This window comes from Ipomoea nil, unplaced genomic scaffold, assembly GCF_001879475.1.
Source record: "Ipomoea nil cultivar Tokyo-kokei standard unplaced genomic scaffold, Asagao_1.1 scaffold1043, whole genome shotgun sequence".
Taxonomy (NCBI): domain Eukaryota; kingdom Viridiplantae; phylum Streptophyta; class Magnoliopsida; order Solanales; family Convolvulaceae; genus Ipomoea; species Ipomoea nil.
In genome coordinates, this window is record NW_017617471.1 from 8,990,734 (window position 1) to 9,053,762 (window position 63,029).

At 36.4% G+C, this 63,029-nt stretch overlaps 5 protein-coding genes and 1 long non-coding RNA gene across 7 annotated transcripts; 5 read left to right on the plus strand and 1 right to left on the minus strand.

Moving 5' to 3' along the window:
- Positions 1–7,556: 7,556 nt before the first annotated feature.
- LOC109182278 lies at positions 7,557–9,013 on the plus strand. The gene is made up of 3 exons (XR_002054357.1): positions 7,557–7,813; positions 8,413–8,506; positions 8,732–9,013. It is a non-coding gene; the product is annotated as an uncharacterized LOC109182278 (long non-coding RNA).
- A 14,276-nt stretch (positions 9,014–23,289) lies between these two features.
- On the plus strand, positions 23,290–24,501 carry LOC109181229 (uncharacterized mitochondrial protein AtMg00810-like). Its single transcript, XM_019330982.1, has one exon. The coding sequence runs from the start codon at positions 23,290–23,292 to the stop codon at positions 24,499–24,501; it is 1,212 nt and encodes a 403-aa protein (XP_019186527.1).
- A 6,330-nt stretch (positions 24,502–30,831) lies between these two features.
- On the plus strand, positions 30,832–31,572 carry LOC109181230. Its single transcript, XM_019330983.1, has one exon. The coding sequence runs from the start codon at positions 30,832–30,834 to the stop codon at positions 31,570–31,572; it is 741 nt and encodes a 246-aa protein (XP_019186528.1).
- A 5,011-nt stretch (positions 31,573–36,583) lies between these two features.
- On the plus strand, positions 36,584–43,886 carry LOC109182112 (transcriptional elongation regulator MINIYO). 2 transcript variants are annotated; one of them, XM_019332168.1, is made up of 10 exons: positions 36,584–36,932; positions 37,137–38,094; positions 38,496–38,626; positions 38,739–38,923; positions 39,187–39,292; positions 39,407–39,667; positions 40,011–40,199; positions 40,312–42,555; positions 43,032–43,241; positions 43,418–43,886. In XM_019332168.1, exons 1-10 carry the CDS (start codon positions 36,744–36,746, stop codon positions 43,595–43,597), a joined length of 4,653 nt encoding a protein of 1,550 aa, XP_019187713.1. In that variant the 5' UTR covers positions 36,584–36,743; the 3' UTR covers positions 43,598–43,886. The 2 variants fall into 2 exon arrangements, with proteins under 2 accessions (XP_019187713.1, XP_019187715.1); XM_019332170.1 differs by having other exon boundaries at positions 38,499–38,626.
- Positions 43,887–44,753: 867 nt separating this feature from the next.
- Positions 44,754–48,514, plus strand: LOC109181998 (ATP-dependent zinc metalloprotease FTSH, chloroplastic). The gene is made up of 5 exons (XM_019331995.1): positions 44,754–46,257; positions 46,998–47,244; positions 47,336–47,519; positions 47,639–47,810; positions 48,150–48,514. The coding sequence occupies exons 1-5, from the start codon at positions 44,944–44,946 to the stop codon at positions 48,369–48,371; spliced, it is 2,139 nt and encodes a 712-aa protein (XP_019187540.1). The 5' UTR covers positions 44,754–44,943; the 3' UTR covers positions 48,372–48,514.
- An 8,534-nt stretch (positions 48,515–57,048) lies between these two features.
- On the minus strand, positions 57,049–57,963 carry LOC109181231. The gene has a single exon (XM_019330984.1). It carries the CDS (start codon positions 57,961–57,963, stop codon positions 57,049–57,051), a length of 915 nt encoding a protein of 304 aa, XP_019186529.1.
- Between the last annotated feature and the right edge of the window lie 5,066 nt (positions 57,964–63,029).

The following is a 63,029-nucleotide window of genomic DNA, read 5'->3' on the forward strand; positions in this document are numbered from 1 at the left end:
ATTCGAGGAAGAACAAAAAGATCCGTTCCACATATGCAACTTATCTGACACTTAGGAGTCTACACATTCTAAAATGCACAAAAGTAAGGATCTATTTATGAACTTTTTAAGGAAAATCATCCTTGGAAGGAGTTCATTCGATAGTTTTTTGTCAACTGGAGTAGATATAAAAAGTTCTCATTTTCAAAAATCTGTGTTGTAGCTAAACATTCTAAAATGCATAAAAGTATGGATCTTGTTCTCAGTTATTCATATATAGGAAAACTTTGAAGATTGGAGGACGAGACTCCAAATACATTATATATCTTTCGCCCATACACTCCTGGATGTGGGAAGTTATAGAGAATGGCAGGGCCGGATTTTAGGCTATGCAAGCAGCCCAACAGCACAGGGCCCCCAATTTTTAGGGGGCCCAAGCCCTAATATTTAATTTTTACTTAAGAAATAATAATAAAAAAAATCAATTAATACTAACCGGCTAAATATCTAAAACTAACGCATCAGTTCTCTAAACGTCATTAATTAATCATGCAAAACTCTTCTGCTTCCCGAAATCCCCAACGTATCATTCACCACCGTCCACAAATACTGCAGATCATACGAAATAAACAAAAAAAAAAAAGCTTTAGTTTTCCTTGAATTTCTTCGACCTGAGACTTCTGAGAGCAGTAGAAGTGTAGAAGACTTACACTAAAATCTTAAACCTGTAGACATAGCCACATATATAGGATGATAGATTGATATGAATCCGAATGAGTGAATCAAATATTTTGATTTTAGAATTTTAGAAATTAGAATTTAGAGCCTCTAATCTGAAATCTCTAAAGCTTTTTCCCTTTGGAGTTTGGAGCTGATTGCGTTTGGCCCTTTCGGCAGCAGGACGAAGCCGACGGACGGAGTCACGAAGCCACGGTCGCAGTCGCAATTTTGCAGTCTGGGATAATTTTTCGATTTCGTCATTTCAGCAGTATCCTACGACTCACTTTTGCTCAAACAACACAATTCCGTAGCTCTGTACCAGTCTAGCAGGTTGTTCCAAAGATTCAAGGATTCATGGCTTTCCAATCAGGTTGTTTCAATCTTTTTACTTTAAATTTTTAATTTTACAGTGTAATGTGTTTGTTCTGTAGTCTGTACCTGTGACCTGTGTGTTGCACTGCTGTGTATTATTATTTGGTAATTTACTAATTTTAGTTTCAATTACATATTTGCATATTATCATTAATTCATTATTATGGCTCCAGGTATTATATTGAAAAATAATATATAAATAAAAAAAATATATTTTATGGTGATTTTAAAGATTGCACTTAGGGCCTCATTTATTTACAAGAACAGGGCCACCAAAATAAAAAAACCGGCCCTGGAGAATGGGACAATAAAGATCAAGGAAATCATACAATAAGGAAATCAAGTGAAAGCTAAGGCCTACAATAGCTTTGATTGGAAACGAAACTCCTTCGACGTCGAAATCATACTTAGCTTCCAGCTCAAGAAAAGATTAGTTGAAAGAAGAAATGACACTTCTTCTGAAGAATTTCAAGAAGTTCATGAGGCACTACATAGGACATAAGCCTCAAGAAACAAATTAAAGATCAGATCTTCCGATCGAAAGAATAAAAATTCTGAAGAAGATAAAAAGGGTTTGCTACAATTGCAAGAAACCTTGACACTTCAAGCATAATTGTCCTTACCTTGAAGTAGAGGAGCTCCAAGAGATGATCGGAGGAAGCATGACAAACATGATCAGAAGAAATATGAAAAGAAATCCAGAAAGAAGGCTCTCATCTCTGATGATCAATCGGAAGAAAGCAAATCAAGTGGTAGTTCTTCCAAAACTAGTTCTTCTGACTTAGAACAAGAGGCGCTTATATGTTTGATGGCCAACCTAGAGTCGAATGAATCCACCAATTCATCGAAAGAACCAAGTTCTTTTGACGAGTCCGAATGCAACATTAGTATGACTATGGAGATCAATTCGAGATGTCTCATGACCAACGAAAATGATGAAGAAGATGTAACTTCCACGTCCTCTTCTAAATCTTTAAATGACACACCAAAAAATTCACTATGACACGTTTCTCGAAATGTGAGCAAATTTTTTGAAATCCTTATGAAGCACAATTTATTGAAATCTAATAATCAACTAGTAAAGAGTGATAATTCTAAGTTAACTGAGGAGCTAAAACATCTCAATAGTCTCACCTTAGAATTAAACAATCTCAAAGCTATTAAAATTAAAGAAGAGGGCGCAACAAGAAAGACCAAAAAAGATTTGAAAATAATTAATATCTTGAAAATTTTATAATTTAAAAAAAAAAAAAAAAAGCTATCAGCTGGTCACCTTGTTCAACTTGAACAAGGTGACCGTTGCCACATATTTGTGGCCGTTTTACTAGAAAATCTTCATCTCTTTACTAGAAAACCTCCATCTCTATAGCTGTTAGAAAGAAAGATCTAAAAAAATATAATATCTTGACAAAGTTATAATTTTAAAAAAAAAATACATAAACTAAATATGTCATATTATCATAAAAAGAATTCTTTTTTTGAAAACTACTCGTAAAAAGAATTTGATTGTAAAATTTCACTAAGTTGAATCATTTAATTTGAACTTTATAAAATTTGATTGCTTAATTGTTCTTTCAATCATACTTAATGTGTCTATTTACTCATTTCATAATATCAATTAAAAAGAATATCAAACTTAAAAATAATGTTGGTATGCATACAATTCAAAATAATAAATATTTAAAGAAATAAAGTGTGTTTGGTTGGCACATGGGAATCAAAATCGGAAATCAAATACTTGGTGATTGTACCAACATAAAATCTAATCAAATAACAAACGGAAAGAGACAAAAGAGTTAAACATATATAATATGATACATCACTTCAAAAAATAATTCATTTAATATTATTCAGTCGACTATGTTGGTCTTATACAGTTGCCCATGCAGTCACAGATCAGACTACGTACATGTTGTTAAGAATTAAAAAGCTGATTAATTCATTGATTTTCATCAAAAAGAATTTGGAAAATAAGAAAAAAGAATGAAGAAATGAATTAATGAGGCGTTAGTATTATGTGAGATTATTCTTCCGCTAACATTAACTTGCAGCCTTGTGAGACACCTCCGGAAGCCGGTGGCTATGGTGTTTTGAAGAAGGAGATGATGGCCGAAAAGTGGTCATTTTTCCAGCCGCAAAGTTCTGCTCACTCACCGTGCTTGCCCCGTTATGGCCGGGGTTGGTTGAGGGAGAGGTTACCGGCCGCCATTGCAGAGAAGGAAGCAAAAGATGAGTTGATGAGTGTGATAATGTCTCATTGGATGTATGTTTAGTTCTTAATGTCTGTTGGTTAAGGAACAACAATAACAGATAGATCAGAGGTAGATGATATGAATTGAAGTCTGATGAACTAATGAAAGAATTTGATGATGGGAAAGAAAATGCAAAGAGGCATATTTATAAGCTTGAAAGTATATGTTATGTACGTGGAATGAGATGATGACTTTGATGGAAGAGTAGAAAAGGTTGACCGTGAATTGTACTTTGAACTTGAATGGGTCAGGCCGGTTAGCTACTCGTTAAGGAACAAACTCAACTGTAAAAATGAAGTCAATATGTATATTTTCCAACAAAGTTTATTTTTGGAAAAAAGTATTTTTCTTGTTCTATTTGGTTAAAAATAAAAGGTCATCAGGAATTCTTTTCGTTCATTTTCTATCACTTTAATTTTTTTTTTCTTAAAGAAATTGAACGTTTTTGGAAGCGACTAGAGCATCGGTAAGCTTGCTCAAAGGCTAATTTTTGGGTCGATGATAGTTATCTTGAATTGATGCATAAACTAGATGACTAGAAAGAAGCAAATTCGGTAGGAAGTATAAGGAAGAAAGGGCTTCGAAAGGAGGTAACCCGTGTGAGGCAAATTATGCCCGGGAAACGTGTTCACCATTCATGGTGAACACGGGTCCAAACGGCGCCGTTTTTACGTATAAAAAAAAAATCGTTAATGTGGTGTTAACAGCACGCGTTTGGTCAGATTATGAATTTTCTGTTATGAGATTATGAATGTACTGTAAATTCATAATCTCATAACAGAAAATTCATAATCGCATAAAAGAAAAACATTTATTAAATTTTGAATTTTCTGTTATGAGATTATGAATTTACTGTAAATTCATAATCTCATAACAGAAAATTCATAATCTCATAACAGAAAATTCATAATTTATGAATGTTGAAGAAGCTTGCGCTATTGAGGAGCAGCCATGGTTTCGGATGGGAATGTGTAGGCATGGTTCCAAAGTGAATGTGCATGCATGGTTTCGGACGGGAATGTGTAGGCATGGTTCCAAAGTGAATGTACATGCATGGTTTCATAATTTATGAATGTCCGAAATCATTGCTCACCTCAAATTAAAGTGAAACCGCGAAATGTGAAAATGAAGAAAAAAAGTCACGCGATTAATTAAGGAAAAAAAATAACGGTGCACTAACACCGTTGGGACCGTGTTCACCATCCATGGTGAACACGGTTCCAGGGCATAACGATTGCCCGTGTGAGGGAATGAACTGAACATTTATTGATGTAAAACAGCCAGCTATAAATAAAATACAAATGAGAATAAGTAGCCGGGAGTTGTAACAACTATTCTAACACATATTAGGAGCATAATTAAAACAAATACAGAGACAAAACATGTCAGCCACATATATCCTTAACACACCCCCGAAAGATTGAGGATCCATCGGAGACTCCAATCTTCGACCAAAAATGAAGAAATAGGTGACGTCCTTGCGGCTTGGTGAGAAAATTGGCTAGTTGGCAGAGGACGGAATGTGTCAAACAACTAGCGCACCACTAGTAACCAAATCACGAACAAAAAAGTAGTCCATGGCCAAGTGTTTCATATGTGAGTGAAACACCGGATTTTTACAAATGTAGGTGCCGCTGAGGTTATCACAAAGTAGAACCGGAGGTTGTACTAGACTTAACTTGAGCTCTTGTAGCGGATTCTTAATTCAGAAGACCTCTGCTGCTGCATTAGCCAAGGCTCGGTACTCAGCTTCTTTTGATGAGCGAGAAAAAGACTTTTGCCATGAGGATTTCCAAGAAATAAGGTTATCGGATCGCCTAGATACACCAAGTACGTCGTAGTCGAGTGACCAGCAGTGTTGCACCCGCCCCAATCGGATAAAGATATGAGAACATTGCAGTGTTGCAACACCAGATGTAACACCTTACTGGACGAATGGCCAAGACGATAGTTCCACTAAGTCACACGTAACAGTTCTGTGGAATTTATTGTGGGCTAACTCGAGAGGGGTCCGTAGTAGACACCATTAATGGCCGCCCCTCTCTTAACATAATACACAAAAATTTCCTAATTCGGATGTACATAATTGTATAAAAAAAATGTACATAATAAAAATTACACATAATTGTATAAATAAATACACATAATCACGTCAACTCCCTACCGCGCCTCTCAAAATGACATCGTTTTGGGAGGCGCACCGTGGTGCAGGGTATAACGATTGCCTCTTCCTTTGCTCTATAGTAGACGATCCATCTTTATATCTTTATATATATTTATCTTTAATTCTTTATTCTTTATATATATATATATATATATATATATATATATATATATATATATATATATATATATATATATATATAATAAAAAGCAGAATCTAGTCAACAAATTTTCCCTCCAAAGTGTGAATGCATTTTGATAGAAACAAGATTAGCAAGTATGAATACATTAATTATGTGGGTAGATGTATTTATACATATTTTTTTTTAAGTTATTATGTGTATTTATATTTTATAAATTATACTTTATTATTATAGCTCTAACCCTATCTCTATATATATTAAAGCATAATGAAGTATGGAAAAAAGTTTATTGTGTTCAAATTTTTTGGTAACGTTTTATATTTAATATAATTTGTGTATATATTCATTTAAACCTCAATTATAATTAATTTGACTCCACATATATAAAGAGGAGAAATTAGATATAAAATAAATATAGTTCTTACATAAATAATCTTTTTCAAATGAATAAGTTTTTGTTAGAGATTTTCGACAAATATTGCCTGTTATTTTATTTACAAGTTTTATTTAAATATGTGCGTTATATAATTAAAGTAGTTATTTAAAATTCAAATTCAAATAATAATACAAGTAACAATAAACTTTAAAATTAACATAATAATAGCATAATTAAACTTTTAAAAATATTAAATATTACATTGTATAGTAACACTTACATGTTTAATAAAACTAATTCTGAGTTCAAGAACTAAAGTATGTTTTTCTGTTTTCACACACATTACTTTCTTTGCTAATTGGTAAATTTGTTAAAGGGAAAATGACATTTTCCCTCCCTGAGTTATATACTTATAGCACTTTTCCCCCCTGAATTATTTAAGTGGCCTTTTTTCCCTCTGAAATATTAAATGGACATATTTACCCTTAAAATAAATATTTCATTTATTTTTCTTCTCCAACAAATTATGACAACAATTTGGTTCTAACCAAACAGACACTATAACAACCAAACCGAAATATTTTAATGACAATTTATAATTGAAACCCGATATTAAGAGTTTATTAAAATCGCGAATCAGGACGGCCGGTTCATATTCCGAACTGGAAAAAATAAAATTCATTTATTGTTGAATTTAGACTATTTTAAAATAATAAAAATAAAATTTTAAAATAAAGACGGTTCAAAACCGCGAACTGGATCCGGAACCGCAGGTTCACGGTTCAGGATCCAATTTTTTCGATTCATAATTTAAATAACTGAAATCCAAATATTGGGTTCTGGATCTGAATCATAATCGGAAACTTTTAATTTGATTGCTATAGTGTCCGGTTCAATTCGAATCGAATCGTGGTCATCTCTACGTATACGCAATAATTTGTTGGAGAAGGCCCTTAGGGGTTGGGGTTCAGCCTTTTGGAAGAATAATTTGTTGGAGAAGAAAAATAAATAAAATGTTTATTTTAATCGTAGAAATGTCAATTTAATATATCAGAGGGAAAACTGTCACTTTTAAAATAATTGAGTAGAATAATGTGTTTATATTAATAATTCAAAGGAAAAAAATGCTATAAGTATGTAACATAGGGGAAAAAGTGTCATTTTCCCTTTGTTAAATTAATAATAGTTGGAGACAATTAGTAGTAAGAAAAATGGGGGGAATCCGACTCTGACGCAGCATTAATAAGCGAGTTCTATTATATAGATTTCCAAAATTCTACTCCCTCATTTATACTCCCTGAGGTGGCAAAGCAGAATTGGTTATTTTTATCATGTGGATCCACAGAAAAATGTCTATAACAAGAGCATGTGAGAGGGAGTACAAGTTGGAAGTTTAAAATGGGAGTAGACCAAGTATTTTTCTTTGATCCTTTTGCTTTCCATTAAATGTTGGTGCCTCCTGCACGCTACCAGGCTTATTGAAGCCTGCTGGATTAAAGCCCTCCTCGGCTCCTCTGCCGGCTTTCCCGAAACTCCATCCTGTCCCTCATATTGGTTGGTGTGAGGGAAAGGAGTTTCACCAGTTTCCACTTTCTTTCAACACCCATTTTTAATTTGCCCCAGCTGCTTACTACAAAACCACTCCACTCGCTGTGCCCGATTAAACCACAAAGGAAACAGACTTAAATTCCACGTAGAAAGCTTCGCCGCTACTGGGCTTAATCCTCATCTTCCTCTTGAGATGTCAATACGTACTCTTACCCTCATGAAGGTCTTCCAGAGGCCTTGCAAGTTATCCTCGTTCCAGGGTAAGTCTTTACTAAAGCTGAAGATTTCTATATGTATTTAGCTGTGTTGTTGGTATCTCTGGTTGGATTTATGGATGTATATGTGTGGATAGATAGATCTAAATTTGTTATCTGTATCAACTTATTGTAGATCTTGTTTTTATTTAGGCTGTAGATGTATTTAGAGTAAAGTAGTACTAGAGAAATTATTGATTGAAGAATATGCAGTGGTGTTTTTTTTTTTTTTTTTTTTTTTTAATATGCAGTGGTGTTTATCACCCAAACTACCACATTCATGTTTCTTTATAAAACTCAACTTCATTTCCTTCTAACTATCTATCTATCTGTATGAAATCGAGGATATTGATTGGTATTGGTCTTAACATTATATTGTGTTAGAAGAGGAATGGGGATGCCGATAGAGCTCCTCTCCTAGCCTAGAATTTTTCTTTATTTGAATTCTGTGCTAGCATTTCTGTGTCTCTGTGTATACATAGGCAGTAGTTCTTTTGTACAGCAAGTGTGTGAAATATACACTACATTAGTTTTACCTTTCCAAGTGTGTGAAATATACACTTAACATTTTTTTTTTTTTATCTCTAATCTAATATTCTTTCTAGGTGCTCACACTTGAAGATGGTCCTATGCATTGTGTATGGAGAGACACTATGGTTTTTCTGTCAGAATTATAGAAACCTATGTAGATTGGCTAAAGTATGTCTTTAATTTGAGTTTTATTTTTTTTTTCTTTCGGGATTCAGCACCATACCATAATTACCATTGCAGAAATGAAAAACATTCATCATTCTTCTGTGATTTTAATTTTAGACTGACTACTTGAGAAAAAATCTGCGCTAGCTGCTTGATATATATATTACATCTAATTGATTTATATATATGTTTTAATGGTTTACTTGTGTGTTTGCTGTATGTTTGCAGGTACGATGCTGTGTTTCTGAATTCATTTGAAGCTATGGATATACTGAATTGGTAAGTAAGAAACAACTAGAATACTAGCTAGCTATTATCAATTCTTTTAAAAGATAGGATCCATCTTGTTATTGGCTAGGATCCGTCATAGGCTTTGCATCCCTATTTTGTCAACACTCTTTCCCATTTGGTCAATCAGAGGCTTTGGAAGTTTTGTTTTAACATCACTTTGTATAAGTTTTCTCAATCTTTCTTAAAAAAAAGTGTTTTTCCTGTTTTTCTAGGAAAAACCCCTCCCAATTTGGCTTTTCCCCTACAAACATAGGGACATTCTTAGGCTTTGTTGGTCCAGCTGGAGTCTTGATTAGGGGTGTAAACGAATCGAATCGAGTCAAATATCTCACTATTCGATTCGAATTTGACTATATATTCAAATATAATCGTATTCGTATTCGTTTAATATTTGAATCTCAAATTTGATTCGTATTTGATTCGACCAATTTATTCGAATACTATTCGAATCGAATGGACTCTAATTTATATTCGTATTCGAAAAATATTCGAATCGAAAAAAGTATTCGGATTCGTATTCGAAATATTCGAATTTGAATCAACATATTCGAATTCGAATCACGAATGAAATTTTTTTTATTTAATTTGTTTACACCCCTAGTCTTGACTCTTGATAAAGTCTTTCAAAATCAAAGTATAGTCTGCGATACTCATGAAATCATAAGTTTTGAGGTTATATGCATTCCTTGAATTGCAACACATTCAGCTTAGATTGTCAAATATCCATTCAAAACCACCTCATGGACCATTATCTCAGTTAAAACTTTAATGTCCTCTTTTGGAAAAAGGAATCCATTGACTCCATGTTTAACCTGGCTCAAAAATCAAAATCAAAATCATGAACTTTTTTGTTTCTTTTGAATAACAAATTAAATTAAAAAAGACACTTACATATTCCTTGATAATTGAAAGGTCTGGAGCTACTATAGGTTTCTCAAAACGCATTGCTTTTAGTAGAGTGTACGGGAAAGACGGCTCTTCGTGGAATGATGCATATATGACAACATTACTCAATCTCAAAATATTCTCCAACATACAAGTGGAGTGGTGATGCATATCTCGTCATCTCCACTTGAACCAACATGCATCACTACTCCACTTGTATGTTGGAGAATATTTTGAGATTGAGTAATGTTGTCATATATGCATCATTCCACGAAGAGCCGTCTTTCCCGTACACTCTACTAAAAGCAATGCGTTTTGAGAAACCTATAGTAGCTCCAGACCTGTCAATTATTAATGAATATGTAAGTGTCTTTTTTTAATTTAATTTGTGATTCAAAAGAAAGAAAATTTTTTCATGATTTTGATTTTGATTTTTGAGCCAGGTTAAATATGGAGTCAATGGATTCCTTTTTCTAAAGGAGGACATTGGGGTTTTAACTGAGATAATGGTCAATGAGGTGACTTTGAATGGATATTTGACAACTGGAGCTCGATGTGTTGCAATTCAATGAATGCGTATAGTCTCAGACCTTATGATTTCAATGAGAATCGAAGGTTATGCTTTGGTATTGGAAGACCTTATCAAGACTCCATTCGGACCAAAGCCTAGGGATGTCCCAAAGTTTGTAACCCCAAATTGGGAGGGGTTTACATACATCCTAAGAAAAATATTTTTAGAAAGATTGAGAAAGCTTACGATGGACAAAGTGAATATTGTGGTGCACTTTGAACAACCTTGGCAGATCAACTGAATCAATGAAAATGTTGACATTTGTAATGGCAAAAGCCCTTTTTTTTTTTTTTTTTTTTTTTCTTTTTATAAGTTTTTTTGGTTCTCTTTTGTTTGCTTACATGTATGGTTGAAAATCCCAACAAGTTGTTACTAAAGCATAAAGAAACTGGTTGCTGTGAGTTCAAGTGAGTCAGTTATACTTATCCATATATGTATTGCTACTTTACTATTCTCCTATAGATGAAAACATGAGTACACAGGTATCTTTGTTTCCTGACAAAAATGCTCATAAGGTCAAAGCTTATTCCTGAAAGGAGGTACTCTTTCTTCTTTTATAGTTTGGTACTTAAATTTTTTTTACCAATAGTCTGCATTTTGTTTTTCAGGATGTTCGTACTTTGCAGCACTGTTCATGGATATCAATGGGGCCATTATTATTCTTGATGAACCCCGGTATGTATTGTTTTATAGAGGTTTACGTGGTGTTATATTGCATCAAGTTGTTTACGGAGAAAATGCATTGAGTAAATAAATGTATCTGTCCCTGTTGCATTTACAAGATACAAAGTCTTGTGTCTGATCAACACTAACTCACAAATTCTAATGTTTTTTGCAGTGTTTGGTATAATGCTTGGTGGGGTTGATTAGATATGAAACATTTTGTGCCAAACATTATACCTAAAAGGGTGTCTTTGAATGATGCCAAATAGTCCGTCCTATGCAGTTCTAAAGTATTAGCATATAATGATTTATGTAAGTACCTATGGATAGGTTTTTTCCTAGGAATTTACACACTATACTTCATTTTGACGTTTTATTTTCTGGAGTTTATGCTAAGTTAGAGCATTTTTATGCATCATATTTTGCTACTTCATAGTTACTTGTGTGCTCAAAATCTCTGTAAATCTATCTTATAAGGTCATTTGGTTTCACAATTGAGATCTCAGTAAAGGACTTCCATTAACATCATAATAGTATCCCTGTCACAAGTGTAATTCATTCTTGGTTCTGATGTTAATTTAGCTGTTAGAAGAGTTTCAATAAACTCAATTTTTTGACCAATTGAGTTTTTGACATTTATTATAATCACAATTATGGCTGGTCAACATTCGTACAAAAGAACTCGATCTCTGCAATTTCATTTTCACTATTTTTCCACTTTCACGCTTTACTTTCTTTGCTACATTTGTACATGTGTTAAGTTACTATATATTTACATTCAAATTCAATGGAAGCTCAATATTGATAGAAGTGTCAATTTAAACACTGAATTAAGCACTCCAGGTACAAACATATGGCCAATAAGCTTGCATTATGCCTCCACTTTAAGGAATTAACTTGAGGAGAATATAAGTTATAAATTTTGAAGGTTTTATTGGGACTGGGTCAACCATAAATCGGGTATATAGGTACAGAACGGGGTAGGAAAATAGTAGTATTATTGTTCGGGACGTTATGTCCAAAATACAGGGCCAGAATGGCGGTGCAAAGTATGAGCTATAGTTAACTATGCTACCGATAAGAATCAAATTTAGGTGACTGTGTTGAGAGCATAGACTAGAGATCGATCACTAAATCAGAGTGTTTGTCGTGCTCAAATGATCCCTCTTCAAGGAGGGAAGGGTGCCTTATATAGTTATATAATGCTGAGGGCCTTCCGGATTGTTGACAAGTGTACGATATCGGCTAGTCTTCTTTATTCATCCTCCAGGTGTCCATGCATGCCTCATGTCTTCACCTACGTCTCCAACTTCTCACCCACTTTCTTTACTACCCCTTCCTACCTCTTACTACCACCCCCAGCCGGTGAGGGTGTCAAAAGGTGCTTGGTATATACATGCTTCATGTCTTCACCCAGGTCTCCAATTCCCATGTGTTAATGCCGAAAAACACATGCATACATATACATGGCATATATTAAAATTGAGATTAAGATTATCTGTATTTTGCTCTCCTCTCGTTGATCAATTATTCAAAAGAATGAATATAAGGTTAGTTTCATTTTAGCAACACTAAAGTATCATTTTAATTCTACTACAGTTTCATTTGACAACCATTGTTCACGTAGCATTATGGACCATGGTTGATCCACTGTATAACAACCCCAATTCGGCATACTTCTAATACTTCTAGTAGAGAATTAGAGGAATTCTCATATCCAAAAATTGTACACATTCTCGTTTGATACATACTTCATTAATTGTAACCGATACACCTTGAATTTAACATTACTCCCAAAATTAATTTCATTAATATTATTCAGTCCACTATGTTGGTCTTATACAGTTGTCCATGCAGTCACAGACTACGTACTTGTTATTAAGACTTAAGAAGCTGATTAATTATATTAATTGATTTTCAACAAAAAAAAAAAAAAAAAAAAAAAAGGAAAATGAATGAACGAGGCATTAGTATTGGAACGTCAAATGTGAGATTATTCTTCCCCAACATTAACTTGCAGCCTTGTGAGACACCTCTGGAAGCTGGTGGCTATGGTGTTTTGAGGAAGGAGATGATGGTCGAAAAGTGGTCATTTTTCCAGCCGCAAAATTCTGCTCACTCACCGTGCTTGCCCCGTTGTGGCCGGGGTTGGTTGACGGAGAGGTTACCGGCCGCCATTGCAGAGAAGGAAGCAAAAGATGAGTTGATGACTCCTCTCTGGGAGCTGCAAATTTGCTCCGGCAAGAGCCGCGTTGGTGCCGGGGTTGGACTTGGGAGGGCTCACGGGTCTCCACAGAGATGGTAACAAAACATGTTTCTCCATCGCAGTCGCTGCAAAGTTCTTGTCACTCAGATCGGCCGCGTTGGACTTGGGAGGGGTTACCGGTTTCCATTGAAGAGATGGTAGAAAAAGATGATTGTTTGTCACCCACTTTTCTTTTTCATTGTTGTCAGCAGGAACTGATCTGCATGCTTCATAAGGTTTGATGCATAGTAGAATAATAAGTACAGAAACAAAACCTAAAACAAGACTAGGCTGATAATGTCTCATTGGATGTGTGTTTAGTTCTTAATGTCTGTTGGTTAAGGAACAACAATAATAGATAAATCAGAGGTAGGTGATATGAATTGAAGTCTGATCGAACTGATGAAAGAATTTGATGATGGGAAAGAAAATGCAAAGAGGCATATTTATAAGCTTGAAAGTATATGTTATGTACGTGGAATGTTATTTATAAACCCTACGATGGGTGGACGAAGGACGACCACATTCTCGCCAAGTTAGATAATGACGTGAATAATGAGATTATGAAGACACTCGATAAGGTCATCCTTACCTTGAAGAGGAGCTCCAAGAGAGATGATCGGAAGAAGCATGACTAGAAGAAAGATGAAAAGAAATCCAGAAAGAAGGCTCTCATCTATGATATGATGATCAATCGGAAGAAAGCAAATCAAGTGGTAGTTCTTCCCAAACCAGTTCTTCTGACTCAGAACAAGCGCTTATATGTTTGATGGCCAACCTAGAGCCGAATGGATCCACCAGTTCATCGAAAGAACCAAGTTCTGTTGACGAGTCTGAATGCAACCTTAGTAAGACTGGAGAATAATTCGAGATGTCTCATGGCGAACGAAAATGATGAAGAAGATGTAACTTCCACATCCTCTTCTAAATCTTTAAATAACGCACCAAAAAATCACTATGACACATTTCTCGAAATGTCGAACAAATTTTTTGAAATCCTTATGAAGCACAATCTTTTGAAATCTAATAATCAGCTACTAAAGAGTGATAATTCTAGGTTGACTAAGGAGCTAAAATATCTCAATAATCTCACCTTAGAATTAAACCATCTCAAAAACTATTAAAAGAAGAGTGCACACCAAGAAAGACCAAAAAAGATTTGAAAATAATTAATATCTTAGGAAAATTTATAATTAAAAAAAATGTGATCATCTAGTCTCCTTCCTCAACTTGAAGAAGGCGATCGTTGTCACATATTTGCGGTCGCTTTGTTGGTAAATCTTCGTCTCCTTGCTAGAAAACCTCCATCTCTATAGCCGTTAGAAAGGAAGATCTAAAAATAATATCTTGACAAAGTTATAATTTAAGGGAAAAAAAAAAAAACATAAGCCAAATATGTCATATCATCGTGTAAAATAAATAAATAAATAAATAAACTCATAAAAAAAATTGATTGTAAAATTTCACTAAGTTGAAGCATTTAATTTAAACTTTATAAAATTGAGTGCTTAATTGGTGTTTCAACCATACTTAAGAGTGCCTATTTACTCATTTCCTAATAATATCAATTAAAAAGAGCATCAAACTTAAAAATAATGTTGGTATGCATACAAAATAATAACTATTTAAAGAATTAAAGTTTTAATTGTATAAGTTGGAAGTGTGAAACATAAAATCTAATCAAATAACAAACTGAAAGAGTTAAACATATATAATATGATACATCACTTCAAAAAATAATTCCATTAATATTATTCAGTCGACTATGTTAGTTGGTCTTATACAGTTGTCCATGCAGTCACAGACTACGTACATGTTGTTAAGACTTAAAAATCTGATTAATTAATTGAATTTCAACAACAACAAAAAATGGAAAATTAAAAAAAAAAAAAAAATGAACGAAGAAATGAATGAATGAGGCGTTAGTATTGGAACGTCAAATGTGAGATTATTCTTCCGCTAACATTAACTTGCAGCCTTGTGAGACCCCTCCGGAAGCTGGTGGCTATGGTGTTTTGAAGAAGGAGATGATGGGCGAAAAGTCATCATTTTTCCAGCCGCGAAGTTCTGCTCACTCACCGTGCTAGCCCCGTTGTGGCCGGGGTTAGTTGACGGAGAGGTTACCGGCCGCCATTGCAGAGAAGGAAGCAAAAGATGAGTTGATGACTCCTCCCTTGGAGCTGCAAAGTTCTTTGCTCCGACAAGAGCCGCGTTGGTGCCGGGGTTGGACTTGGGAGGGGTTACCGGTTTCCATTGAAGAGATGGTAGAAAAAGATGATTCTTTTCTTCATTTTTGTCAGCGGGAACTGATCTGCATGCTTCATAAGGTTTGATGTATAGTAGAACAATAAGTACTAAAACAAGAATAGGCTGATAATGTCTCATTGGATGTGTGTTTAATTCTTAATTGTCTGTTGGTTAAGGAATAACAATAACAGATAGAGATAGCTAGCAAGGTGATATGATGAATTGAACTCTGAAATGATGAAAGAATTTGATGGGAAAGAAAATGCAAAGAGGCATATTTATAATGAGATGATAACTTTGATATTTTAGCTGGTATAGTTTTTGATGGAAGAATAGAAAGGGTTGACCGTTAATTCTACTTTGACTGCCTGGGCGGGTTTGGAACTTGAATGGGTCAGCTACTCGTTAAGGAAAAAACTCTGATCTACCGTAAATTAAAAAAAAATTAAAAATTAAAAATAAAAATTAATCACTTAGAAGAGGAATTCTACTTTTATTCTTTTCTTTTTATCATTTTAATATATATATATATATATATATATATATATATATATATATATATATATATATATATATATATATATATATTTCAAGAAACTGAACACAACTATTTGTGCACCTATATTTTAACATTTTGACCAGTACAATATTAATTGGTAGCAAATTGACTAATAGTGTTAATAAAATTCCATAATTTTTAAATGTTAAATATCTTAATTGCACATATTTTTTATTTGATGATGCAATTATACAAAGTGCAAAAATCTAATACATCATTTAATATATTTTTTTTTCGAGGAGACTCATTTATAAGCTTCAAACCTGCAGAAATTGAAGTAGATAGCTGGCTGGTTGACCGTTTGCGTTTTGACTGGGAAGGTTACGTTTAATAACAAAAGTAGAAATTTATTATCACGACTTGAATATGTCACAAATCGCCAATGAAGAAAATTTACAGTATGAAATTAAAATGTGTTGAATCACCATGTAACTGTTTGGCAGTTGGCAGTTGGAAGTTGGAACCCAGAGTTGCTCAAAATAGTATTGTACAAATCTTCTCCCAAAAGGTTGAATCCCTAATCCCAAGAGTGATAACTCAATGACTTGGTAAACATGGCTAAATGGCGGTATATACAAGAGATCTGTCACTTTGAACATAATTCCAACACTACCGCTAAAGTTTGATCTTTTCTCCCAAATACTATCTACTAATTAAGCTATTAAGCTAAGCTCGTGCGGCTGGCAAATCTCTAACGACATAAAAGAAAGAAAGCATTCTATAGTCCACGACTCATACATCTCGAGCTACCCTTACCCCAAAAGGCTGAATCTCCAATCCTAAGGGCCCCCACACTCCGACCCGACAGAGTATGTGGGAGGATGTAAATCATGGTGACTCAATGGGTATCTCGAGCTACCCTGAAATTACAATAAGCAACATTTGATTCGCGAACTTTTAAATTACTTAGTGTTGAATTGCAGGTTTGTCTACATGCCTTTACGAGGCGTTTGGTTGAAAGGAATGAATTAGGGGGAAAAGGAATTGTAATTCGGTGGGAAAGAATAAGGTCTGAATAAAATAGGAATTCAAATTACATTGTTTGGTAGGGAGAAATAGAATTATTGGAATTGAGAAGGAAATAAGTAGTATAAAGACTAAAATACCCTTGTGTATTAATAATAGTAATAACAACTAAGGGTAGTAATGTCATTTCATATGTTTTTCCTTTCTCAAATTCATTAAATTGCAATTCATTAATTGAGGCATCCACTGAATTGCAATTCAACTACAGCTAAATTACAGTACAGTGAACCAAACGCCCTGTTAGTTCGTGGAGAATAGTAATAAAGAGTAATAGCAGGAAGAAGAAGAATAATGAACAGAGAAAAGTAATTCTTATTATCAAAACTAAAACTCTGTATAGCATTGCAATTGTATATATACCATCTCTATCATAATAGCCTTCAGGACTCTTACAGAATTAGGACTCTTACAGTATTAAGAATCCTATCATCAATATAAAGCCAGAATAATGTCCACATAAGGTTTTACAACACTTAGATAATAAAATTATATTTTTTTATGGAATAAGGGTCAAACAGGTCATCCAACTACTCACCAAATTACAATTAAGCCATTAAACTATAAAAAAAAAAAAAACTATAATTAGGTTAGGGGTGTAAATAAGCCGAGCAGCTCGCGAGCCGCTTACGAGCGGCTCGGTCAAAGCTCGGCTCGAGCTCGAACGGCTCGTTTAGTAATCGAGCTTGAGCCGAGCCTAGATATTCTAGGCTTGTGACTCGTCGAGCCACTCGCGAGCCATATAATATATAATATACATATATATTACATAATATAATATAATAATAATGATATATATATAAATAACAATTAGAAATTAAAATTTTAAACTCAAAATCCCTAAAAAATTTCTATTAATTATGTATGCGTAAAACAAAGTAGTTTGAATTTTAAATCAAAAGTATTAAATAGGTCAAATTCAATGTCAAAATCGAGCTCAAACTCGAACAATCAAGCTGCTCGAGCTCGGCTCGAGCAGCCCGAAAATTACCGAGTTCGAGCTCGAACTCGAGCCGAGCCTCCATTAACGAGCACGAGCACGAGCCTACCTAGGTTCGAGCTCGGCTCGACTCGTTTACACCTCTAAATTAGGTTTTTATACAATGCAAATTCATGTAATTTAATTAAAATGACTCGATTTACCTGTTTATTATGATGACGTGTCGGTCACTGAATTTAAAAATAATTTTTAATAAAATAATTATTTAAATTTTTTTTAAAAAATAGAGACGAATGGGTTCTCCGTGGCTAGTCGGAGACGCCCCTTTGTTTCTAGCTGTTTTTTTTTTTAAAAAAAATTAAATAATTATTTTATTAAAAATTATTAAAATACAATTTAAAAAATTATTTTTAAATTCAATGACCGACACTTCAGCATAAACAGGTAAACAAGTTATTTTAGATTAAATTGCATGAATTTGCGTTGTTCAATAACCCAATTGTAATTTTTGAGTTCAGTGACCTAATTGTAATTTGGCATGTAGTTAGATGACTTATTTCACCCTTATTCTTATTTTTCAAAGATAATACGACATTACAATAATATAATATTATATTAAGTGCATTTAATTAACCTTGTGAGAACATAATATTACCTTAAAATTCACTACAAAATTTGTATATGCAGTATTGATACAATGATACCTGATTTAGCCCGTATACAAAAATGCTTAGGCAAGTGCACATATTATGTGAGTATAGATGATTGAGTAATGAGTATTGTAACTCTACAAGTATTAGTACTAACTAGTATTTTATTAATTATCTAGTTATAAATATATGATGAGGAATCAATTAAGTAATAATTAAAATAAACAAATAAAAATAAAAACTAAGCAAGGAGAATCTAAAACAAATTTAAAGAAATCAACCGGTGGATAAAGAGTACTTGAATCTATGAGCCCCCTATGGCCAAATTGACTACGATAAATAAATAATGCTAAAAATAATTACATATATCTAAGACCGCGAGACTTCACAATTTATGTCAGTATCTTTCTCAATATATTAACAACTAATTACTATGTTGATTAATCGGAAGCTCTTCTAAATTAAAACCTTTAAAGTTTGCACTAAAGATTCACTGCTGGAAATTATTGAATTTCCGACCACCTGAAAGTGATCTTAAATCAAGTCGAAAGCAAAAAGTAATCGGAAATAACAGCAAAGGTTTTTCCGGATACCAAAAGTGGACGGAACAAGACTTTCGACTTGATTTAAGATAACTTTCAGTGATCGGAAATTTCATAATTTTCAGTAGTGATTTGTGAGTTCTATTGAACAATTTGACTCGAACACAAATATCATTGATTTCATCCTATCTCTAGGATTGCATGTCACTCCTTTCAATCGTGTGGTGATCTAAATATGCAAGGGATATCTCTATCTCAAATACATGCATCAAACATGAATTTAATAAACTAGCAATAATTATCAATCCAATATAATGATAATGAAAAACATGATTGAATCAAAAGATAAATAATTATATTTGGTCAAGAAACAATTAAGAACAACGTCTCATTTCATCACAAATTCAAGTACTAAAAGTTAGCTTCTAAACATGGACGCAAAAATGCAATAAATTATAAAAATGATAAAAAAATTTAAGAACATAGAAAGACTCCTTTAATCCATGAAATTAAAAATCTTGATTTCCAACTATTGGAGAAGACAAATACACCCTCAGATGAAATAAAGAAGTGATGTTGTTTGTGTAATTAGGCTTGGCTAAAGTCTGTTACAACAGCTTGTAACCATCTTTACCGCCCAAAATGGCTATGTACTTAAGCTTTGTATTCTTCTCTTTTTTCCAGCTAATGAAACAGTGTTACTCTTCTCATTCCCAATCTTATCTTCTTCCTCTAACCGCTTTCTGCTTCGTTCATTATGGTATCAGAGCTCCGATCAGGGAGTTACGCCGCAGCGGTCGTCGGAGAACCTAGCCATGGAATTCATCCGGCAACGTCAACGGCCAGATCACCAGATCACGCACCACCAGTAGCAAATAGCCAGGGCATTCCAGTTCCACAGAGGAACAACAATGAAGACATTGAGAACCCTCTCTATTTGAGTGCCAACGAGAATCCTAACGCATTTCTCGTCAGTCCTGTGCTCACCGGTAGCGGAAACTATGCATCTTGGAGCATCTCGATGCGTGTGGCCCTGGAGGTCAAGAACAAATGGGGGCTGGTTGACGGGAGTATTCCGGTGCCGGATAAAGCTCACATTCAATATGGTGCTTGGCGTCGATGCAATCTAATCACGTCTTCATGGATTCTGAGGTCCGTTCACACGTCCATAGCGCAAAGCGTGATGTATATAGGCGAAGCAAAGGAAATCTGGAACGATCTGAGAAGGAGGTTTTCACAACAAGATTCACATCGGATCTCATCTCTGCAGAATGAAATATATGGACTGAAACAAGGAGGATTGTCCGTTAATGAGTACTACACCAAATGCCGCACTTTGTGGGAAGAGATGAATGCTCTTCGACCCCTCCCAATCTCCAAATGCACACCACGGTGTGCCTGTAACTGTGCTTGTGATCTGGTGGCTGAAATCAGAAAGGATCGAGAGATTGATCACGTTATCAGATTTTTGCAAGGTCTGAATGAAGAGTATAACTCTTTGAAGTCCGGAGTTCTTGTTCTTGAGCCTCTTCCCGAAATGCACAAGGTGCTAGTCATGGCGGAAAAGTTCGAGAGACAACTCAACCACAGTAACTTGAGTCATCTTGAAGCAGAGATTGGACACGCAAATGCAGTTCAGAATGAACAGATACAACTTGATGAATCGATTGCTGCTGCTGCCAATTTCTCTAATGGCAAGAGGTTCATAAACTCAGGTGGAGGAACGAAGAACACTGCTAAGTGTACTTTTTGCGGGATGAACGGACACACAATTGAGAAGTGCTACAAGAAGCACAGGTATCCACCGGGTTGGGTGCCAGGCTATAAGTCCAAAGGGAAACAACTCACCACCAATGCCATGCAATCTGATCTCAATTCATCATCTATGCAGCAGATTCAAAATCTTATTTCCCTCCTCCAGGATCAGATTAGACACAAACAACCATCAATCAATGCAGCAGTCCCTATGACCTCTAAAACACAACAATCCACCAGTGCCACAGTATCGCTGGCTCCCAATTTCAACAGTAATGCTCATAACCTGGAAGGCAAGTGTGCAATTAACTCTATCTCTTTAAATTCTGCTGAGTGGATCATAGATTCAGGGGCTACCGATCATATTATATGCTCTATTGAATTATTTGATGAATACTATGCTGTGAAAGGGGCTATGGTTAATCTACCAAATGGGAATTGTGCTGCTGTTGAACATATAGGAAGTGTAAAGTTAAATAATAATCTTTGGTTGAGAGATGCCTTACACATTCCCTCATTCAAATTCAACATCATATCAGTGAACAAACTCTTGAAAAATTCTTCTCACTCTTTGCTATTTTCCTGTGGTCAGTGTCTTCTAGTGGACCATGGGAAGATGACTGGCTTTGCTAAAGAGGATAAGGGCCTGTACCTGCTGAATAAACCACCAGTAGCTAAATCTGTTGATACTGTTGCTTGTAATTTTGATGATTCTATGCATTGTAATAACGTTGAGCTATGGCATCAACGATTGGGGCACTTTCCCTTGAATAAACTGCATTTTTTAGATATTTCTGTCCCTAACACGAAGAACATGATTTGTGATATCTGCCATCTTGCAAAACATAGAAGATCCCCGTTTTCTTTGAGCAATACTATGTCTGCAGCCTGTTTTGATCTTGTCCACATGGACATCTGGGGACCTTTCCACATCAAGTCTCTAAAAGGGGAGAGATACTTCTTAACCATTGTTGATGACTGTTCTAGATTCACATGGTTGAAACTCATGCGAAATAAATCAGAAACGATGGGATTGATTAGAGACTTCTATAAGATGGTTCATACACAATTCGGAGTATCTATAAAAACCATAAGGAGTGACAATGGTTTAGAGTTCAAGATGCAGGATGAATTTGATAAGAACGGAACCATTCATCAACAGTCATGTGTGAATACTCCTCAACAGAATGCGGTGGTTGAAAGAAAACACCAACATGTATTGGCCGTTGCTCGAGCTCTGAGATTTCAAGCCGGTCTCCCTCTTGAATTCTCGGGGCAATGTGTTGTTCATGCAGTATATATCATTAACAGGCTCTCCTCTGTAGTCATTGGTTGGTCAAGTCCTTACTACAAGCTCTATGGTAAGAATCCTGACCTTACTAACATGAAAGTTTTCGGATGCTTATGCTATGCTGCAACTTTATCTACTTCAAGACACAAAATGGCACCACGAAGTAGAAATGTGTTTTCATCGGCATGCCTGCAAGTGTAAAAGGTTATCTGCTATATGATGTCAATGCCAAGATCACCTTCATATCCCGTGATGTGGCTTTTTATGAGAATCAATTCCCTCTTGCATCCCAGAATGATGACACAAATAGCTCACAGAATATGGAGCCTTCCCTGCCAAATATTTCCACAACGGATTTTGGAGATGTCAACTTTCACATGAACCATCAGCCATGTGAAAAGAGCTATGAACAAGATCAAGATCTTGTTCGGTCACCATCAGAAAGATCTCAGAACTCCTATCATTCTGCACGAAGTGTCCATCATGATGTTAGCAATGACAACACAGCCACAGTGGCCAATGACCATGTTGATGACATTGAAGATAACATGGACAGCTCTAATTCGATTCCTACCCCTCCAGTTCGGCGGTCTAGCAGACAAAGGCAGCCATCTAGCAGATTGCAAGATTACTACTGTGACAGTGTCACTCAACAGAGGTCTTCACCCCATTCCCTATCAAAGGTGATGACTTATGACACTCTTGAGCCATCCCATAGAGCCTTTTCTATGGCAGTCACATCCACCACCGAACCAAGAACATACAACCAGGCTGTTAAACATACATGCTGGAAGGAAGCTATGTCTGCAGAGATTAGAGCTCTTCAAGAAAACAGAACCTGAGAACTCACCGAACTACCACCGGGAAAGATCCCTATAGGCTGCAAGTGGGTATACAAAGTAAAATTAAAGGCCGATGGCACGGTTGAAAGATATAAAGCGAGGCTTGTGGCGAAAGGCTTCACACAACAACTAGGAGTTGATTACCTCGAAACGTTCTCCCCTGTTGCTAGGCTGACAACAATTCGGACATTCATATGCACAACTATTTCCAAATCATGGCACATCCACCAATTGGATATCAATAACGCTTTCTTACATGGTGACCTTAACGAAGAAGTCTATATGGTGTTACCCCCGGGTTTTGAGTGTGAAAAGCCGAAACAAGTATGCAGGCTATTACGCTCCTTATATGGTTTGAAGCAAGCAAGCCGCCAGTGGAACGCAAAACTTAGCTCAGCTCTTATTCATATTAGTTTCAGCCAATCTCAAGCTAACCCCTCTCTATTCACAAAAGGTGATGGCAACAGTGTCATTGCCCTTCTTGTGTATGTTGACGATATACTTGTTGCTAGTTCTAACATGAGCCTTATCACAAGTTTGAAACAATTCCTGGACTCCACCTTTAGAATCAAAGACTTGGGACCTCTTGGTTACTTCCTAGGGATTGAAGCACACATGGGAAAAGATGGTTTAAGCTTGTGCCAGAGGAAATATGCACTGGAAATATTAGAAGAAGCTGGCTTTCTTGAGTGCAAACCGGCAGCTACACCCATGATTCCAGGTCTAAAACTTGTACACAAGGAAGGCACTTTGCTCAGTGATGCTAGCATGTATAGAAGACTGATAGGGAGACTTCTATACCTTACTGCCACTAGGCCTGATATCGCATATGCCCTCCAACAGCTTAGCCAGTTTGTAGATGCCCCTACAGACATACATTTGACAGCGGCTCACCGAGTGCTACGATATATTAAAGCCTCACCTGGTCAAGGATTAATCTATCCCTCACAAACAAGATTACATATCAAAGCCTTCTCGGACTCCGATTGGGCGGCATGCAATGAAACACGCAAATCCGTCACTGGTTTTTGCATTTTTCTTGGCTCTTCTCTTATATCTTGGAGATCAAAGAAGCAAGCAACTGTCTCCCGCTCCAGTTCAGAAGCTGAATACCGTGCTCTTGCAGCCACCGTGTGTGAAATACAGTGGCTTACATACTTACTTCATGATCTCAAAGTCTCGGTTACTAAGCCTGCAGTTCTATTTTGTGACAGCAAATCTGCGGTGGCTATTGCAGAGAATTATGTCTTCCACGAACGCACCAAACATATAGAGATCGATTGCCACGTGGTTCGTGAGAAGGTAACCAAAGGATTGATCAAGCTCTTATCTGTTTCAACTAAGAATCAAACGGCTGACGGCTTCACAAAGCCCCTCCCCACGTCTCTGTTTCACTGCTTCATTAATAAGCTTGGCATACAAAATTTGTACGCTCCAGCTTACCGGGGGGTATTGGAGAAGACAAATACACCCTCAGATGAAATAAAGAAGTGAGGGTGTTTGTGTAATTAGGCTTGGCTAAAGTCTGTTACAACAGCTTGTAACCATCTTTACCGCCCAAAATGGCTATGTACTTAAGCTTTGTATTCTTCTCTTTTTTCCAGCTAATGAAACAGTGTTACTCTTCTCATTCCCAATCTTATCTTCTTCCTCTAACCGCTTTTTGCTTCGTTCATTACCAACTTCTCCAAGATATAAAGTTGCCTCCCAAATTATGGTTGAAGTCCAAAGTTCCTTAGACCATCTCTTTCATATCTTGGATTAAAAAGTACCTTCAAATGACTAAAAAGCCACTAAAATATAGTTTTGCGACCATCAACACGCCCTTGCATGGTCATGTTGAAATCTAACATTTTTCTTTACTCCAGGCGTGTCAAGGAGACATTGCCTGGACGACATAAACGTGTCTTTAATTTAAGCGTATTAAAATTTTTCCGATTCTTTGACCTTGATTTGCCCCAAACCTCTAAAAACAATGAATATAAAAGTTATAGAGGGTCATCTTAGCTTTCCATGAACACTTGAATCATCTCAATTAGATTTCATTTGAAAGATATATGACCAAAATCCTATTAGCATGTTGTAAAGTGAATATTTTTTATTTTTTATTTTTTGTTAAGAATGCATGAAAATCAAGTATTAATAAATTAAACACCATACTCCATCAAACTAAACAAGATACTAGCAAGTAGCAAAATCATTATAGATATGATATCAGAAATAAGTGCAATTAAGTGTATAAAGAGTAAAATTAAAATATTTAAAAATATTACAAGGTACAACTCTAAGTAGTTATATTACCTTTATTTTACCTTATTTTCCTACATGATTGTTGTTGCATTATATTACTGTATATATATGAGCAATGTGCAAAAGTAATTTTTCAACATTAATGTTAATGTTAAAATTATGATTATACTAAAATAATTTAAGAATAATAAATAAATAGCACAAACCATATAATCCATATTATATTAAAATGATTCATTGTTAATTTAGTTTTTATTTGAGTTAATACCCAAAATCGTCCTCGACTATAGTGGTATTTCTCAATTTCGTCCTAAACGACTTTGGTGACCTAATATCGTCCCAGACTTTTGTGTTTCGCTCAATTTAGTCCCAGACTTTTGTGTTTTTGCTCAATTTAGTCCCTCATTTGTTATTCTGTCCATTTGGTGTTAAATAAATAGACAATTCAGTAATTTTAATATTGGCATCTCTTTACTCATAGACATGTGAACTGCGAAATCCTTTTTTTTTTTTTACGAATTACTCCTAAAACTGCGAATATAAAATTTGATTTGCAGGTCCGGGAGTAATTCTGGGTGTAATTTGTACAAGAAAGAGAAATTTCGCACTTCACAAGTTGAAAGTAAAGAGAGATCAATATTGACATTACTGAATTGTTTATTTATTTAACACCAATTTGACGGAATAACAAATGGAGGACTAAATTGAGCGAAACACAAAAGTCTGGGACGATATTAGGTCACCAAAGTCGTTTAGGACGAAATTGAGAAAAACCACTATAGTCGAGGACGATTTTGGGTATTAACTCGTTTTTATTTTATATTTAAAAACTAGGAAATACCAATAAAAATAATATTTGGTAATTTTAAAAATTACTCTGTTGATTTTATGACTTTTGGAGTTTTGGACAGTCAACGAGTGGCCGACACAACCGTTAAAATAACAAGTATATAGAAAAATATATAAAATATGGAGATAATCTATAGAGAATAAATATTTTGTATTACGGAGAATTGTTTGTCTCTCTCCCCATGTATGTGGTCTATTTATACATATAAGGAATAGAAAGCATAGACTGCCTCATAGTGGATTCATTTTTACATTGAGAATAATAAGCACATTAGGAATAATAAGCACTAACACAACTACATTAGGAATAATTAATGATCATAACCTTTATTACATGATGAATATTAAGCCCAATCCTTATTAAACGCTTGAGTTACTTCGTACTGTGTATCCTTCCTGGACTTCCTTGATCCAGTTACTTTAATTTCTTAGGTCGATCCATGTGACCCAAGGCCAGTATACCATTCATCATACTCCATACAAAAAAAAAAAAAAAAAAAAATCATGTAAGGGAAGCAAAATAAGTTCTTATATATTTACAATTGAAATGAATTTAATTATTATTATTATTATTCCAAAAAGGTTGAACCCCAACACTAAGGGCCCGATAGAGCATCTGAAAGGATGTAAATCATGGTAACTCAATTGAACATGAACCACAGAGGCTAGACCTTTGATTACGTACTGCGCACAAAGAGCCCCCCTCACTTTCAGAGGTTGCTCCTACACTGCCGCTTGTGAGACTCGACCTCTGGTTATTATTATTATCATTACTACTACTACTAATGAAATGATTATGTATATTGTTGGGGTTATGAGTACGAATCATACTCCAGCCCAACAAAGGGAAGCCCGGCTAACCCAGGAAAGGATGGCAATTTATATCGTACACCACGACGCACATAGTAATGTGCGCTCAGACACAAAACGCACGCGTTTTTTGCTGACGTCACTCCGTTCGTTTGAACAAATTAAATCACATTATGTGTATTCAGTTAAAAGTTTATGTGTATTGTGTTATGAGTTTATGTGTATTCAGTTAAGAGTTTATGTGTATTATGTTAACCAAACCCCATTATGTGTATTCAGTTAAAAGTTTATGTGTATTGTGTTATGAGTTTATGTGTATTCAGGCAGTTAAAAGTTTATGTGTATTATGTATTATGTTAGATTATGTGTATTATGTTATGAGTTTATGTGTATTATGTTATGAGTTTATGTGCATTCGAAATAGAGGATTTTTTTTTTAACAACTTAACAAAACGACGTCGTTTTGGGAGGCGCGGGGCGCACAGTGCTATGTGCACCTTGGTGCATGGTATAACGATTGGGAAAGGATCAATCGTTATATCGTGGACCCTGGTTCAATTCAATACACATAATTTGACTTTATAATGTATAGAATTCATGTTCATAATGTACAAAATTTATGCATGTTCATAATACACATACTCATAAACATGATTTAATGAACATGAATTCTGTACATTATGAACAAATATTCTGTACATTATGAATATGAATTTTGTGTATTATGTTAAATGTTTATATGTCTTCATTATATCGTGTTTATGTGTGTGTATTATGAACATAACTTCTATACATTATAAAGTTAAATTATGTGTATTGAATCAGAGTCCACAATACATTATGGACCCTGGTCTACGATATAAATTGCCGGAAAGGATGGTCCGATGGTGTGAATGAAGCTCAGTTCGACCCATTTTCAAAGGAAATGAGCAAAAGGATTTTGACAGGGCCACAATGCCACATAACCAAACCATGAAACGACAGCATAGTACAGAGACAATTGGTACAACATGGAAAAGGACAATCTATCTCCACTCACAAGTCACAAGTAGTATAAATGGAGTGGAACACGACTTGGAGAGGGGATTCGATTTTACGAGAAATGGAAAAAGGCAATGTTATGCTACCCAACTGGTCTTGTAGCTTAGCACTTGTAAACTTTTTGGACTTTCATGCTACCCACCTTTCTCTTCTCTCATATTGGTTTCCTTAAATTTGCTATCAATTGAATGATTAACCATAACATCTTTGGGTCTAAAAACCAACCATATATATTATATTATTACGGAGTATCTTATTATTTTGTAGTTGCATTAAAATAATATCTAAATAATAAGCCTAGATAACCAGCTTGGTTGGCGTGGGTAGTCGTGCACTCTTGTCTCTTAAGATACGTTGAGAGTTCGAACCCCCTATTTTATGAAAAAATCAATTTGGTCAACACTATGTCCCTTAATTGGGTCGATCCAGTGCGAACGGGAATTAATTAGTCTGAGTATGGTACGGGCTTAAAGGTGCCTCCTACCGTTAGAGCCTGCTCAGGAAACCTCGTGATCTAACCCAATAAGCCTAGCTAGATTATTAATTACAAATAGATAATGAAAAATCATCAATAAATAATATTAATCATAATAATATCTTATTTATCAACATAAAAAAAAATTCCTATATATGGAAACAAAATAAATTGTAATGAGAATCATATAAACAAATTACATTAAAGAACCAATTGAAATACAGCTAATAGTAATATATTAACAAATCAACTTATTATGTATATATTATAGGATATTATTTTTAAATAAACTGTAGAGATTAATAATTACAAATAATTAGATATCAATAATGACAATAACTAATAAAAAATCTAATTATCTAAATATTTATAAGAAAAAAACTATTATTAAATGGAAATTTTTTAAAAAATCATAAATTCTAAATGTAAATAATACACACAATTTACCATAAAAGACAATTAAATTCAATTCAATAATAATAACCTTGTGGTCTAGTGACACGAAGTGACTTTCCTATATGCGAGGTCATGGGAATCAAACACCTCTATTCTAAATGGGTGATCATAGAATCAGACCTTAGTGGTGCTTCTCTTATATTGAGGGTATTTGGTAAATAACTGTTAGTTGATTGTGTTAATGTGTTTGACTAGTTGATAGTATTAGCTAGCTGATTGTAGAAAAATATTTGATAAATTAGCTGATAGTGAATACATGCAAAATGACTTTTTCAAAAATTAAAATTGATCGAAAAAACTACTTTGAGCCGCTTTTTAATTTTATCATTTTGAAGCAATAAATTGTTACAAAAAACTAATTAATCAAACACTCATATTGATTGTTTAACCAAATCAAATAACTAATAGTGATCGAATAAGCTAACAATGTTACCGGCCATTATCTATAATAAATTCTTTCAAATTAAATCAAACAACAAAATTAAACTTGTTTTGGTGGATACTTCGTGGAAGTTCCGCATAGGCGAATTGAATCTTAATCCAAGATTTGTTGTACGACGTCGAAGGAAACAAAACAATATACAGTTATAACTAATCCTAAAACACCCAGATTAATTCCTTAATGCCCCTATTTAGACCTTCATTACCAAACATCTTGTCTGCAAATACAAACAAAAGAAAATATATTAATCCATAATTTTTTTTTTCTGCATGGCGAGAAATATATTGATGATTGATCACAGGCTGGCTTCCTTCCCCCCTCGTGCATGCATGAACCTAATATTCGTTTATAATTATTGCATGTTCTTTTATTGTAGGCTTGTATCCCATTTTGCAACAAGTCAACAACAACAGTATCCATTATGTAGTATTTTCTCTAGAGTAAGATGCTGGACAAGTGAACGATAATCAATATCTTAATTAATTTTTATTTAGTTAAATTAAGTTAATTGGTTAGAATATAAATGGGTTGATATGATGTACAACTAATGACTAATTAGTATCCTACTATCAAAACATGACAAATTATAATTGACAATGATCCAGATTACAATGTGGACCATGAATAAATGTTCATTTTTAATGGATTGATAGTCTATTATTTTGTAGCATACCTAAAAATGAATCTTTATCATACAAAAATATATATATAACATTCAGAAAATGGTCATTCAATGTATTAAAATGAACTGTCAATATATATATTAAAAAAAAATCTTAGCTTATGTCAAATGTCCATATTGTAAGGTGGACCACGATCCATGGTATAATAATTGTCAAAACATGGCACTAAAGATCGCGCAAGTATAAGAAAATAAATTGTATATCAAGTCTACTGAAGGTATGGTGTGCAGTTCAGACTTTAGATTGACACGCACTACAAAAAAAATGTACATAATAACGGTGAAAAATAGATGTCTTTTAGATTTATGTTGAAGTCATGTTGTTGTATATTCCACTCAAAGACTATGATTTAAAACTATTGTCTTACATATATGTCAAAAATAACGGTTTTCCTTTAGATTGTTGTTGAACTCGGTGTTGTTGTTGTTGGTCCAGCTCAAAGACAAGCCTTTGGATTGTTGTCTATAGGTGCATTTTTCTTGTAAATATATGAGATAACCATTTTGTTTGTATCTCTGCAATAGGAAGGTTCGTGTAGACAAAAATGGTACCTTAGCTGTTGCCAATTGTAAGACATGTCCGTACAAGGAAGGATCCTTCCTATCCTTTTCCTACAGATCCATCTCGATTATCAGATCTCTCCTTCTCAGCTCATCAATATATATATATATATATATATATATATATGCATTACATGCACTGTGTTTCAGCCATACGTAAATCCAAGAAACTAAGACATTTTCTTGATTAAACCTAGTGTTTTGGTTCAGAAAAAAAACAAAAACATTTTATTTGGATCCTTTAATATAATTTAACGAATGGCAGTCCTAAACTTCGATGCATTGAGGGATTTACACGATTCTGCCAACGATTTGCTTCACTCGCCGGTAATCAAACGGGAAATCGCCACCCATCGACAGGAAAAACTCGTGCACGAGGTTTCCGAAGCGTCGCTAAGAATGCTGGAAGTGTGTGGGACCACAAAAGACGTGGTTCTGCGGGTGAAAGACCACCTTCACGATCTCCGGTCGGCGTTCCGGCGAATCATGGTCGGAGAAACGGCGTGCGGGGAGAGCAAGCTGCAGGTGTACCGGTGCGACCGGAAGAAGCTGAGGAAAGACATGATGAAGCGGATGAATTCGCTGAAAGGGATGCGGAAGAAGAACGCGTGCTTGGCGGCGGCGTTCGTCGCCGGCGACGGGGAGCGGGAGGAGATGAGCGCCGCCGCCGCCGACGATCTGAGGGCGGTGGTGAACGTGCTGAGAGAAGTGAGGGCGGCGACGATCGCGATGGTGGAGGCGGTGATGTCGCTGATGTCGATGCCGTGCCCCGACCGGCCGGCGGCGCGAGGGTCGTCGCCGTCGTCCTTTGCGGCGAAGCTGATGAGAGTGAACAGCCTGAGCCGGTGGGAGAAATGCGACGCCGTGACGCTGCAGTGCGCGAATACGAGGTTGGAGGCGGTGGAGATGGCGGTGGGGGATCTTGAATGGGAGCTGGAAGCTATAATTCGAAGACTCATCCGTACAAGAGTTTCACTCCTCAATATACTCACAAACTAATTAATTCTTTAGACAAGTCCATTAACCCAAAATTGACTCAATCATCCTTTAATTTGTAATTTTTATTCATTCATTCTTATAAAGTTTTAGAATATTTATTAATATTCTACTATTATATTAGCTATATATAATAAACTTTGGTCGTCCATTACTCACTGTAGTTGTTTGGGATTTTATAAATTATATCATCCAGCGATATGATCTATTTTGCACCTAGTTTTAAATGACATTGTTTTATTTTAAATCATTAACGACATCAAATAGTGCATCATTTTAATAACAATCATCATATATTATGTACTATATTCATAATATTTGTTCTACATGTTTATAAATCTAAACCTTAATATATATAAATACTAAATTGTAGCTAGGTATATCATATATATTTTCATTCACTTTATAATAGATTCATAATGTTCATTCTATATGTTCATAAAAACAAAGTTTAACATACATAAACATTACCTTACAAGTGCATCATATTTAATAGTATCCATCATATACTATGTTCATAACATTTATTTTATATGATCATAAATCTAAATCTAAGGTACATAAACGTACACTAAGTTGCATGTATATCATAAATATTTTCATTCACTCTAGTAAATTCATAATGTTATTATTATTTTTTTTAAATAATTGATAGGGATTATCCCCTACTCCACCGCAACGTACACTTGGTTGGTATCCAACCCGTCACTCAAGTGGGTCCCGATCCGACTAGTATCGACCTAGTACACTCCATCTCCCGACCTAAATTAAAACTGAGTCTATCGTTAAACGACCAGGCTTGGGGGCTGCATTAATCGTTTTGCCCCAAGCTACCAACCTAATTCCCTTTACTAAACAGGGCAACAGCATACCTTATGGACTCAAGAATCTATGGGCGAGCCACTTTGGGCCCCGATCCGGACCAGTGCATGAAATCCACGTGCCATCCATGCCGAGAAATCGGTTCATGTTCCCTTCGCACTCCTATAAATACCGCGTTTATTGCAGTGAGGGGGAACTTTTGGAAACTTCTACGCGCTAACTGTGAGCTCGGGAACTTCTAGCTTACTATCAAGTCTTTCGAGCCTCCATACTTAAACCAACAAGCAGACTAGGTGAAGGAATCGTAGCTAAAGCATATCGTAGTACATTAATACGTAGTATACGCCCGTATTTACTACATCAATAATGTACATAAATATTACACTATATGTGTATCATGATTGTAGTATGCCAATAAGAGTGTGAATTGTTGTTGAAAATTAGCCAATAGATGGGCAACAATCCAATTACTTCGGAATGATTTAGGGGTTAGTTAAACCATAAGTAACGAACATAGTTATGCAGGCTTACACTTCCTATAACGTTCGCATTCTAAACTAGTTCAACGATTATTGCAGTAAGTAGTTCACCCAATTAAAGCATACATAAATAGCAAGACGACACTAAAGAACACACATAGTTGATAACCCAATTCAGAGAATTCAACTCCTAAGTCAGGGGGGCATCACATGAAGGAAGTGATGATACCAAACACAATGAAGAACACGAAGGACTCATAAACAGATTACTAGTACTTAACTAATCTTTGAAGAGCTCCTTCTTTGAAGAACCGGCATGAGATCCCACGATCACTCGAATTGAGGCCCCCCCTCAATTGCAACAGATTTGCATCAATTCCATGTTACAACAACAAGGATGATGGTTGACTTGATGTATCATCTTTATCAACTTTCAGGAAAGATTATTGTCATTATTTATGATGGGAAATGTAATATTTTTGGGCAAAAGTATTATTTTTTTGATGAAAAATGTAATATGTAAGAATCGAAGAGTCATTTATGGCCCGTTTGGTTCACGGAATCAATTTGGAGGGAATATGAATGTTATTCCATAGGGAATGGAATAAGTAACGAATAGAATAGAATTTGTATTCTGTTGTTTGATTCGTTGAAGGAATAGACATTGAGAACTGTATTCCAATATTTGGTTGGTTAAGGAATAGGAATAGAATATATGTTTAAAAGACATAAATGTCCTTGTACAAAAAAATTTATTATTATTATTATTATGATATTATCATCATCATCATCATCATCATCATCATCATCATCATCATCATCATCATCATCATCATCATCATCATCATCATCATCATCATCATCATCATCATCATCATCATCATCATCATCATCATCATCATCATCATCATCATCATCATCATCATCATCATCATCATCAATCATCATCATCATCATCATCATCATCATCATCATCATCATCATCATCATCATCATCATCATCATCATCATCATCATCATCATCATCATCATCATCATCATCATCATCATCATCATCATCATCATCATCATCATCATCATCATCATCATCATCATCATCATCATCATCATCATCATCATCATCATCATCATCATCATCATCATCATCATCATCATCATCATCATCATCATCATCATCATCATCATCATCATCATCATCATCATCATCATCATCATCATCATCATCATCATCATCATCATCATCATATCATCATCATCATCATCATCATCATCATCATCATCATCAATCATCATCATCATCATCATCATCATCATCATCATCATCATCATCATCATCATCATCATCATCATCATCATCATCATCATCATCATCATCATCATCATCATCATCATCATCATCATCATCATCATCATCATCATCATCATCCATCATCATCATCATCATCATCATCATCATCATCATCATCATCATCATCATCAATCATCATCATCATCATCATCATCATCATCATCATCATCATCATCATCATCATATCATCATCATCATCATCATCATCATCATCATCATCATCATCATCATCATCATCATCATCATCATCATCATCATCATCATCATCATCATATCATCATCATCATCATCATCATCATCATCATCATCATCATCATCATCATCATCATCATCATCATCATCATCATCATCATCATCATCATCATCATCATCATCATCATCATCATCATCATCATCATCATCATCATCATCATCATCATCATCATCATCATCATCATCATCATCATCATCATCATCATCATCATCATCATCATCTCATCATCATCATCATCATCATCATCATCATCATCATCATCATCATCATCATTCATCATCATCATCATCATCATCATCATCATCATCATCATCATTCATCATCATCATCATCATCATCATCATCATCATCATCATCATCATCATCATCATCATCATCATATCATCATCATCATCATCATCATCATCATCATCATCATCATCATCATCATCATCATCATCATCATCATCATCATCATCATCATCATCATCATCATCATCATCATCATTCATCATCATCATTATTTCAACTAGTAATTCATATATGATCATCATGAAGCCAACGTCCTGGTAATCAACATATCACCATTATTCCTTATCAATAATATTAAAATAATGATTTGTAAATTATGAAACAAAATAGTCATATAAATAACAAAATAGTCAATGAAAGTTACAATGTTCATAAAATATAACTATGAAGAAGAATGATTAATTGATAGCAAGGAATCTTCTGATCCACTGTAGTCTTCGATCAGGATCAAGATTGAGAGAAAAAAAAAGCTACTTTATTAGGATGATCAGTGAGCTTAAACGAAACAAGGTCCATTTCATCATTTGTCAAACCATCAACCTCTTTTAATGCACGTTCAAGCTTCTAAAACATATCCACATCACGATCATATTGAAGACCATCGGACAAATTTTTACCAAACCTCTGACATTGTATTACTTATTAGCTTCGCAGCATTAAGCGTTCAGAAATAGACTAATACCAGGGGTGGTAATAGCTATTACCTTATTTGAGGTAATAGGCTATTACTAGGAATATTATTCCTGGTAATAGGCTATTACTAGGAATATTATTCCTGGTAATATAAGTGTTTACCAAACAAAGTAATAGGCCTATTACTGAGAATGCTATGTCATTCCTAGCCTATTCCGTGAACCAAATGGGCCATTAATATGTAAAGTGTAATAATAAACATGGATAAATTGGTTAATTATTACTTATGAAGAAAAATGCAAATTTTATGAGAAAAACATAATACTAAAATGAGATAAATTGATTGATTGTTACTTATTCTAAAAAATGTAATATTTATTGAGTGTTCATAACTTCTTTTGATTTTTATCTCTTTATCTCTCCAAAATCATTTCTTATAAATTTGTGTCAACACTTCCAACAAAAAAATTCGAAGTGCTATTCTTGTGTTCTACTTTGCCGAAAGTAATATAACTTGAGTGCTCAACTATATTACTGTAATCCATTTTATTATAGGAAGCTGCCGCTACAATTATTCTAGCACTTTCGGAAGGTAGTGAATCAATTTTTAGAAAAGTATATATGTTACACGCAACTTGAATTTTTCCTTCATTTCGTTCTTTTGTTCATTGAGGATTATTTCATAAAAATTTGAATCCCGTTTATTATATATATATATATATATATATATATATATATATATATATATATATATAAAATTTATCGTCTTATTCATCCCTACAATTAGGGGTGACAACGTGACGGAGAATTGAAAATATTCCTCATTCCAGTCCCGGTTAGGAATTAGGTGTCCCGTTTTCTGTCAACTCCTAGTCAAAGTGTTAAATTAGTTAAATTTTTAATAATAAAACATTTAAAACCTAAGTGATAATTTCAAACATCAAAATTAGGAAAAATAGTAATTTATGCCCTTCTATAATATGCCAATTATCAATGTAACCCCTGAATTATTAATGATATAAATATTGCCCTTTAATTTTCAAAACGATACATATAGTGGCCTCCCATAGTGTAAATGTTGCCTCTACAAGAACAAGACTTTTTCTCAAAAATTTAAAAAAATAATAATAAATAAAACACAAATATTCTCAAAATTTAATTTAATAAAGTTGGAAATTTCTTGACTGAAGGCTCAAGGCTGAAGCAGTGAAACCCCGAGGAGGAGAGACTAGAGCGTAAAGGCTTCCCCGTCCCGCCCATCATCCAAATCCAAGACACTTGAAAACTTTTTCTTCTTCAGTTATTCTTCTTCTACTACGCTATTGACAAACTAAGGAGAGCATCGGCGATGGAGAAACAGAGTGGAGGTCGGAAAATATTTGGAGCACAGCTCAATGAAGACGACGCCTCACGTCTGGTCGGCGGCATAGTCGAAAAGGGTTTTTCGGACACTAGCACCCGTCCTGGTTTCTCCCTTGCTCCTCCTCGCCCCACTGTTCTACCCTTCCCTGCCGCTCGTCATCGCTCCCACGGTCCGGTAACCCCCTCCCCTCCCCTCTCTATTTTCTCCTTATACAACTGTCTCTCCATCCAATACTTCCAATTTCTGATAGGAATTTTTATCTCTCTGTCCTTATTGCTTTAATGATAAATTGAAGAACGTGTAAAGTCTAAATATCATGCGCTAAGAAAAATAAATATGGCAAATCCACTAATTCGAGTATATACTTATCTTCTTTAGCATTGGAAGCCGAAAATTCAAGGTTCTATTTATAATGGTGAAGAAGCGGAGAATGAAGCAGAAGAAGAGGAAGATGTCACAGGATTGAACAAAATTGGGGCTTTTGCCAACGCTGTGCCAAGGAAAGACAAGAAAGGCTTGGACTTTAGTAGGTGGCGAGAGATTGTGGATGGTGGAAACAATTCTAGGCTGCACAAGAAGGAAGATGGTTCGAAAGAGCAACAAAATTTCAAGGTACAATGTGAAAACGTGGGCAAGTTAAATAGTGGATCAATATCACAGGATGCAACTATGCATGACAAGGAGTCTGAAGTGCCAGAAGTAATCAAAGAACAAGAGCAAATCGTTTCAGATACGACCATTGATGTTGAAGAAGGTAATGTGGGTATGCCGTCCATTGGATTGAAGAAGTTGAGTGAAGATGTTCAAGTTGATAATGGAAGGCAATCGATGCAGACAGACCGTATAACTGATGGCTTTTTGTCCCAGAATGTGGGAAATGGACCAGCCGTGAATCTTGAGAGCCAAATTGATGCTGAAAATCGTGCACGATTAGCAGGAATGTCAGCTGATGAGATTGCAGAAGCACAGGCTGAGATTCTGGCAAAACTTAGTCCTGCTGGAATAGAAGCATTTAAAAAGCGTGGACTAAACAAGTTGAAAAGGAAAAACCATTCAAACTCAGGTTCACTTGCCATTGGTGAAAAGGATAGTTTTCAGAATGAGAAATCTCTGGCTGATTCCACTGTTTCTTCTGCTTCTAGCAATTCCAATGTGGCAAGCAATGCAAACCTGAAAGAAAAACATGGGGATTTAGATGGTAACATTCCAAATTCATTCCCAAAGGGTACTGGCTTATGGGATGGTTGGAGCAAAAGAGTTGAGAGGGTCAGAGAGTTAAGGTTTTCCATGGAGGGGGATATTATAGAAAATGATACTCATCTGGCAGCAACGACTGGTAAGACCAAGTTCCACACTTTTATGTGTATACAAATCAATAATTATTTGGTAATTCTGGTTGCTTCTTACATTTTTAGTCTTTTATTATTTTGTCGTTCTTGACATGCCTATTCTATACTTTGTTTCACTCAAAGTATTAAACTTCACGAGCTAATGATTTTAATATTCCCCGAGAAAGAATTGATTATACTGAATCAATTGTTTTTTTTTTAAAGTTCTTTTTTCATGGTGCTGTACTTTGGTGATAATTTTTAGGATTGCCTGAGCTACAGATCTCAGTTGCTGTTTCTGGAATTAAGTCTTAAATTTTGTGCATGCCTCTTTGAACTCTAGCCTAATTATGCTACATTATTTTAAGGTGATACTAACATGGTACATAATGTTTTCCCTTCACTTTAGCAGGTGCTATATCCTCTTCTAGTGATTATACTCTACATAATGTATCAGAGCGTGATTTTATTCGAACTGAAGGTGATCCTGGTGCTGCTGGTTACACCATTAAAGAAGCAGTGGCTCTCACAAGGAGTGTGGTTAGTAAAATCATTTTATTTGATATTGAATTTTCCATGTACTACATTTCTCTGTCTGTATGAACACTTGCCATCTAAAATTAATTAATTTTTTTTTTTTTTTGCAATGCAGATTTCTGGGCAACGGGCACTTGCATTACATCTTATTGCATCTGTTCTTAATAAAGCCATTTTTGGAATTTGTCAAAATCAATTTGCGTCTACTTTAAATTACACAGGAACAAATGACTCTATTGACTGGGAGGCTATTTGGGCTTTTGCACTTGGCCCTGAACCTGAACTTGCATTGGCACTGAGGTAAGTTTTGGATGCTACCTTGTTTCTTTTCATTTTCAATGTAAAAGCCTTTGACTTGGGACTATTAATGAATTGAGTAGAGTTGAGTTGAGCCAAACCTACCCTTTGAAGCTTGGCTTGATTAAGTTTAGGGTCTATACTTGACCTTGGCCTTAATTGTTTTGAGACTTTGATCACCAAAAGCAAATAGTTGACATCAAACTCAACTAAGCGCAACTTGTGATATTTTCTGTAACTAAAGGATGGCTCCTTTACGCTTGTAGGATTTGTCTTGATGACAACCACAATTCTGTAGTTCTGGCTTGTGCAAAAGTCATCCAGTGTGTGCTGACCTGTGAGATCAATGAGAGCTTCTTTGATATTGCAGAGGTACTGGAATAATTTTTTTTTTTTTTTTTTTTTTTTTTTTTTTTTTTTTTCACTTTCTGAACTAATATTGTGCTACAATGTTTTTAGTCTTATTATTATGTTATTCTGTTTTAGAGGATACCCTATTATTGGATGGATGCTCCTACAGCTCCCGTCTTTAGAAGTCGACCAGATATTGATGGTGGCTTTCTTCATGGTGGTTTTTGGAAGTACAATACTAAGCCTTCTAATATTCTTCCTCTTGCTGAAGATTCTCCTAACAACAAACCTGAAGATGAGCATACTATCCAAGATGACATTGTGGTTGCAGGACAAGATATAGCTGCTGGGTTGGTTAGAATGGGAATCATTCAAAGGTTCTGCTATCTGCTGGAGGTAGTATGCTTGATCTCATGAAGCTGGTCCTTTCTTTTCATAATAGCCTGAAGCACTACAATCATTTTTCTTGCATTGAGGGCTAACTACTAACATAGGCTAAGGTTCCCTTAGGGAGAATAGTTAAAGTGGTAGTGGTAAGATTTGAGTAGTTGGACGACTCTACTCACACGACTCCCACTGGGTCCTTATCCCTCTAGTTGAAATTGCTGTGACTAAAGCAGTTGACTGCTCTAACCATAATTCATCCAAAGGCCCTCTGGAGAGCAGTTCCTGTTCTCCCTAACTCACCCTAACACTGCACTTGTTTTCATGTCTTACATGCCAATGTATGTGATTCCAGATGGACCCTTCAGCAGCTTTGGAAGAATGCACATTGTCGATCCTGATTGCAATTGCAAGGCATTCGCCAACATGTGCAAATGCAGTTATGAAGTGCAAAAGCCTGGTGCAAATAATTGTCAACAGATTCTCTGCAATAGATCCAATGAAAATTACTACTTCCAAGATAAAAGCAGTTACTCTCTTAAAAGTAAGTATATGTTTTCCATAACAGTTTCATATAATATTATTGCTTCATTGTTGAAGTAACTTTTTGTGCTGACGTGGCAGTATTCTTATCAGTGTTCTTTACTGTATTGCAGATCTTGGCCCGAGTCAGTAAGAAGAACTGTGCAGAATTTGTTAACAATGGGATTTTCGAGAAGATGACATTGCACTTATACCTATATTCATCCTCTCTTGACCAGTGGTTAAAATCTGGAAGAGAGGCTTGTAAGCTTTCATCGGCTCTTCTGGTTGAGCAATTACGTTTTTGGGAGGTCTGCATTCACTATGGGTATTCTGTATCTCACTTTTCCAACCTATTTCCTGCCTTGTGTATTTGGTTGACCTTCCCTGCCTTTGAGAAGCTTATTGAGAAAAATGTAGTCAAAGAGTATGCTATGATATCGAAGGAAGCATTCCTTGTTTTGAGGGCTTTGAGTAAAAGGCTTCCTAATTTTTATTCAAATGTGCATCAAATGAAGGCTACTACTGAAGACACAGAGAGTTGGTCTTGGAGTAGTGTTGGCCCTTTGATCGACTCTGCCCTAGAGTGGACAATTATAAATAATATTCCACATATATGCAGATTACTTGAATGTGAAAATGAACACAAAGAATATTCTGTAACTCAGGAATCAGAAATTAATTCCCTTTTGTGGCTCATTTCATCGGCTATGCATATGTTTTCTGGGATCCTTGAAGCTGTCATCCCTGAGGATAACATAAACCTTTGTAATGGGCGTTTGCCATGGCTGCCTGAATTTGTTCCTAAGATTGGACTTAAAGTTATTAAGAATGGATTTTTTAGCTTTTCAGGAGTTAGTGGTAATAAGCTTGATGGTCAAGCTGGCACTGGCTCCCTCCTAGAGTCTTTGTGCCTTCTGAGACTTAAATGTGGAGTTGAAACATCTATTGCTTCCACTTGTTGTCTTCAAGGAGTGATCCAAGTGGTTGTGGCTGTTAATAAATTGATCTCACTAGCTAACTGCAAGACTCACGATGCATCATCAATTTATCAAACCATATCACGAGAGGATAAAATTCTCAGTGATGGGATACTGCAGTCTTGTCTGCCTGATTTAGGGGATCTGATCACAAGTTTGGCCGAGTTAATTGATCCAAAGTGGCAACCTATGCAATCAATTGAGACATTTGGTAGAGGTGGCCCTGCTCCTGGAATTGGTGTTGGCTGGGGTGCATCTGGTGGAGGGTTTTGGTCCAAGATTACTTTATCAGCTGAGGTAGATGGAATACTGCTTGTCTACCTTCTTGATACACTTCAGATAATCTCTTCGGAAAACCAATTTACCCTCAAAGAGATGAGCTCTGTGATACGGAGGATAAATTCTGCCCTGGCAGTGTGTTTGGTTTTAGGGCCCAAAGGTCAATCTACAATAGATAAGCTCTTTGGTATCTTGTTCCAAGCTCCTGTTCTAAAGTCTCTTGATTTTATTATTCGTCAATCAATTGATCTTAAAAAGTGGCTTAAGCCTTTTGAATGGGAATACAAAGAAGAGGACTATCTGTTGTTCAGTAATGCTTTAATCTCTCACTCCAGAAACAGATGGTTGGGCAGAAAACAGAAACGTATTTCTTCGGATGGAGATCAAGCACACAATAAGTCTGAGAAAGGCAGAATTTCCTTGGGAACCATTCACGAGGAAACAGCCGTATCAAGTCTTACAACCCAGGATCCAACCTCTTTGGTAGTTGAGTGGGCCCATCAGAGGTTGCCTCTTCCCTTGCATTGGTTCCTCAGTCCACTGTCAACTGTTCATTGCAGCAAAAATAAATTTCCATCTATCGCGTCTAACACCATGACCTCCAATCAGGAGCATACGGGCTTTCTTGATGTTCTGAAGGGTGGACTTTTCTTTACTTTTGGTATCGAAGCAGCATCCACATTGCTTGCTGCTGGCTCCCCTTCGCCAGTACTGAATGTGCCAGTTGTTTGGAAATTGCATGCTTTGTCAGTTGTATTACTAACTGGAATGAATGTTCTCGAGGAGGGGAATTGTAGGATTGTCTATGAAAATTTACAAAATATATACGGGCAACTTCTTGATGTAGGAGGAAGCACTGACGTGAAGTCCCTGAATTTTCAAACAGAGATACACGATGGCTACTCTACTTTCGTTGAAACTCTGGTGGAGCAATTTGCTGCTGTTTCCTATGGTGATTTTTTATTTGGGCGCCAAGTTGCATGCTACTTGCATCGATCTGTTGAAGCTCCTGTGCGGCTTGCTACTTGGAATGCACTGTCTACTGCTTTTGCTCTCGAGCTTCTGCCTCCTTTGGAGAAATGCATTTCTACAGCTGATGGCTATCTTGAACCTGTTGAGGTATTCCTTCCAACCTAACTTTTATTGCTTGTGTAGCCAATAACTTTGCCAGATGGTCATGTATTGGTAAATGTGATATAAAACGACTTCCCCAGTCACATTGATCAACTTTTGCGTATCTAAAATCCTTTTTAAACTAATGTTGATATATATATATATATATATATATATATATATATATATATATATATATACATATATTCCATTGTTACTAGAAATGAAAAAGCTTTTTGTTTCGGTATTATAGTATAAAAGCTATTCCCAAATACTTGGGAATAGCTAATACCAGGGGGTCCCCTAGGAATGGCTATTCCCCCTGCAAAGGGAATAGCTTATTCCCGGGAATGCTATTCCCAGGAATAAAAGGACAAGACAAACAATGGAATAGGTCTATGGTATTCCATCCCTGACCTATTCCATGAACCAAACACGTTGTTAGAGTAACCGGATAACTTAGGTAGTTGGTTTCCATGCAGGATGACGAGAGGATCTTGGAGGCTTATGTTAAGTCATGGGTGTCTGGTGCTCTGGACAAGGCATCGACTCGACTCTCTGCCTCATTCACGCTTGCCTTGCACCACCTTTCAACTTTCATTTTCAAAACGTGTTCCGGTGACATGCTGCCATTACGAAATAAGCTCGTCAGATCCCTCCTCCGAGACTGCTCTCGTAAACAGCACCATGAGGTATGCACATTAATCAACCACTAACGTATAGTATGAATGAATTATCAAATTGTGCATTAGTTTGCGATCCTTTCTACATCCCTGCAATTTCAGTTCTATAAACGAGTGCATCTTGCAATTTCAAAAACTTTTGGTATAAATGGTGTGAGGGGTTAAAGTAGTGTGTTTGATGGCAGGGCATGATGATTAGTTTAATCCTATACGAGAAAGCAGATGCCTATATGTCTCAACAGAACTGCGAAACTGAAAATAGATTACAGAAGTTGAGAGAGGGTTGTGAAGGAAACTCATCAGTGTTGAAAGTGGTGGAGAAGTTGGGTTCTGAAATCTCACTGAAACAGCATGGAGGAAGCTAACAACAAAACAAATCTCTGTATTTTTGGATATGCTTGTAGAATTTTTATGTGTACATTTTCCGCTATAAAACTTTCAGACTTTGGCTGATCAACAGTGAAGAGCCAAGTTTTACGTGTTGGAGAATCAACAATCATATGTTGATAAATCTTGTATTCTACTCGGTAGAAGTAGAAAGAGGTAGAAAGAGGCGGAGTAACAACTGGTAACTTGTTATTAGTACCAATGACCCAGTGTACAAAATTTTTGACAACTTTGAAATTCATAATGTGATTTATCTCTTCTACTAAAGTTTCAAAGTATGAGTAACGAGGCTCTAGAAATTGAGGTGAAATATTTTTAACAAAGACATTAGTCTTGTTTGGTAACATAGTTAGCTTATCAATAAATTTTGACTTGGTTAACAACTAATATGAGTGTTTGATTAATTAACATTTTATAATACTTTTTTTGTCTCATTTTATCAGTCATACTTACTTTTATTGGTCAAATAAAATTTCTATTCTTTGTTTATTATTATTTTTTTTAGTATTTTACTTATTTTTATTTATTTATTTTTTTGTGTTTAATAGTATTTTTAGTGTAGTTTTTAAATATATAAATTTTGTATATTAATACTAAACTTAATATTATGAAAATTTTAATTGAAAATAACTCTAGTCAAGCCTCGCGGACGGAGTAACTTACTCATAATAGCTTTTTGATAAGTTTTTTGAAAAAATCATTTTGCATGTAATTAGTTATCAGAGTATTATTACCAGGACTATGTGGTCCAATGGTACCCGGGTTGGACTTCCATTAGGAAGGTTGTGAGTTCAAGCCTCAGTGAAGGCGTTATTAGCTCTTTGTGTTTCAGTAGGTTGAGAAAGTATATGAACAGATACTACAATCTAATAGAGCTAGTAGCATTCAAAGAGTTATTTACTAAACTCAAACTCATTAATTTAATTAGCTAACCACTATCAACTAAGAGTTATTTACCAAACACCTTTTAAAAGGCAAGAATTATGAATTCGATTTTTATATTTTCATTTTTTCAATTTAAATAATTTGATTTATCACTTCTATTAAAAAGTTATCAAATTTTTTAAAAAAACTATAAAAAAAAAATCAAAATACAATTATTACAATCACAATATGGTGCCAGCGTGCCATTGCTGTGGAATTTTCCAAACAATGAAATAATCAAGAGAGTCACTGGATAGCATTTAGTACACGTAGAAGCAACCCAAGCTACATCAAAATCTATGGCTAACGTTTGATGAACAAATCATTCTCAATTCCCCCATAAATATCAAGCATCCCTTCTTCCCAATTCTTGAGGAACTTTCAGAATTGAAGCGAAATCATGGCGTCCACAACCAAATCTTTGCTCTCCTCGACTTTCTTGGGTGGAACCCAGATCTTCACTTCACTCCCAACCCCCAAAACCACCACCAAACACCTCCCTTTCCACTCCAGGAGGAGATTTTTAGCCCCACAATCTCTCACCAAGAATTCGAATCCAGATAGCTTCAAGGGTCTTTCTTCAAAGGCCACTCTTGCTGCTCTTTTGTTCTCTTCTATCGCTCCACAAGCAATTGCGCTTGATAACGCTACCCCTGCTGCTCCGCCCACTGAAATTCAAGCGGAAGCTCCCCAGCCCACCGCCTCTAATGCCTCGCCGTTTTCCCAAAATGTTGTCTTGAATGCCCCCAAGCCCCAGGCCCAGCCCGCTTCGGACCTCCCCGAGGGCTCTCAGTGGCGGTACAGTGAGTTCTTGAATGCGGTGAAGAAGGGGAAGGTGGAGAGGGTTCGGTTCAGCAAAGATGGGAGTGCCCTCCAGCTCACCGCCGTGGACGGGCGGAGGGCCACGGTTATTGTGCCCAACGACCCGGATTTGATTGACATCCTGGCGATGAATGGCGTTGATATATCGGTTTCCGAGGGTGAAGGCGGCAATGGTCTGTTCAGTTTTATTGGGAATCTGCTTTTCCCTTTCCTTGCTTTCGCCGGGCTTTTCTTTCTTTTCCGGCGAGCTCAGGGAGGACCCGGCGGTCCGGGAGGGCTTGGTGGGCCGATGGATTTTGGCCGGTCCAAGTCCAAGTTCCAGGAGGTGCCAGAGACTGGGGTTACATTTGCTGATGTTGCTGGGGCTGATCAAGCCAAACTGGAATTACAAGAAGTGGTAGATTTCTTGAAAAACCCTGATAAATATACTGCCCTGGGTGCAAAAATCCCAAAAGGGTGTCTTTTGGTTGGGCCACCTGGAACTGGGAAAACCCTTTTGGCTAGAGCAGTGGCTGGTGAGGCTGGGGTTCCATTCTTTTCTTGTGCAGCTTCAGAGTTTGTGGAGCTGTTTGTGGGTGTGGGGGCTTCCAGAGTGAGGGATTTGTTTGAGAAAGCCAAGTCAAAAGCCCCCTGCATTGTGTTTATTGATGAAATTGATGCAGTGGGGAGGCAGAGAGGAGCAGGGCTTGGAGGTGGAAATGATGAAAGAGAGCAGACTATTAATCAGCTCTTGACTGAAATGGATGGGTTCTCTGGCAATTCAGGGGTCATAGTTTTGGCAGCAACTAACCGGCCTGATGTTCTTGATTCTGCATTGCTGAGGCCCGGTAGGTTCGATAGGCAGGTCACGGTTGACAGACCCGATGTTGCTGGTAGAGTGAGGATCCTTCAGGTTAGTGAACTCATCTTATGGTCAATGGTTATCGCCTTATATGTTACTCCTTATTGTGCATTTTCAATTTCATCAAATTAATCATGTTGTTTAGCTTGTAGCAATAGAAGTGTAGGTTATCTTTGTTGAAACGTAAGTAACGTAACTAAGTAGGAAGTAATAGAGTCAATGGGAGGTTGTGGGTTTGAGCCTCAGTGGGGGCGGTATTAACTCTTTGGGCTTCAGTGGGTTGAGAAAGTAGTTAGAACAGATATTGCATTGTAACAGAGTTACATCAGTAGGTTGAGAAAGTAGTTAGAACAGATACTGCATTGTAACAGAGTCAGTGGGAGGTTGTGGGTTTGAGCCTTGGTGGGGGCGGTATTAACTCTTTGGGCTTCAGTAGGTTGAGAAAGTAGTTAGAACAGATACTGCATTGTAACAGAGTCAGTAGTACTCAGAAAAGTAGGAAGTAAACCTACACTTGCCTATGTGGGCATGAATTGGGGCATTGTTCTTTGCAACTATGATCTATAGCTGTACAGTCTTAGATTTTGATGAAGCTCGTAGATTAGCTTTATCTTGGAACTTGAGTAATTGAATCCCTCGCTCCCTCAATTGACAACATTGATAGATTGGTTGATTTTTGTAAAGTTCCATGAGATCGCAGAAGGGAAATTCAGGTTATAGTATATAGTCAGAAAACATCTGCAATGATATAGTTATTTCCTTTTATTACATTCGAACCTTTTGCGTGCCAGGTGCATTCGAGAGGAAAGGCTCTTGCGAAGGATGTGGACTTTGACAAAATTGCCCGGAGAACACCGGGTTTTACTGGTGCTGATTTGCAAAACTTGATGAATGAAGCAGCCATCCTTGCAGCTAGGCGTGACCTTAAGGAAATAAGCAAAGACGAGATCTCTGATGCGTTAGAAAGAATAATCGCTGGCCCAGAGAAGAAAAATGCCGTTGTGTCCGATGAGAAGAAAAAGTTGGTTGCTTACCATGGTATGAAAACACATTGTGCAGCGTTTCTCAGTCCCGTCTTTCATATGTTTCACGCATAGTAATCCCGTAAATGTGTTTGTTTTGATAACAGAGGCTGGGCATGCTTTAGTCGGAGCACTTATGCCCGAGTACGATCCCGTTGCCAAGATCTCCATCATTCCCCGTGGCCAAGCTGGTGGTCTTACCTTCTTTGCTCCAAGTGAAGAAAGACTTGAGTCGGGGCTATACAGTAGAAGTTACTTGGAGAATCAGATGGCTGTTGCCTTAGGTGGAAGGTCAGTTAAACCATCTTTGTGCTACTTCATAAGAATTTCCTTCTTTCATCATTCATGATCTGCTAAACAAGAAGAAATTAAACCTCTTCGGCTCTTCCTAACCTTCCTTTCGTTTGCAGGGTTGCTGAAGAGGTTATCTTTGGAGAAGACAACGTAACAACCGGTGCCTCAAATGACTTCATGCAAGTTTCGCGGGTGGCAAGACAAATGGTCGAGAGGTTTGGCTTCAGTAAGAAGATCGGACAAATAGCCATCGGTGGACCTGGAGGAAACCCGTTCTTAGGTCAACAGGTAAAAAACCTTCCGTTACATCTTTCCTTTAGGTCAGCGAGGGGATCAGTCACTGTGTCCGACAGTGGAAACCCTGAGTTACACCCAAAAAACACTGCTGGAAATTATGGAATTTTCGACCACTTGAAAGTGATCTTAAATCAAGTCGAAAGAAATCCTTGTTCCGACCACTTTTGGTATTCGAAAAAACCTTTATTGCTATTTCCGATCACTTTTTGCTTACGACTTGATTTAAGATCAATTTAAGGTGGTCGAAAATTTAGTAATTTCCAGTAGTGAAATAAAAAAAAAAAACGAGTTGTAGTAAGCGCCATCTAACGTTAACGTTGTTTACTTCAGATGTCAACCCAGAAAGACTACTCGATGGCAACCGCTGATGTGGTTGACGCGGAGGTGAGAGAGCTGGTGGAAAGGGCATACTCGAGGGCAACGCAGATCATTACAACTCATATCGACATCCTACACAAGCTTGCTCAACTGCTAATCGAAAAGGAAACCGTTGATGGTGAAGAGTTCATGAGCCTCTTCATAGATGGAAAGGCTGAGCTATTTGTTGCTTAATCTAGCATTTGAATCTCAATGATGGTGTATGTACAAAGATTTTTGCTTAGCAGATGGTGATGTATAAGCCAATACAATATATAAATGTAAACATTAAAAATTGACAAATTGGGAATCAGAAATTGACATGAGCATTTTACAAGAGACCACAAAAACCAGATGTACATGCATTTGATAACATGAAGCCTTCATAATTCCCAGCATAAGCATGGGTGTAGAGCACATTTAACAGAAGAGAAAACTTGAAACCTCTGAATTGTTTTACCATTCAGTCTTTCATTCCCAGGGTATATAAAATTTCAGGAAGCTAAAGTAGAATCATGGCCAGCGCAGCATGCCAAACAGAAACCGTGCAAGCAAGCAAATGAAAAGGAGTGTTTCAACAGCAGAAAACACCACAACAGTAACAGGTTGTGTGATGATATGTAATCGTCCACACAGTAGCAGAAAATCTGTGTGGGATATGTCATGGTCTACACAAACGGTAGTCGGTTCAAAGACATTAAGTTCTATCGAACAGTCAGTAGAGTATGTGATTAAAGGAATATACGAAAGTGTATTCTCTCTATTTCAGTGTCACTGTACAGAAGATGAAAAAGCCTATATATACAAGCTAAGGAAAGGCTAAAGCCATTAGTTTCAAAATTCAAACCCCAAGGTTGAGAGTGATTCTCTCAACCACAACCCAACTTCTCTAACACTCCCCTCCAAGCTGAAGCATAAATATCAAACATGCCTAGCTTGTTACATATATACGACATCCGACTCCCGCTCAGCCCTTTCGTGAATATGTCAGCTAATTGATCACCACTACGAACATGCTTAGCAGATATCAGCTCTTGTTGCACTTTCTCTCGTATAAAGTGACAATCCACTTCAATGTGTTTCGTCCGCTCGTGAAAAACTGGATTATTCGTAATGTGAATGGCCGCACGATTGTCACACCACAGCTTCACAGGAAGTTTTACTTCTACACCCATCTCTTTTAGAATGTTATGCACCCAACTATCTCACTGGTCACATGAGCCATAGCTCTATACTCGGACTCTGCACTTGACCGCGCCACAACACTTTGCTTCTTATTCTTCCACGAAACTAAATTGCCTCCCAAAAACACACAATATCCTGTCATTGACTTCCTGTCACTAGGCGAGACAGCCCAATCCGCATCGGAGAACGCCTCAACACCTGTATGTCCATAATCAGCATAAAGGACCCCCTTCCCACGTGCACTCTTTAGATATCTCACAATACGAACAGCTGCTTCCCAATGAGTTCGTGTAGGTGAGCTCATGAACTGACTCACCACACTCACCGGAAATGCAATATCCGGACGAGTAATTGTGAGGTAGTTTAGCTTCCCTACCAGTCTCCTATACCTTTCTAGATCCTCAAACACCTCCCCCTCATCTGGTACAAGCTTGACCCCTTGTCCATCGGCGTATCACACGGTTTCGACCCAAGCAGTCCAGTATTACCAAGAAGGTCCATCACATATTTTCTCTGTGAGAGAAATATGCCCTTCTTTGAGCGAGCAACCTCAATACCCAGAAAGTATTTTAGTATTTCCAAGTCTTTAGTATGAAACTCAGCTCCAAGGAAGGACTTAAGAGCACTAATCCCGTTTGCATCACTACCTGTGATCACAATGTCATCCACGTACACTATCAATAAAACACACTCACGGTTAGTACATTTATAAAAGACAGTATGATCATAAGCACTCCTCTGCATTCCAAATTTCATAATCGCACTGCTAAACCTCCCGAACCACGCACGCGGGGACTGCCTCAGACCGTACAAAGATTTCTTTAACTTGCACACCTTCCCAGACTCCCCCTGAGCTACAAACCCTGGTGGTTGCTCCATATAAACTTCTTCAAGTAAATCACCATGCAAAAATGCATTTTTGACATCTAATTGATATAACGGCCAGTGATTAGTAGCAGCCAAAGATATAAAAACACGTACCGAAGCCAACTTAGCCACCGGGGAGAAAGTCTCGGTATAATCTATACCATACGTCTGCGCATACCCCTTAGCCACCAAGCGCGCTTTGAGTCTAGCAACAGAACCATCAGGGTTCATCTTCACTACATAAACCCATTTACACCCAATAGCTACCTTACCGAATGGAAGATCCACCAAATCCCAGGTTTGGTTCTCTTCAAGAGCAGCCATCTCTTCCCCCATAGCCTGTCTCCAACCATCATGACCCATAGCTTGTTTCAAAGATGTTGGCACTTTAACTGACTCTAACTGAGATATAAAGACACGTGAAGAGGGGGATAAATGGACATATGACACAACTGAAGAAATGGGATGAACACAACGACGCGTACCTTTACGAACAACAATTGGAAGATCGGAATCTGTTGACGACGACGCTGGCGAGGAAGAATTGGTTGATGGACCTAACAACGCTTGAACTTCTCTTGACCGCCGGTGATAAACCTGTGTAACAGGAGGCCTTGTCTCCCCCCAACCCACGGAAGGAACAGTAACAGTATATGTAAGGAAATCGTCCGACACTGAATTACAATCAGATGAGGTGAGAGGTTCTTTAAACACAACATCCTCAAAGAACGACACACCAGCAGACACTAAGTACCTTTGTAAGTCAGGAGAATAATACCGATACCCTTTCTGAGTGCTAGAATACCCCAAGAATATGCACTTCAAGGACTTAAGATCAAGTTTCTCCCTGTGAGGACGAATATCCTAAACAAAACACGTGCACCCAAACACCCTGGGTGGAAGGGAAAATAACAGAGTGGACGGATAGACAAGGTGACACGGAACCTGGCCTTGGAGTACTGTCGAGGGTAATCGATTAATCAAGAACGAAGCTGTATGGACAGCATCCGGCCAGAACCCTTTGGGAACTTTCATTTGAAATAACAAGGCCCGGGCAACCTCCAACAGATGGCGATTTTTACGTTCTGCCACACCATTCTGTTGAGGAGTGCCCACACAAGAGGACTGATGTATTATTCCATTTTGGCTCATTATTCGGAAAAGGTACGGGAAAAATATTCGGTCCCATTATCACTACGCAAAACTTGAATCATTTTATTGAACTGAGTCTTAACCATAGAACAGAATTTATAAAAGACTTCAAACAATTCATCCCTAGATTTCATGAGATATAACCAAGTGTGTATCGAGAAATCGTCCACAAAGATTACAAAGTATTTGAACCCGGACTTAGATGGAACCCGACACGGTCCCCATACATCTGAATGAACCAACTGAAATAAAGACTCTACCTTTTTATTGACTCTAGGCGGATATGGTACCCGACATTGCTTTGCAAACTCACAAGATTCACATTGCAAAACAGACAAAGACTCTAAGTTCAAACATAGCTTCTTTAAAATAGATAAAGGCGGGTGACCATACCGACAATGTAATTTGGAAGGAGACGTACTACCCAACAGACTAATAGGAGCCCTTTCAGGACTAGGAAGGAACTGTTCCAGCACATATAGCCCACCAGCTTCCTTTCCTCTACCAATAATCGCCTTCGTCAAAAGATCCTGAAACAAGCAATAACCAGGAAAGGACACAACATAACAGTTTAAACTTCGAGTGATTTGACTTATCGACAGTAAATTGAACGGAAATTTCGGAAGATATAACACACGAGAGAGAGGTAACGACGTGGTTACACTGGTACTACCTCTACCCGAAACTGAAGCGGATGAACCATCCGCTAGGGTAACTGTAGTACCAGGCGGAAAGGAAGAATATTCAGAAAAGACGTTTAGATTACCTAACATATGATCACTGGCTCCAGAATCAATAACCCACTGTCGGGATGAGGACGAGACACAAGCAGTAGGATTACCTGTTTGGACGAACGTGGCTGAGGAGGACGGTAATGTTTCCTGACTGTTTAGAGGCTGTGAGGCGGACACTTTCAACTGTTTAAACATAGCCAACTCTTCATCTGTCATTACAACCACATTACCCTCTGGTTTAGAGACATAATTGGCAAAGCTTTGTGGTCGGAGAGGTTTTGGACATTGGTTGCGTAGATGACCGGGCTCTTCACAATTATAACAAACCCTTGGATCCCCTCGACCTCGTCCTCTACCAAAGCCACCACGTCCTGGGAATCGATCCCCGCGATTACCAGAACCTACACCTCCATTATCCCCTTGCGCTACTAAAACACTCTTCTCCGAGACTCCACTACCTGTACTCGAGGCATTCTGGACCATAGTGAAAACTTGGTCTATTGATTCTAACTCTTTATGCCCTAACAATTGAGACTTCACAACATCATATTCTTTATCTAACCCTGAAATCCAACTAAACACATGCAACTGATCACGTTGCAGTTTTACCGTCTCCAAATCCGTGACTGGCATAGCAGTACACAACGCCTCACTCACACTTTTAAAATCATAAAAATAATCTCGGATGTCTCGTCCATTTTGGGAGGGACGATGAACATCTTGAGACAATTGATACAATTTTCTCAGGTTGTTTGTCCCACTAAACCATTTATTCACCAATTCCCAAACCTCCTTGATAGTTTTACAGTGTTGCATAGACAGAACGATTTTCCTATCAATACAATTTATTATGCGGGATAATAAAGCTTTATCATCCCGGTTCCACTCTTGAGCCTCAGTTTGCTCTGTTGGACATGTCCCAGTCAAGTGTTTATCTTTACCCATACCCCCAAAATTAATTTCAACCAAAAATCTCCACTCTCCAAAATTAGACCCATCTGATGCAAGCACTACATCAACTAATTTGGTTGGGGTAGATATAATATTACACGTAATATTTCTTGCGTCCGCCATAAAGAAAAATAAAAGAACCTGGGAAAGCCAACCGTCCGTACTCTGACACAAGCTTGAAGAACACTCCAACCACCCTTCAACAACACACCTCACGCACTGCACAGTCGGACTGGGCTCCTCACTGCGACCACGCCGGTGTAATTGGCGTCGGAAAAAATCGCTGGAAAATTCCTCACGCGCCGGCGCGTGGATCGGCGATCAACTGTGGCGGTGGCGCGTGGCGGCGCATGGCAGCTCCGGTGGCGTCGCGATTTCACGGCGAAGAGTCGCCGTCATCCTCCGGTCGCAACCCACCCCTCACATCTCTGATACCATGTGATTAAAGGAATATACGAAAGTGTATTCTCTCTATTTCAGTGTCACTGTACAGAAGATGAAAAAGCCTATATATACAAGCTAAGGAAAGGCTAAAGCCATTAGTTTCAAAATTCAAACCCCAAGGTAGAGAGTGATTCTCTCAACCACAACCCAACTTCTCTAACAGAGTAAATATATTTTTCACAAGGCAAGGTTCAAAGGGTAACACATATATACCTATGCTATGCAGGGATCGACAGTTGAGCACATTCGTGTCATTTTTTCACGTCTCGAAAAATTAATTTTCGTTCATGTGGGAGATTGTTGAAATTTGTAGCATAAAATGACATAGAAAGTGGCTATTTTGTGGTAAAAATATATGTGGGGTCCACTTTCAATTTGGGTTGGGTCAAAGTAGATTTGGGTTCTTCGTAGTAAGATGAAGAGATTGATATATTGTACACCCAAAACGGATAATGGGTGAATGAGAAATTGATTTTCAAAATTGATTTTCAAAGTAACCTATTTGAGTTGGAAAATGAAGGTGGAAAGACTTTGTAAAAGTTCGTCCCATATTGGTTTGGGAAGTGGATTTGCATCACTATATATACAAAAGCATTTTAGAGGTATATATGTTGAATTGTATATTATTGAAGCTCTGATCTCTTTTGTGCGTAGGGGGTGCAAATCAAATCGCTAAGTTATGCCAAATTTTCGTATATTTTTTTCCAACTCAGAGCCACTTTCCGAGAGGTGAGAGGTAAAACTTTGTTTACCATTCGGACCATTAACTACTTAGTGGTGTTGACTATTCGGGATTTGATAATCCATGAAATGACCCATAATTGTGCTTTATTTGTGCTTAATTTTTGTTTGAATAATGCTAGGTAATTGTGGTGGAATGAGGTTTTGTTGATGTGTTTGTGGTTGTAGAAAGGAAAGATTGGACCTGCTAGGCATGCATGAGCTAGAAGAGAGGACAATTCGAGAAGATATCAAGGCAAAATAGTCCAAAACGAAGGGTCAAAAGTATCGCACGGAACAACGGAGCAAAGACGGCGTCCAAAGTACATTCGGGAGGGTGTCACCATGGAGTTCACGACACGCTTGCCAGCTTTCAGATGTTAAGGCGCCATGCGGATGGTCACGCCGTGACCACCAACGTGACTTGCTAGCCACATCGTAGGTCCTAGGTGTCACACTGATGGTCACGCCATGACCACCAACGTGACGCCCTGGGACCTGAGAGTTGCTCCGGAGGGTCATGATGACCTTCACAATTTTAATTTATTTTTTAAAGAATTAACGGTCATAACAGATGTGTTAAGCTCCATATTAAAGTTGTTGTAACGGGGGGGGGGGGGGGGGGGGGGGGGGAGACTTACATATATAAATTTATTTTAGATGTTAATGGCATTATTAGTGCTATTAACTCCTCATTTTCCTATAAATACTTGGTGTAGGGTAGAATTGTTTTAGCTGTTGGATTTTGAACTCTCAAAATCTCTGTTTTCTCTCTTCCTCTCTCAACTATTTTCTTACAAAGAAAATTCTGCCAAACACTTCTGTAATCTATACGGAGTGCTTGCCTGTTGTTCTAGTTCGTCGGACCTTTTGTTTAGGTGCTCAAACTTAAGGTCGTGAACCATTTTATTCTGAGAGACTGACGCTACAATGCTCTCAGGAAATAGTGAATTAGTTTTAAGAAAGTGTAATGTGTGTTACACATAACTTGGATATTTCCTTCTTTTGTTGGGTTTAAACTACAGATTTGAAAACCTTCTTTCGTCTTTATATATATTTTTATTTTTATTTTATATATATAAATATTTCTTGGTTTCAAATTCCTTATTATTTTGGTTTCGTACTAAAGTTTTTGTTGAAATTAATTTTCTAAATTAAATTTTGTATTGGAATTAATTTTCTAAATTAAATTTTGTGTATCGACTTATTTATCACCAACAATTATGGTATATTATATTCTTTGACAATTCTTTAATCTCTTGGAAGTCTTAGTAGTGGCCTACTGCCTCTAAGTCCTCATTTGAAGCTGAACGTAACACAGGGCTTTGGTGGTGGTTGTGTGTGAAATCCTGTGGATATGGTTCATGCTAAGTGACTTTGGATTGGCTCCATCCAAACCTGGCCTGCAACGCTTCTTAGCTTTGTGATAACAAATCCACAATAGCTATTGCGTAGGTGTATAGGCCATGTTTGGTAAAATGGTTGTTAGCTGATAGCTGTTAGCTGATTGTGTTAATGAGAGGATATAAATAGTTGATAACATTAGCTGATTGTAGAAAAGTGTTTGGTAAATTAGCTGTTAGCTGATAGCTGTTTGGTATAATTTTTTTTTCTCAAAAAGCTAATTGAAAAAGTTGCTTGGAGTAGCTTTTTAAATTTTAGCATTTTGGAGTTGCAAAAAGCTAATTAATCAAACATTTATATTAATATTTTAACTAAATCAAACAATTAATAGTGGTCAAATAAGTCAAAATTGGCCTATAGGCAAACTTTTTACCAAACAGGGCCATAGTAAGTTTGCTAGCTAAGTACATAATTTTGTAGTTTATTTTTTATTTTGTTATTTTATTGTATTGTGATGTGATATTGGGCCCTACTTTTAAAAATAGATTTAGGCTGTATTTGGTAAATGACTGTTAGCTGATAGTTGTTAGTTGTTAATTGATTGTGCTAATTAGAGGGTATAACTAGTTGATACCATTAGCCGTTGTAGAAAAGTGTTTGGTAAATTAGCTCTTAGCTGATGGCTGTTTGATATTATTTTTTTCTCAAAAAACTAATTAAAAAAGTTGCTTGGAGTAACTTTGTGAATTTTAGCATTTTGAAGTTGTAAAAAGCTAATTAACCAAGCATTGATATTTTAACTAAATCAAACAATTAATAGTGGTCAAATAAGTCAAAATTGACCTATAGGCCAATGTTTTACCAAAAGGGCCTTAATTTACCGGGATGTAGTCTAAATAGTATATGAATTGTAACCCATTCTTAAAAATGAGAGAGATTTACAGGGATAAGGATACTTAAAAGTCCAAGCTAGCTATAAAGTTCATGCTACAACTGTTACCAGCTCAGCCTGTTTGTTAATGGCGGTTAAGTTGGTATGACGAGTTTGTTGGAGTGCTTTACTGCAATTCTAATTAGCTATACGAGCAACTGACAAATAACTAACAAGGAATCAACCAAGGTATCATTACACACACACAAGAACAAAAAAAAAAGTGTAACTCAATTCGGATATAGAGATCTTGAGATTAATTTTCAACATTTTCTTTTGTACATAAGAAAAATTCAAGAATACAAGATGTCACTAGCTCTACGTACAGAATTCATAAAGGAAAGCTCTTAATTTTTCTCAGTTTTTTTCTTCGTGACTTCATTGACGTGTCTATTGATGATGAGTTGACAAAGCAAATTAAAGTTTGAATGGTAAGTAACAATATCAAATCAAGACAAACAAATTTGAAAATTTACGTATAATAATGTAATTGAATCATATATCTTCTTCTTCTTCTTCTCCTTCCTCAATTCAATATCAGATGTCATTGTGTGAATACATTGAGCAAAGAAACCTTAGCATTCATCAAACTTCTAAACACTTTCTCACCGCCACTTTCAATCCCACCAATGCAATCCTCCATTTCATGCATTTTCTTGGCCACCATTTTCACATCTTCTTCCTCTCCTTTTCTTCTCACTCCCCAAAGCGCCGCCATTTCTTTAAACTCTTCAATCCCCTCCTCCATGTTCGCTTTCTTCGCCGGCCCCACCATCCACCGCCGGGACGACGATTTCGTGAACGATACCGAAAGGCCGTTGAACAGAGCCGTGGAGACCAGCACGGTGACCTTCACGGCGTCCTTCATGACCCCGACCACCTCGGCGTCGCCGTCCGGCACCGCCACCACTTGTTTGGGGAGTACGAGGTATTTTCCGGCGGTGGACTGCAAGCTCGGTATCAGCTTCTTCTCCATTTCCTTGCCCAGATTCTTGATGGCCTTGGAGTAAGAAGCGAGTTTGGCGGCGGCGTCTTTCCGCCGCACGGCCACCTGGGCTGCTTGGTGCTCCTCCTTCAAGCGGAGGATCATGGTCTGGAAGATTCCGTAGACGTCGACGAAGCGGAGGAAGTCTTCTAGAAGATTCTCGACGAGGCCGGCGTGGCCGTGGAGGGATTCTCGCGTCTGGGGGAGCTGGAGGAGATCGTCCAGGGACTCGTGGATGGTTTTCAGGCGAGCCAAGCTGTCGCAGAGCCATGCGGAGGTCCGGTTTTCCGGCGAGGAGGAGAAGGCGGCCATGAGCGCGTTGAGGTCGTCCCTGAGCTGGGAAATCAAAGGGTGGGATCTGCAGGGAAGACTGGTGGATCTGACATGGAAGGTTTTCTTGGGCTTTGAAGATGAATTGGGGTGGTTTGGGAAGGAAAGAGATCTCCGGAATCCGGCGACCATTTTAGGAGTCATTGGTTAATCCGGTGGGTATAGCTTCACGGAGAGACGTTAATGGAGTTATATAAAGGGTGGGTGAGAGAACATGCAACGCGTAGAGAAAATGGTCCATTATATGGTCAGATGTTAGCGCGTTATTAATTAGTATCTACCAAACAAACCTTAATAATTTATGATTGATACTGTATGTGACTAATGTGAGTCTAGTTTGAAACCAGGTGTAAACCTGGAAGTGTTCCAGGTCTGAGAGACATGGGAGTTGGTCCAAGAAAAATTGTCACTTGTAGAAATTAAATCTGGGTTATCTTTAAAATTGTCCTTACAAAGAAGCTTCTTTATCACTTGAGCTATCCTTTTAGGTTGTCACACAAAGTTATTAAGAGGTAAATTTAGGAGGATATAACCTTACTCTTTAGCAGGACTCCTAGTCGATACGTGGATTCATGAGATGTTTAGGGCAGAGGTGAAGTTTGAGAAGAATGAGATAAGATGTTAGGGCATTCTTATATTAGCTTGAGGGTGATCTCTCCACCCTGAGTCAGAGTGAGAACGTATGAGCTCTTGGACAACATTGACGAGTGGTTTGACGAGGAGTCATATCTTATGGGACAAAATAGTGGCCAAATTAGTATGATAAAGGGGTCTCATAGTCAAAGATCCGGCCACGAAATCTTCTTTTCTTGTCATTTTTGTTAACTTGTACTGACGAGTTTATTCTTACTTATCATTTTGAAGATTTCGTTATATATATCTTATATCTCCCTCATTATTTTTCTATTTTATGAATCTACCCCATGGTAGGGTGCAGGTAAAATTATTAACCATCAAATCATATTTAAACTTAAAACTAAAAGATCCCTTCACAAAATGTGGAGCCAATAAGATAACTATTGTTTAGATATTTACAAATTTTAATAATTTTTCTTGTAATGTACCAACTCCCATCTTTTCCCGGGTTCCATCCTTATTTCCTTCAAATTTGAAAGGAAGTGCACGAGAGATATATGGTACGTGGGGGAGAATAAATCCCAGCTGGCAGGCCAAGCAAAATCCCGTTGTATATGGAGAAAAATAGAGAGGCCGCATGTGGGAGGTGTGGTAATAGGCAGACGTTGAAGTGTAGATGTTGGGGTGGAAAGGGGACATCACGTGTATGCGACAACCTGGCCTCATCAACAATGTTTGTACGCACATAAAGACTAAGTTTTGATCCATAGATTAACAGAGCAACTTACGATTTACTTTCGCAATGGTTCTAAAGACAAAGTCTTATAAGGTAGTTCGGTCAAGCTGGGATCACCTAAGTTAAAAAAAAAATGTCAATTCGATGAGTAGTCTAGTGACATGAAGTGTCTCTCTCAAATTAGAGATCATGAGTTTAAACTCCAGTATAATAATATTGACTCTTTATGCTTTAATAGGTTAAGAAAGTAGTTATGAACAGATACAGAGTCAGAAATATTAAAAAATAAGTATAAAAAAAAATGTTAGCACCTTCCTTGTTATAGTTAGCTGCTAGCCGTCTTCCTCTTTTTATCTCTCCTTGCTGCCGCCTGCATATATGCTAGTATGCTACCCCAACTTGGGGAAACAAAAATACACTCATTCATCAATGTTATCCTCCTTACACCATTTATTTATTATTTTCTTTATAAAACTATAGTATTCCTTCTCTAAAATGAATATGACCTAAATTTCCATTATTGAGTAATGAGTAGGAAAAGAGATGTATATATATTTATATAGAATATAAATGTATATTTCAGATAGCGTAGATTACATCAGGATTAAAGATATGCTATAAAAGTAAGTGATGAAAAGATGTAGGTATCATTACAAAGAAAAATGTATATAGACAGTAGTTAAAAAATCATTGTTTTTGAGGTAAAATTTATGTTGTTGAAACCAGTGTTATTATAAGTCCGGCGCAAAGATAACGGTTAAAAATCGTTGTCTTTCAAGTGTTGTTGAAACCAGTGTTATTGCCAAAAACTACTGTTTTTGTACATTTTTCTTGTAGTGTGTATTTCTAAGTGAAGGGGCGAGTTGATTGCTATGATAAAGATTAGAGTTGTTCAAGCTGAGCGGCTGATGAGTACATGCTTGATGAATACAGGTAAACTAGTGACTGGAAGATGATCCTTTGGACGTGGACCAACTAGGTCATTTATCTACTATACTAATAAGAACCCAAGAGAGTTAGGTCTATAATGATTAGAAAAATGGCGGTTAATTTTTTTTAATTAAATGAATGGCTCGGATTAATCAGATTTTAATTTTTCTTTAAGAGTTCCTAATTTATCCTTAATCAATATGATTATCCGTTAACTTTTCCGTTAAATATTATCTTTTCTGTTAATTTCTGTTAGTTCACCGTTAACTTACACATTGATTTCATTAAGAAAGGTGTTTGGTTCGAACCCATCTCAATCAAAGTTGGCATAATTAGTACTCTATTTTACTCTTATTAAATTAAATAATAATTTAGTAGTTACAACAAAAAATAATACATATGCATTTCTTTAATTTAGAATTATGTGTCTACAATGTCTTTATTAAAAAAAAAATATTCATTATCAATAAATTAAATAAGAGAAATAATTTCATTAGTTATATTGTATTAATTTTTCTACAATATAGAAATTCTTTACATTCAAATTCATCAATTGATTATATTCGCTACATTGTCCCTACAATGTCTTTATTTAAAAAAAATTATTCATTATCAATAAATTAATTAAGAGAAATAATTTTATTAGTTATATTGTCTTTATATTTCTCCAATGTAAAAATTCTTTACATTCAAATTCATCAATGGATTATATTCAGTACATTGTCTATTATCTTTTTTGTGCACTATTTTTTTAATTAAATATCAAATTTATAATACAAAATAATGCTATATATTTATTTACCAAGTATTTTATTAATACCATGAAAAAATTTAAATTAATAAAGTCAATCATATTAACTACTTAGAGATTTGTGGACAAAGAGAGTATTCAAATCATACAACAAATTGAAGTGAGAAACTACATCGCAATGTCCTTGTTTGACAATCAACAGTTAGCGATTAGCGTTAGCGGATTTGACCAGCGAATTATATCAACAGTTGGTAAAAAGATATTTGAAAAAATTAGCTGTTTAAATTAACATGTAAAATGACCTAAGGGACCAAACACATTGTGCTCAAATGACATGTAGTGGCCTCTCCTATGTATAAGGTCATGAGATCGAGCCTTAGTAGATGTGTTGTTGAATCTGTGTGCTTCATTAGGTTGAGAATGTATGTTTGAATAGATACTATAATGTAATAGAGTAAGTAGCATTCAAAAAAAGTAAAATGACCTAAGGGTATACATATATTTAATAATAATAATAGTTTTAAACAAATAAAAAATAAAAAAAATCTAATTAAGTCAATCATATTAACTACTTGGGAGATTTATTGACAAAAAGAGTATTCAAATCACACAACAAATTGAAGTGGAAAACTATCTCGCAATGTCTTTGTTTAGCAATCAGCTGTTAGCTCTTCAATATCAATATATATTTAATATTTTTATGCCCTAATTTTTATTTGCTCTCCCTTATGTCCTGTATTTGGTTTCAACCATACCTATACAATTATTTTATTGACAATTATAATCAATCTTGACTATATTATCTTGCATTTGTAAACTTAGAATTGGCTATTTAAATACGCAAATTTAACATTAAAAATTATCTGTGCATGAACAATTCCAATATAATCTTGCCTTGATATACTTTAAAGTACTTTTTTATCTTGGATTTGTAAACTTAGAATTGGACATTATCCCAATCGCGCAATGCGCGTAAAAAACTAGTATTACAATATAAGTTGATTAAGGGCCATAATGACCAATTGTTATACAATGGACCAGGGTTCATATTGCATTGTGAATCTTGATACAAAAATTATGTACCTTCAGTTAACATATTTTTTGTACCTAAATTAACCGTTTCTATACATGTAAACAAATAACTTAATAATTGTTGACACATAATATGATAACTACATGTACAAAAACTATCAACTACAAGTACAAATATATCAACTATAGATCAGATACAGAATCTGATTTTATAATTGTGACACATAATATGATAGCTACAAATACAGAAACTATCAACTGCAGGTACAGAATATGTCAACTATAGATATAGAATCTGAAGGTTATTTTTGGATCAGAGTTTACAATGCAAGGTAAACCATGGTGTATGGTATAATTTGTCCATAATGACGGGTACCAAGAGGGTCCACGTGACTATCCTTGATTGGAAGAGAACAGTAGTTAAACTTTTAGGCAACTCTCAAGTCACATAAATCAGTCCGTCTATTCGACACCAACCTCTAGTACTAAGGGGGGCTAAGGGCCTCAAGTTGCACAAGCCTCTTTTATTGTCCCTTAGCAATTGGTTAAGTTAGTTGGACTTTAGTTAAGTTATTAGATCAATTGAGCTGTCTTATAACTCCATCATATTCAGCTATAGTTTAGTCTTTATGTTAATGACATGAAACACATCATTCAAATTATATGTGTCTATGTGTTGTTTAACTTATTATAAAAAATAATTGGTACACATATGTTTTTGTTTATTTTTTGAAAGTATATGTTTTTGCTTATTTCTTTAGAAATAATAAATAAAATATGTAACAAAAAAAAGGGCTTGTTTTCTAATGTTTTTAAATTGAATTATTATCCATATAATTTTTTTTTAAGTTCAAAGTACGGTGCCATGACATTATATTGCTTTAAAAAAAAGCATTTATGAACGTACCTACCGAAATTAACATGAATGCTTTATTGAATATAGTATATTGATAAGCAAAAATATAATGCACTAATTTTATAGTATAACAATAATTATAAATAATTATTTATCACCTCACAATAATGTTTAGTTTGTCAGTCTATGCTTTTAATTTATGGGTTGGGCTAAACAATATCAGCATCTGTACAACCTGTAATCCCAAGATCAATTCGATTCTAGGTGATGAATAACTAATTAACATGATTTACATCCTTCCAAATGCTTTGTCGGGTCGGGGTGTGGGG

Coding starts and splice junctions, on each gene's coding strand:
- LOC109181229 (XM_019330982.1), top strand. CDS start 23,290: ATGGTGTTACCCCCGGGTTTTGAGTGTGAAAAGCCGAAACAAGTATGC.
- LOC109181998 (XM_019331995.1), top strand. CDS start 44,944: ATGGCGTCCACAACCAAATCTTTGCTCTCCTCGACTTTCTTGGGTGGA. Junction 47,520..47,638: donor GCTGTTGCCTTAGGTGGAAG/GTCAGTTAAACC, acceptor TTTCGTTTGCAG/GGTTGCTGAAGAGGTTATCT. Junction 47,811..48,149: donor ACCCGTTCTTAGGTCAACAG/GTAAAAAACCTT, acceptor TGTTTACTTCAG/ATGTCAACCCAGAAAGACTA.
- LOC109182112 (XM_019332168.1), top strand. CDS start 36,744: ATGGAGAAACAGAGTGGAGGTCGGAAAATATTTGGAGCACAGCTCAAT. Junction 38,095..38,495: donor TCATCTGGCAGCAACGACTG/GTAAGACCAAGT, acceptor CCTTCACTTTAG/CAGGTGCTATATCCTCTTCT. Junction 38,627..38,738: donor TGGCTCTCACAAGGAGTGTG/GTTAGTAAAATC, acceptor TTTGCAATGCAG/ATTTCTGGGCAACGGGCACT.
- LOC109181230 (XM_019330983.1), top strand. CDS start 30,832: ATGGCAGTCCTAAACTTCGATGCATTGAGGGATTTACACGATTCTGCC.
- LOC109181231 (XM_019330984.1), bottom strand. CDS start 57,963: ATGACTCCTAAAATGGTCGCCGGATTCCGGAGATCTCTTTCCTTCCCA.